Here is a 72089-nt window from a genome sequence, read left to right as displayed (position 1 = left end):
TGAACTCGATGGACGTATGTCTTTTTTCAACCATAATAACTATGTAACTATGTAAAAAACAGATGCAACAAAATGGAGGATGTTAGCTTCCAAAAACAGTTTGCATGCACTAGACTCCGCAGTGAGGTTGGCTAGCAGCATGCATGTGCTATTTCACTTTGCATTCCGTTTTTAATCTGAGTTTAGGGTTTAGTGCGTAGTTTGCATCTGTTTTGAATACAAGGTGTGTACTTAGCCTCTAGCAGGGCTCTGCACGCCTCTATTGGTAGTCATTTCAGGTGCAGCCTGATTAGGAGCATTGCCAATTTCTCTCTGTTCCCCCCAAAATGTGTAAACCATTTTATGGCCAGCTGCCCCAAGGTTCACACTATGTTTTTCTGTTAATTAGTGGTTAGGGTCTCTTCCATGAGGATACCACACCGCGGGAGGAAGAGTCACAGAATACTCTGCACGCAAACTGTGTGTAATGATCGCTGCTGCAGCAGGTGTTGCTGGAAATAGTAGTGCTGCAGCTCAGGCAGTTCTGATATCTTTCCATGCAAGCTGCATAGCTTTGTCTGTCTTTCCCTGCTGTCAGCTTGTGACTGATTATCATTCACCTGTGTGGGAATCTGCATGTCTGCTCCCATTGGATGACCTCAGTATAAAGATCTGCTTCCTGCAGGACTCCTTGGGTTTTCATAGCTTCAGTTTAAGCCTGTCTTGCTGTCGCTTCAGCCCCCGATCGTGTTTCTTGTTCTAAAAGATACTTTGCTGGTTTTGCATCATATATTGGTCCATTGCCCATATATATGCATACCAGCACGTTTATTATTTTCCTTGTATTCGTGTTACGTTGATACATCAGTGTCACTGATGTATACGTACACGAACTGTTTATATCCTGTGTGCAGTTAGTCAGCTTTCCAGCACGTTTTGGTAGTTTGCGCGTATCGTGAGCACCCGTGCTGAGCCAGTATCCTGCTCCTGGTCCTGTTCGTGGATTGCGTTCATCTCTGCGAGGAGATAACGAATCCTTCTGAATCCTGTCCTGTTACCGTTTGTGGATTGCGTTCATCTCTGCGAAGAGATAACGAATCCTTCTGAATCCTGTTCTGTTACCGTTTGTGGATTGCGTTCATCTCTGCGAAGAGATAACGAATCCTTCTGTAATGATCGCTGCTGCAGCAGGTGTTGCTGGAAGTAGTAGTGCTGCAGCTCAGGCAGTTCTGATGTCTTTCCATGCAAGCTGCATAGCTTTGTCTGTCTTTCCCTGCTGTCAGCTTGTGACTGATTATCATTCACCTGTGTGGGAATCTGCATGTCTGCTCCCATTGGATGACCTCAGTATAAAGATCTGCTTCCTGCAGGGTTTCCTTGGGTTTTCATAGCTTCAGTTTAAGCCTGTCTTGCTGTCGCTTCAGCCCCCGATCGTGTTTCTTGTTCTAAAGATACTTTGCTGGTTTTGCATCATATATTGGTTCATTGCCAATATATATGCATACCAGCACGTTTATTATTTTCCTTGTATTCGTGTTACGTTGATACATCAGTGTCGCTGATATATACGTACACGAACTGTTTATTTCCTGTGTTCAGTTAGTCAGTTTTCCAGCACGTTTTGGTAGTTTGCGCGTACCGTGAGCACCCGTGCTGAGCTAGTTATCCTGTTCCTGGTCCTGTTTGTGGATTGCGTTCATCTCTGCGAAGAGATAACGAATCCTTCTGAATCCTGTTCTGTTACTGTTTGTGGATTGCGTTCATCTCTGCGAAGAGATAGCGAATCCTTCTGAGTCCTGTTCCCTGTATTACTCCAGTCCTAGTCAGCGTTCCTGCTTATGTCATATATCGGTTCATTGCCGATATATACATATGTTAGTCAGACGTTACAAATAGTTTCATTGATAGCTGTAATTGTAATACGCTAGGAAAACATACTTATTGTATATTTATCTGTGTTACGTTCATCTATCTCGATCCTGCTATTTCCTGACTATCCTGTCCTGTCTTTGTGAGGCACGCCATCGCCGCAACGCATTGGCTGCCTCATTCCAGTCTGTCTGGTTTTGGACGCTTGCTGTCGCTAAGTAGCCGCTAGCTAGCAAGCGTTCATTCTGTCTACCTGTCCTGATCTCCTCAGTTCTGGTTTATGCGCTCAGCGCTACTTTGCGCTGAGACGTTATAACGAAAGCATTGTTTGTGGCTGTCAGATCTGCACCGGCTCTGTGCGCCACAATCTCCTATTGGAGTCAGTCCTCCCCTCCACTATACTAGGGATAGCCTGTTTCTTTGTGCTAGTGTGTGTACCTCCTCCACGTCAGCTCATGCGTTGCATGCTGACTGTGGAGAATACACCACCAAGCCTTACACCTTCTGAATCCTGTTCTGTTACCGTTTGTGGATTGCGTTCATCTCTGCGAAGGGATAGCGAATCCTTCTGAGTCCTGTTCCCTGTATTACTCCAGTCCTAGTCAGCGTTCCTGCTTATGTCATATATCGGTTCATTGCCGATATATACATATGTTAGTCAGACGTTACAAATAGTTTCATTGATAGCTGTAATTGTAATCCGCTAGGAAAACATACTTATTGTATATTTGTCTGTGTTACGTTCATCTATCTTGATCCTGCTATTTCCTGACTATCCTGTCCTGTCTTTGTGAGGCACGCCATCGCTGCAATCGCATTGGCTGCCTCATTCCAGTCTGTCTTGTTTTGGACGCTTGCTGTCGCTAAGTAGCCGCTAGCTAGCAAGCGTTCATTCTGTCTACCTGTCCTGATCTCCTCAGTTCTGGTTTATGCGCTCAGCGCTACTTTGCGCTGAGACGTTATAACGAAAGCATTGTTTGTGGCTGTCGGATCTGCACCGGCTCTGTGCGCCACAATCTCCTTTTGGAGTCAGTCCTCCCCTCCACTATACTAGGGATAGCCTGTTTCCTTGTGCTAGTGTGTGTACCTCCTCCACGTCAGCTCATGCGTTGCATGCTGACTGTGGAGAATACACCACCAAGCCTTACATTGTGAAAACCCCATTACCAATCCCCATTGTGGGGGGGATTCCCAGAAAGTATGAAACTGTTAATTATGGTTCCTGTTCCTTTAAGAAATTTGAAGAACTTAACTCTGAAACAGAAAATGAGTTTTTCTCTGAATGTGCCAGGTTCCTGGCCAATCCCGATCTCCAAGCAACTCCTGTTTCAACCTGGGCACTCCAACTAAGTTATATTTTGTTTAAAGGGGAATTATTCCAGTGGGCATTTGATGTTCTCAATCATTCCGATTTGAAAGAGAGACCGCTGGAATTTCTAGCGTTTGTGATCCATAACTGGTTGCGCATAGATCCATTGCCTTTTCCTTTTAATGAACTCCTGGCAGCAGGCCAATCAGCTTCTCCTTCAATTGCTTGCAAAAATGTTCAGCAAGCAGAAAGTGTTACTGATAATTTTCCTGCAGCCTTGAATAAATCACCAAAAACAGCAGGGTCTAAGGCAAAACGCAAACGTTCTAAGAAACGTGTCCGTTCTGCAGAGTCGTTATCCTTAGCGACTGAGACCTATAATGAGATTCTGCCATTAACAGATAATGAAATGCAATTGTCTTTCAGGGGAGTTAAATGGACTTATGAAACTACTAATGAACTTTCCTCCCTGGCTAGGGAAAATAAAGATTTTTGTTTAAAAAAATTATCTGAGTATGATTATGAGGAGATATTACAGAGTATTGAACAAATCAACTTATTTGTGAAGCAAGGAAAGTTTGCATACACTACAGTTCAGCACTTGCTACAGGTATTGGAGATTCTTAGGAATAAGGAATCTGCCAATCACCTGCTAATTAACCCAATATATGTCCCTGCTACAATCATATCTGCAAACCATGATCTGCCTGTTAAGTATGCTTGGAATCCTCCATTTGAGAAAGGAGAGATGGAAGCTCTGGTCAATGAATGGAAGAATGATTCAAGTTCATTTTGTCAATTTTACAGTGCAAAAAGTGAATTAGTATTGAATGCATGCATTAAGTCTGCCTATAACCTAATAAAAACTGGTGTGTGTGGGTATGACTTTGTGGCTCCATTGATTGATGTGTGGGAACTGATTTTGGATGATTTTTATGTGACTACGAATTCGCAAATTTGGCGTTCTGACCCGCCTGCTTCAGTACCTTTGGCTGATTCAGCAGGTGATTCGGAGCTCTTTTTGTGTGAAATTGAAGTTCCTGCAATTCCACCCTGTACCATGGATAACTCAGTGTTACTTACCAGTAAAACAGAAGCCACTGATACATTCTTAACCTTGCCCTGCGCAAATTTCTCAGCAGAGAATCCAGAGGTCCTGCTGACTTCCGAGTCCAGCCTAGCCAGTACTCATGACTCTTTGTTCAGTGAAACAGACACCAGAAAAATCTTGCCTGCCTCTGCAAACACTTCTGCAGAAATTACCTGTGTTAATAAAGTTCAACTCCTGTCTGATCCAGCAGATGCCAATAGATGCACTACATCAGTTTCCGAGTCCCAGCAATCCTGTCTAGAAACCTCAGAACCCCAGCATCTGAATTTTCCAATTTTACAAATGAATGGTGATTCAGATGCGCAAACATTGTGTCTTGATCTTCCTGTTTCTACACCTCGCTCTAGTTTCGTGAATAGCTCAGAGCATCTGCTATGTGAACCTGAAATCGCAGAATTATTACCTTGTTCAGAAAATATTCCAGTAAATTTGCCCTGTATCGTGAATAGCTCAGAGCATCTGCTATGTGAACCTGAAATCGCAGAATTATTACCTTGTTCAGAAAATCTTCCAGTAAATTTGCCCTGTACCATGAATTGTGCAGTAGATCTCTCCAATGAAACTCAGGTCACAGAATCATTATGCTGTCCAGCAGGTGCTTCCATGGTTTTGCCCTGCAATATGGACTGTTCAGTGATCCTGTCCAGTGAAGCTGTGGTCGCAGAGTCTTATGCTTCACCCAGTAGTTTGGATACTTCAAACCCTCTAGCAGAGGAGTCTGAGGCACTGCTTACCTCAGTTGGTGTTGCAGTAATATTCACTTGTCTAGCAGCTGTTTTGGAATTACAGTCTGCTCTAATAAAACTTGATGAATTTCTGCCCAGCAAAGCAGAAGCCATTGAAATATTGTCCTCGTCAGCAAGTGTGTTAGATACCTTGCCCTGTACACAGTCTGATTTAACCAATGTTGTTGAGTCCCTCTCCAGTGTTGTAACAGCCGAGGAACTCCAGCCCTGTCCTCTGAATGTTTCAGAAGTCTTGCCCTGTAACATGGATAATTCTGATTCTCTGGTCAAAATAATAGAAATCTCAGAATTTCAGTCCGGTCTGATGAGTGTTCCTGAAACCCAGCCCTGTATCCTGAAAGATTCTGGTTCTCTGGCCGCTGTGGCAGAGGTTCCAGAGTCCCCTTCCTGTCCAGGGAATTCCTCAGTTTTGCCTAGTCCAGTGGGGGCTGCTGCAATACTGACTTGTTCTGCAGCGCCTCATGAGCTCCAATCCAGTGTATTAGATGAGTCTCTGTCCAGTCCAGAGGTAGTTGTGGAGTCCCTATCTGGTTCAGTGCATACATCAGAAGATTTGTCCTGTCTTGTTAGTGCCCCTGAATCTGATTTGTTACTGACTTTGCTGGAATCAGCGACATCTAAGTCTGATCCTGCATTCTCGTGTAAAAGTCCAGTAGTTGCGAAGTCTAGTCATGATGATTTTTTTTTTGCCAGTCCTGGTTTTGGTCCTGTCTTGGCTGACCCTGAGGCTCACAGTTCCTTGACATGCCCAGAGGTTTCTCTTGTGCCAGTGTGCCCAGATGTTCTTTGTGTGCCAGAATGCCCAAGTGTGTCTAAGGTGTTAGCGTGCTCTGATGCTTCCTTAGTGGGAACATGTTCTGATGTTGCCAGTCTGCCTGCATGCCCAGAGATGGTTCTGGTCCCTGAAAGCCCTGATCTTGATGTTTGTCCTTGTGGCCCTGACTCGGGAATTGCCCTAGGTTCCATAGGGGTTCTTGATAGTTCTCCATGTGAGCCTAAGGGGCGTTCTGACCTATGGGGATCTCTTTGGAGCTTCAAGGTGTTCTGGGAGGTCTCTGAGAAAACTTGTCCTGGTGCCTTGGACTGGTTCAACAGTGGGTTTTGTGTTGGTAAAGACAGTCCCGGTGGGCATTGCAAAGGCTTTGGCATTTTTGAACGGTTCCTGGAAGGCGGTGGGTATCGCTCAGGGAGTTTCGGAGGGCTTTCTTCTGGAAATCATGGTTCTGATGGGTGTCACACTGGGGCTTGTAGTACTGATGGGCATGGTTCTGTAGGTTCTGGTTCTGATGGGTCCAGTCTTGTGGGGACTGATTCTGGAATTCGATCTTGCCGGGCTGTCCCGTTCATCATGAATTATCAGTCAGACTGTTTTGTTGGGAATTTCAGTTTTGAAAAGCGTCTGGAATCCGCTTTTAAGGGCGGGGGTACTGTAATGATCGCTGCTGCAGCAGGTGTTGCTGGAAATAGTAGTGCTGCAGCTCAGGCAGTTCTGATATCTTTCCATGCAAGCTGCATAGCTTTGTCTGTCTTTCCCTGCTGTCAGCTTGTGACTGATTATCATTCACCTGTGTGGGAATCTGCATGTCTGCTCCCCAGGGGCGTCTCTAGCCATTTTGTCACTCCAGGCGAGAAATCCTGTGGCACCCCCCCCCCCCCGTGATTGCCCCCAGTCCCATACCCCGCACCCCTCATGGTGAACACCACTCCTGTGGTGAACCCCACCCCCAAGACCCCCGAAAATCATAATGCAGCAGCGTTTCACCAGAAAATGTACTTATTGCGGCATGGGTTCACCAGAAAATAGTTGTTATGCAGCAGAGCGTTTCACCATAAAATATACTTATTGCGGCATGCACTCACACACACCACACACAGTACACACACACACACTATACACACACACACACAGTGTACACACACACAGTACACACACTGCACACAACATACACACTATACACAATACACACACACACACACACACACACACACACACACACTAGACATGCACAGCACAGTACACACACTATACACACACACACAAACACACACACAGTACACACACTGCACACAACATACACACACACACACAGTACACACACTGCACACAGCATACACACTATACACAGTACACACACACACACACACACACACTAGACATGCACAGCACAGTACACACACTATACACACACACACAGTACACACACTGCACACAACATACACACACACACACAGTACACACACTGCACACAACATACACACTATACACAGTACACACACACACACACACACACTTTAGACACGCACAGCACAGTACACACACACACACACACACACACACACACACACACACACACACAGTACACACACTGCACACAACATACACACACAGTACACACACTGCACACAACACACACACACACACACACACACACACACACACACACACACACACACACACACACACACACACACACACAGAGCACACTGTACACAGCACACAGTAGACATACACTATACACATACAGAGATAGGAGGAGTGGAGTGAGACTGAGAATAGCCTGAGATGGAGCAGTTTATCTGTATTGCAGTCCCACATTACACAGAGACTAGTTGCTGGTAATAGGACTGCTGTCCCTGCCAATCTCTTACACAAGTCAGCAAGCAGCCCTCCTGGAGTCTAGGGACTGTCAAAACTTTTCAACCTGTTTAAGACCTTATCTGCACATGCAGTCATTATAACAATGGAGAGAGACCAGACAGATTTTTTCCCACTGACCCTCCAGACGAGTTCTACATCATGCTGTGTATATTTACCAGCTAGCCTGCCCTCTAATTGCACTTTTATCAGCTAGCCTAGTATTTTACATTGCCTTACATCAACAAACCTGAATACAGCAGACACAGGAGTCAGGACCAACCCTAAATCATTGAATGAAAGGCGGCCTGGGGGGAAGTCAATGCCTGGCTGCTACACAGTCTCTACATCCACGCAGTTAGCAGTAGCAGAGAGAGAGGGACTGAATTCTCAGGAGTTGGACTCAGGAGCTGATGATGCTGTACTCCTCGGATCCCTGACTAGGATGAGTGCCTTCTCTCACTGACTCATTCATTACTGTGGTTCTTTGAATCATTGAGCTGAAGTCCAGTCAGCCCCGCTGCTGCTGTGTAAACTGACACCTGAGTCAGCTGAGAGGCATTTCTTCTCTCACTACTCAGTGCAGAAGCGCCCTTGCCTCTTCCTGTCGCCTTAGGCGAAAATTTATAGCTGCCTAATGGTTTGGACGCCTGTGCTGCTCCCATTGGATGACCTCAGTATAAAGATCTGCTTCCTGCAGGACTCCTTGGGTTTTCATAGCTTCAGTTTAAGCCTGTCTTGCTGTCGCTTCAGCCCCCGATCGTGTTTCTTGTTCTAAAAGATACTTTGCTGGTTTTGCATCATATATTGGTTCATTGCCCATATATATGTGTCACCACTGTCACAGGAGCCCTAGTGGCTGACCGCACTTAGCCTTCTAAACGGTGCCAGCGCACAGATCGTGCGAACTCTGGTCGCAGTCAATGCGCAGGAACCGTTAAGAATTAGCCGCAGACAACTCAGAAGGGAGCCTGTGAGACACGGGTAATTACAACGTCACCTACTGGTTCAGAGTAAACTGCCACCACCGCGGTTACCATGGGACCGTGGAGCCCACTAACTGACTGACTAGTCCTGCGAATAAAACGGTTAAACACACGGTATTCTGTCTAGCCAACAACAAACAAACAGTAGCGTATCTTCAGAGACCCGGGATCAGTTCTGTGTGTGTGCTGATAAGCAGGGTAGCGGACAGTGAATGACTTGGAGAAAGTCGTTTATTCACGCAATATAAATAATTAATATATACAGACAATTATTAAAATCACAATTATTAAGACAGTAATAGCCAGTATAAAAAATAAAAGAAGGGAGAAAAATACTTAGTTCCTGGAAAGATGTCCTTTTTGTGGGAAAACAGAGTTCTGGGTTTCAATTTGAGTTCAGAGTTCAGACCAGGTGGATGCCAGCATATCCTCAAGCTGGCATCTGATGAGTTCAAGATGTTTCAGTGTGGAGGACACTGAGTTTGGGTCCTCTGCCATTCTTATGCCCCTGCTTCAGTAGGAGGGAGTGAGGGCGGGGAGCCATACACCCCCTTAGAAGATGAGATGAGCCCTCCCCTTGTCCTGGGGGCTAGAAATCATATCTACCCATATATGGGCTCTATCTCACAGAACCGTACAGGTCAGGGCAGATTTATTAACATTTTCAGGTCTGTCTCGATTTACCCAGCGCCCTGATACCAGACATGAGGGGTGGGACCCCTGTGGTATCATCAGGGCATTTTCAAACTGCCTAACTGGCAGTCCTTACCTCAGAATGTTCTGAAACTTCCTCAGAACCAGCACCGGGGCTCATGCTACACTTCCCCCACATTTGGCGAAGCTGCCATCTCAGGAACCCCAGAAATATGACAGATCTGGGAAGTTATGGATTATGCTATGAGACTCAGGTTTATTCAGGATGTGTTCTAGCTGCTAACAGCTGACTTCCCTTTGATCTTTACCAGTGAGCAAGGTGTCAAGACCTCCCAGAGATTTGTAGCCTGCCTGGCTGCACCTAGGCATCCTGATCACCCCTTGGTTAATTAACATCTACATGAGATCAGCTAGGTGTCACCTTATACCTGATGGATGGGCCATCCGCACAGCTTGAAGCCAGGGGCTCTCTGGGCCCAGGCTCATTAGCATATCAAAAGAGCCATCCAGCCTTTAGGATGGTGCTCTCTCTGCTAAGAAAAGGACTTCAGCTCCCTGTACACACTCAACACAGATTGTATCGATTTGAAGCGCAATCGATGCAGGGAATCGAGTGCGATCGCTTTTTCTTCACGGGCGGTTACAGGACGCGCCTGCGGCCCCGCAACCGTCCGTGACAATATGCATACCAGCATGTTTATTATTTTCCTTGTATTCGTGTTACGTTGATACATCAGTGTCACTGATGTATACGTACACGAACTGTTTATATCCTGTGTGCAGTTAGTCAGCTTTCCAGCACGTTTTGGTAGTTTGCGCGTATCGTGAGCACCCGTGCTGAGCCAGTATCCTGCTCCTGGTCCTGTTCGTGGATTGCGTTCATCTCTGCGAGGAGATAACGAATCCTTCTGAATCCTGTCCTGTTACCGTTTGTGGATTGCGTTCATCTCTGCGAAGAGATAACGAATCCTTCTGAATCCTGTTCTGTTACCGTTTGTGGATTGCGTTCATCTCTGCGAAGAGATAACGAATCCTTCTGAATCCTGTTCTGTTACCGTTTGTGGATTGCGTTCATCTCTGCGAAGGGATAGCGAATCCTTCTGAGTCCTGTTCCCTGTATTACTCCAGTCCTAGTCAGCGTTCCTGCTTATGTCATATATCGGTTCATTGCCGATATATACATATGTTAGTCAGACGTTACAAATAGTTTCATTGATAGCTGTAATTGTAATCCGCTAGGAAAACATACTTATTGTATATTTGTCTGTGTTACGTTCATCTATCTTGATCCTGCTATTTCCTGACTATCCTGTCCTGTCTTTGTGAGGCACGCCATCGCTGCAATCGCATTGGCTGCCTCATTCCAGTCTGTCTTGTTTTGGACGCTTGCTGTCGCTAAGTAGCCGCTAGCTAGCAAGCGTTCATTCTGTTTACCTGTCCTGATCTCCTCAGTTCTGGTTTATGCGCTCAGCGCTACTTTGCGCTGAGACGTTATAACGAAAGCATTGTTTGTGGCTGTCGGATCTGCACCGGCTCTGTGCGCCACAATCTCCTTTTGGAGTCAGTCCTCCCCTCCACTATACTAGGGATAGCCTGTTTCCTTGTGCTAGTGTGTGTACCTCCTCCACGCCAGCTCATGCGTTGCATGCTGACTGTGGAGAATACACCACCAAGCCTTACACTGTGTTTGGAAGACAACATCCTCCATGTTGTTGCATCTGTTTTGAATTCAAGTTGTGTAACCTTCCTACATTTAGGCTCTGCACATCCATGCAGTTGATCAGTCAGATGCAGCCTGCCTTGTGAAGGGCTGCCACCTCCTCCTGCCAGAGTAGGGACAAGGTCCTCCACCAGCACCCAAGGCTGAGACACTAAAGTGTGCCCATCCATCCCTCCTACCCCAGCCATCACACACTGATTGCTATTAGACTAAGAGGCGCCCCAGGGTTCCCAACCCCCCCCCCCCCCCCCCCAAAAAAAAATAATAATTTAAGTTTACATATGGCTAGCTGCATCCATGTGCTATTTCATTTTGCATTCCATTGTATTCTGGGTTTAGGGTTTAGTGCATAGTTTGCATCTGTTTTGAATACAAGGTGTGTATTTAGCTTCTAGGGGGTTCTGCACACCTTTGTTGGTAATTATTTCAGGTGCAGTCTGATTAGGAGCATTTCCAATTTCTCTCAATATTTGTACAGCACCAACATCTTCTGCACCATAAATGTAAAAACTTTGTACACCATCTAAGTCTGGAACCTAAGTTGGGAGGGGGAGGAGAGAATTTCCCATTACAGTACAGGTCATGCTGGAAGATGATAAAGAGGGGCCCTCCTCCAGTCCTTCTTATCCTGACCCGAATGTGTCCAAAGGAACATTTATTACAGCACAAATGCGGGATCCCACTTTAATTAAAGAGACTCTGTAACAACAAAAACCTCCCCTGGGGGGTACTCACCTCGGGTGGGGGAAGCCTCCGGATCCTAATGAGGCTTCCCACGCCGTCCTCTGTCCCACGGGGGTCTCGCTGCAGCCCTCCGAACAGCCGGCGACAGAGCCGACTGTAGCTTCAATATTTACCTTTGCTGGCTCCAGCGGGGGCACTGTGGCGACTTTCGGCACGGAAATAGACGGAAATACCCGATCTCCGTCGGGTCCGCTCTACTGCGCAGGCGCCGGAAACTTGCGCCTGCGCACTAGAGCAGACCCGACGGCGATCGGGTATTTCCGCCTACTTCGGCGCCGACAGCCATCAGAGCGCCTGCGCAGGAGCCAGGAAGGTAAATATTGCGTCACGGCTGTACGGAGCGCTGTAGCGAGGCCCCCCGAGGGATGCAGGATGGCGTGGGAAGCCTCATTAGGATCCTGAGGCTTCCCCCACCCGAGGTGAGTACCCCCCAGGGGCCGTTTTGTCGTTACAGTTCCTCTTTAATGTTAGAGAACAGGTATCTGTAAGTAAAGGATTATACGCAGAGGTAAAAATATACAGTGGGATGTGAAAGTTTGAGCAACCCTTTTAATCGTCATGATTTTCCTATATAAATCTTTGGTTGTTACAATAACAGTTTAATATATCATGTATGAGGCACACACAGTGATATTTGAGAAGTGAAATGAAGTTTATTGGATTTACAGAAAGTGCACAATAATTGTTTAAATAAAATTAGGCAGGTGCATACATTTGGGCACTGTTGTCATTTTATTGATTCCAAAACCTTTAGAACTAATTATTGGAACTCAAATTGGCTTGGTAAGCTCAGTGACACCTGACCTAATAAACAGGTGAATCCAATTATTTGAAAGATTATTTAAGGGGGTCAATTGTAAGTTTCCCTCCTCTTTTAATGTTCTCTGAAGAGTAGCAACATGGGGGTCTTAAAACAACTCTCAAATGACCTGAAGACAAAGATTGTTCACCATCATCACGTTTAGGGGAAGGAACAGACAGCTGTCTCAGAGATTTCAGCTGTCTGTTTCCACAGTTAGGAAGATATTGAGAAAATGGAAGACCACTAGGGATGGTTGCTGGATTCCGCGGAATTAAGAATACCGTGATTCCGACAGGAATTTGGTGATTCCGTTCTGTTGTAACGGAACGGAATTGCTATATCGCTATGGCTATATCACTATGGCGGAATTTCCGCAGAAAAATATGAGATTCCGCGGAATTTTACGGAATGCAATTATTTTCCCAACCGAACTGATTTCTGCCTAAGCAGAATTTCTGCTCAACAGACTTCCTCCCTTCCTCTCTCCTCCCTTCCTCCCAGAGGGAGGAGGAGGGTCTTGCATTCCAGGGAATTTTAGGATTTCAAAAGCCAGCTTACATACATTGGCCGGGAATCCAACCCAGGTCTAGTGCTTGGTAGGCAGCTCTCCTCACCACTATACCACCACCAACACTACATGCTGAAGCCAGCCTAGCATGTACCATTATGATATATCCAAGAGAAAAATGAGCTTGCTTAGGGATTTGTACGATTTTAAATGCCAACTCACATACATTGGCCAGGAATCAAACCCAGGCCTACCGCTTGGTAGGCTGCTATCCTAACCATTATACCACCAACACAACACACTACAATGCTACATGCTGAAGCTAGCCTAGCATGTACCATTGTGATATATCCAAGAGAAAAATGAGCTTGCTTAGGGATTTTTAGGATTGTAAAAGCCAACTCACATACTTAGGCCAGGAATCAAACCCAGGCCTACCACTTGGTAGGCTGCTATCCTAACCATTATACCACCAACACAACACACTACAATGCTACATGCTGAAGCCAGCCTAGCATGTACCATTATGATATATCCAAGAGAAAAATGAACTTGCTTAGGGATTTGTAGGATTTTAAAAGCCAACTCACATACATTGGCCAGGAATCGAACCCAGGCCTACCGCTCTGTAGGCTGCTATCCTAAGCATTATACCACCAACACAACACACTACAATGCTACATGCTGAAGCCAGCCTAGCATGTACCATTGTGATATATCCAAAAGAAAAATGAGCTTGCTTAAAGTGAATGTTTACCAGTAAAAAAAAGAAAAATTCAGATACTCACCTAAGGAGAGGGAAGGCTCGGTCCTAATGAGCCTTCCCTCTCCTCTCCCGGTGCCCGGTCCCGCGCAGGATCCCCCATGGCAGTATTCGACCAGTTCGGTCAAATACTGCCACTTCCGCATGCCTTCGGGAGCTTTCGGAGGTCTTCGGGAGCACTCGGGCTCCGGATGACGCGGCCGCTCCATACTACGCATGCGCGAGCGCCCTCTATGACGCACTCGCGCGTACGTAGTATGGAGCGGCCCGTCTTCGGAAGCCCGAGTGCTCCCGAAGACCTCCGAAGTCCCTGCGGCGGTGGACGCGAACGGGGGAGCCAGCGCAGCACCGAGGGCACCGGGAGAGGAGAGGGAAGGCTCATTAGGACCGAGCCTTCCCTCTCCTTAGGTGAGTATCTGACTTATTCTTTTTTTTACCGGTACCCATTGGCTTTAAGGATTTGTAGGATGTCAAAAGCCAACTCACATATATTGGCCAGGAATCGAACGCAGGCCTACCGCTCTGTAGCCTGCTATCCTATCCAATATACCATCAACACTACATGCTGAAACTTCTTGGAGCAGACTTACGTCCTCCCTCCAAAAGACACACATACATCCCCATAAAATCATTCAACAGCAACTGCGTGCACAGTCTTTGTGGTACACAGTCCCTGTGGCACAATTGGTTAGCGCGTTTGGCTGTTAACTGAAAGGTTGGTGGTTCAAGCCCACCCAGGCATGGCCTTGCCTTTTGTGTTCAACAGTTGTCCGAAGAGAACTCTTGATAGCCACGTAGATTCATATCTCTCTCTCTCTCTCTCTCTCTCTCTCTCTCTCTCTCCTCTCTCTCTCTCTCTCTCTTTCTCCTTTCCGCGGAATTGTATTTTCCACAATTTTGGGCAGAAATTGGTCATTCCGTTCCATTTGGTCGGAACGGAATTGCTTTTTCGATCCGGTGGAATTCCGAATTTGCCTGTGAAATTCTGCCGGTATCCGTTGATGGTTTTAGGCTAAAAATTCAGTTCAATGGCATAAAGTCCTAGAGAGAGAGAGAGAGCTCATTTTTCTCTTGGGTATATCACAATGGTACATGCTAGGCTGCCTTCAGCATGAAACATTGTAGTGTGCTGTGTTGGTGGTATAACGGTTAGGATAGCAGCCTACAGAGCGGTAGGCCTGGGTTCGATTCCTGGCCAATGTATGTGAGTTGGCTTTTAAAATCCTACAAATCCCTAAGCAAGGTCACTTTTCTCTTGGATATATCATAATGGTACATGCTAGGCTGGCTTCAGCATGTAGTGTTGGTGGTGGTATACTGCCTACCAAGCACTAGACCTGGGTTGGATTCCCGGCCAATGTATGTAAGCTGGCTTTTGAAATCCTACAATTCCCTGGAAGACAAGACCCTCCTCCTCTCTCCGGGAGGAGGGAGGAGAAAAAGGACTAAGAGAACAGTCAATAGGTTCTATGGGCTACCATATAGCATAAAGAAGGTTCCATTTGCGATTATTTTAATTTTTCCGCTGAAATCCGGAATTCTGTGGAATTTTGCTAAAATCCGGCGGAATTTTCATAGCGACAGAATTAAGCGCTAGTAGAATCCGCGAATTTCGGCGGAACGGAATTTGCTCTTTCTGATCATCCCTAAAGACCACAGGCTCAGTTCAAGCTAAGGCTTGAAGTGGTAGACCAAGAAAAATCTTGGATAAACAGAAGCGACGAATGGTGAGAACAGTCAGATTTAACCCACAGACCAGCACCAAAGACCTACAACATCATCTTGCTGCAGTTGGAGTCACTGTGCATCGTTCAACCATTTGGCGCACTTTACACAAGGAGATGCTGTATGCGAGAGTGATGCAGAGGAAGCCTTTTCTCCGCCCACAGCACAAACTGAGCCGCTTGAGGTATGCTAATGCACATTTGGACAAGTCAGCTTCATATTGGAATAAGGGGCTGTGGACTGATGAAAATAACATTGAGTTACTTGGGCATACCAAGGGGTGTTATGCATGGAGGAAAAACAACACACCATTCCAAGAAAAACACCTGCTATTTACAGTAAAATATGGTGGTGCTTCCATCATGCTGTGGGGCTTTGTGGCCAGTGCAGGGACTGGGAATCCTGTCAAAGTTGAGGGACACATGGATTCCGACATGGATTCCGCTCAGTATCAATATATGTAACAATATATGACATCTGCTACACAAAAACGGTCCAAAAAAACGCTAGGCATGTTTAGAAAACCTCTCTAAACATGCCTAGGAATCGCTCTGAAAATCAGCTTTAAAAACCTCTAGCATTAGCAGATCTGCTAGAGGTTTTTGGTGTGCACTGGCCCTGAATGTTGATTTCATTTCTTACACTGTAGGCACCTGCCTAATTTTGTTTAAACAATTATTGTACACTTTCTGTAAATCCAATAAACTTCATTACACTTCTCAAATATCACTGTGTGTGTCTCCTATATGATATATTTAACTGACATTTTTTATCATAACAACCAACAATTTATGCAGGAAAATCATGACGATTAACAAGGTTGCTGTAATGGATTGCGGAGATGCCGCCGCGCGGTCTGGCAGCGGGGCGGCTGTCTCCGCGTTCAGACTGGCGGTTTCCGCACAGCAGCGTGCGTCTGGTTTGTCTGAGCCTTCTAGTGCACACAGATGGAGAGCTATGCGTGCGCGCGCTGGGAGGCAGGACCTTTATGCCAGGAAAAGAGGGATCAGCTGATCAGGACGATCAGCTGATCCCAGCGCAGTGGGTGATTGGCTGAGTGGCGCTGGGCGGCTCTGAGGAGCGCTGCACTATATATAGATCTTGCTAGTCAGTCTCAGGTTGTCTGCCGTTGCGAATACTTACGTGTGAGCACTCAGACCAGTCAGATCCCACAGTGTGTTAGAACCAGGAGGACCTGGGAATTCACACTTAGCCAGATTACGCTTGTGTTATACTTTAGACCAGTTCCGGGGTGTTGTGACCAAGGACCTCACACCCAAGCTTAAGATTACTGTGTCATTGCTGTGTTATCCTCTAGACTAGTTCCTAGGTGTCGAGACCAAGGACCTCACACCTCAGGCTATGACTCTGTTGTATATCTGTTATAACTATTTGCTCTGTCGACCTCCCTCTTGCTTACTGATTCGGTACCTCTGCATATCTGTCTACCTGTTGCCAAACCCTGCCTGTACCGGTTACCGAATCAGCCTTCTGTCTCTGTACTTTATCTGCTCGTGTGTTGCCGACCTGGCCTGCCCGACCCTTCAGGCTGTCACTCATCCCTTGAGTGCTCAGTCTAGCTGTACTAGCTGTGACACTATTCCATCAAGTGTCAGTTAGCTGTTAGGACTCCTGCTCCTCAAAGAGTCCGGCCTGCTAGCAGCCAGTGGCCTCTACTCCTTTGGAGCCCCCTGGCTGCAGTACAGTCTATATCTGATCACCTAGTATCACTGGTTGCCAGGTTCTCTCTACTCCCTCTCTCAAGGGGATAGTTCCTGCACAGCCGAGGGCCACCTGCTCCTCAGGTGGTTCCTGGCCGAGCTGCCTGTGTCTCCCACCTCACGGGAGATAGCCTACAGTTACACCCAAACACTTATACTTATTAGTTGTCCAGAGGTTAGTCATACTTGTATTATTGGTGATTCTGCAGATCATCCATAATCAAGTATACATCTGTATTATTGATGATTCTGCAGATCATCAATAATCAGATTCTCTCTGTGTGCAGACACCAATCGTTACAGTTGCCCAAACTTTCACATCCCACTGTATTATGCTTCCTGTCCCGACTGCCAGCTAACCACATCAGTGTTACACAGTGCAGTTTCTAGGCTAAAATGCACCCAGGGCGAGGGTGTAAAAATTGCGCCCCCCCCCCCCCCCCCGAAGCAAGGTATGGGTGCCCACAGTGTAGGTTAGCCAGGTCTAGTTGCACTCAGTATAGATTCCCCCAGAATAGGTACCTCAGTATAGGTAGCCAGCTATAGGTCCCCCCAGTATAAGTAGCCAGGCATAGGTGAGTCAGTATAGTTGCCTCCGGTATAGGTTAGCCAGGTAGGTGCCTCCAGTATAGGTAGCCAGTATAGTTGCCCACAGTATAGCTTAGATAGGCAGGCGTCCCCGGTATAAGTTAGATAGTTAGGTGCCCCCACTACAGGTTAGCTAGGTGGGTGCCTCTAATATAGGTAGCCAGAATAGTTGCCCCCCGCATAGGTTAGATAGGTAGATGCCCCCAGTATAGGTTAGTTAGGTAGGTGCCTCCAATATAGGTAGCCAGTATAGTTGTCACCTGTATAGACTAGCTAGGTAGGTAGGTGCCCCCAATACAGGTTAGATAAGTTAATGCTCCCACTATAGGTTAGATAGGAAGGTGCCCCCCAGTATAGGTTAGGAAGGTGCCCCCCAGTATAGGTTAGATAGGTAGCTGCCCCCCAGTATAGGTTAGATAGGTAGCTGCCCCCCAGTATAGGTTAGATAGGTAGGTGCCCCCCAGTATAGGTTAGATAGGTAGCTGCCCCCCAGTATAGGTTAGATTAGGTAGCTGCCCCCTCAGTATAGGTTAGATTAGGTAGCTGCCCCCCAGGTTAGATAGGTAGCTGCCCCCCAGTATAGGTTAGGTAGGTGCCCCAGTATAGGTTAGATAGGTAGCTGCCCCCAGTATAGGTTAGATAGGTAGCTGCCCCCCAGTATAGGTTAGATAGGTAGGTGCCCCCCAGTATAGGTTAGATTAGGTAGCTGCCCCCTCAGTATAGGTTAGATTAGGTAGCTGCCACCCAGTATAGGTTAGATTAGGTAGGTGCCCCCCAGGATAGGTTAGATAGGTAGCTTCCCCCAGTATAGGTTAGATAGGTAGCTGCTCCCCAGTATAGGTTAGATAGGTAGCTGCCCCCCAGTATAGGTTAGATAGGTAGGTGCCCCCCAGTATAGGTTAGATAGGTAGGTGCCCCCCAGTATAGGTTAGATAAGGTAGCTGCCCCCTCAGTATAGGTTAGATTAGGTAGCTGCCACCCAGTATAGGTTAGATTAGGTAGGTGCCCCCCAGTATAGGTTAGATTAGGTAGGTGCCCCCCAGTATAGGTTAGATTAGGTAGGTGCCCCCCAGTATAGGTTAGATTAGGTAGCTGCCCCCCAGTATAGGTTAGATAGGTAGGTGCCCCCCAGTATAGGTTAGATTAGGTAGGTGCCCCCCAGGATAGGTTAGATAGGTAGGTGCCCCCCAGGATATGTTAGATAGGTAGCTGCCCCAGTATAGGTTAGGTAGGTGCCCCCCATGATGGAGGGGGGAGCCGCAGCCGCGGGGAGGGCAGCCCGACCTCTCCCGGGCCGCCCTCCATGCGATCCCCCCTCAGACGGAGTGCAGAGTAATGCGCAGGGAAGCGCTATAGAAAACTACTCACCTCGCTGGCTCCAAGCGCTGCTCTCTCGCCGCCAGTCTCATCTCTGCTTACACGCTGATACACACACACACGCTGCTAAACAGGAAGCAGCGTGTGTGTGTATCAGCGTGTAGGCAGACAGAGGAGACTGGCGGCGAGAGAGCAGCGCTTGGAGCCAGCGAGGTGAGTAGTTTTCTATAGCGCTTCCCTGCGCATTACTCTGCACTCCGTCCGAGGGGGGATCGCATGGAGGGCGGCCCAGGGAGAGGGAGGGAGAGGTCGGGCTGCCCTCCCCGCGGCTGCGGTTCCCCCCTCCATCACAGCGCCCCCCTCCCAGCAGCGCCCCGGGCGGCGGCACGCCCCGCACGGGGGTAGAAACGGCCATGGTGTTACATTTTTGTAGCCTTTTGGTGCCCTTGTCCATAAAAGAGGTTCCTTTCATACGTTTTTCCAGGGATATAGCAGGGCCATTGGTAAAGCCTGCCAGGAAGCACTGGTATATTTTGGTAAAGCTTGATTATGCTAAACGTTACCTATAGGCAATCCCTTTAAGAAATCTCTCCTCCAAATAGATAGCATGCAAACTCTTCAACATGCTTACCTGGATGGTATTTTGAATTTTTTCCAAAGGAGATCCTCTTAGACCGGAGGACTCTGTTTATGTCTTAAAGCACAGGTCTGGAGCCAGATCCATGCCAGTGTTTAGGATGGACTGAGAAAGAGCGGAATGTGTTCTACCTGATGGACCACACCTTTCCTGATTTAGACCCATCAATGAATTTGAGCTGTGTAAAAAATGTGTGAGGACCTCGGCCCTTGAAGGACCGGATTGACATCCCTGTCTTAAAGGGATTCTCAGCTCTCCTTAAAATCACAATTTTCCCTTACCTGGGTCTTCCTTCAGTGCCCCGTAGCCCGCAAGTTCCTGGCTCCTCTCCTGGTCCAGTTGGCAGCTCCGTTAATTGCCAACTTTGGCCTGAAGTAGCCCATGCGCTTTTCCACTGCACACGCTACGTGTCATCATGCTGGCTGGCGTGAGAGTCGTGCGCATTTGCGGTTCAAGTCTTACAGAACCAGACATGTGCAGGCACAGTATGCGCCAGATGACGAGGACACGCAGGCAGGCGGAGCAGACCTATCCCTGCCGGTGGGTCGCCATCATTGCGAGCGGCCAGCAGGGACACAGAGGAGGATTGGGGCTGCAGTGGGGGACTGAGACGGCTGCGAGGGGCTGGAAGAAGCCCCAGGTGAGTAAAAAATAGATCCGTTATTTGGCCTTAGAAGTCCTTTAAGAGGCCCAGGAATAAACAGCATTTTTACTCTGAAAGAATGCCGTTTGGGTTACAAATGCAAACTGCCCCTGTCCCATTGCAGAGGGTCTTGGACTAGTTTTAAATGCTGGGTACACACAATGCGTTTTTTCGGTCGATTTTCCGTTCGATCGATTTCCGATTCGGTTCTGTTATCTTTTCTTATCTATTTCCATTTACTTCTGTGATAAATCAATCAGAAAAACGATCGAAAATAAGATCGGACATGTCGGAAATTATCTATCGAACCATCTATCTAACACAAAATTGTATGGTGTGTACCTAGCATTACACCTGTACCAATGATATGCTTCTGTCTATTTAGATGACATTGTGATCTTTAGTGTGGTCTAGGGCAGGGGTCCCCAACCACCGGGCTGCGGCCCACTGCCGGTCCGTTGGCAGTTTTCTACCTGGGCCTCGGCGTGTCTGGCGATGCTGTAATACCGGATGCTAATAAGAGGAGAGCGGCTGGGGGAATATAAGGAAGGAAGCGGCTGCCCGCTCATAAGGTAACAGGAGCGGCGGCCGCGGGGGGGAGGGGCACTACCTACCTACCTACCCACCCACCCACTCACCCACCCATACTAGGGCGCTATACTGGGCATTATACTAGCTATACTGGGGCACTATACTAGCTATACTGGGCACTATACTGGGGCACTACCTACCCATACTGGAACTATACTGGGCACTATACTAGCCATACTGGGGCACTATACTAGCCATACTGGGCACTATACTAGCTATACTGGGCACTATAATAGCTATATTGGGGCAACTAAACTCCCAGCCCCCCCCCCATAACTTGCGCTGCGCATGACACTGTCCACTAGGTCGCGCATCGTCCACCCTAACACCCCCCCCCCCCCCCCCCGTCTCCCCCGTCTCCCCCCCCCCCCGTCCCCAGAGAAAAATTTGGTCAGAAAGTGGTCCCCGGGCCAGAAAAGGTTGGGGACCCCTGGGCTAGGGGACTGACCATCTGAAGGTCCAGGCAGTGTTGGATGCATTGCAAAAAGAAAATGGAGTAGGTAAAGTACCTGGGGTACATTGTAGGTAGAGGGTTATCAAACACCCAAATTAACAAACTTGATCCAATGCAGAATTGGATCCGCTCTCTCACAAATAAACATGTTAGAGCAATTCCTGGGAATTGTTGGGTACTTCAGACGCTTTGGCCTATATTCATAAAGCATTCCTGCATGCGGTAATGCTCAAAACAGCTGACTTTCCAGACCATTTAGCAAAGTGTCCATTCATAAAAGCTGTTTCCGCATGATAAGCTGCTATTCCTGAGCAGTGTGGGAAATTACCGCCTTGTGCGGTGATTATCACAACACATGTCACTGAAGGTTAATTCATAAAGATTAGAGCAAGCGGAATCAGCATGGAGAACACGACTGTTTAGAAAAGGAGATAAGCCAACGATAACATACAAGATAACAGGCAAGCTAATGGAGACAGACCTCCCAGGCAGCTGCAGTGAGAGCAGAACAAAAACTGCATCCCAGAATACCAAAACTGTGTTTTTTAACCCCTTGGGTACCTGTTTTCAGATATATTTCACATCAGAAAGCCTGCATGTGTAACATTTCTTGACGTTCTTCTAAGCTGCAGCAATTAAATAGATTGTTAAGAAGGACTATTAGACAGATTCAGCGCAGATTCAGGGCAAGGAGAGGCAATTAAAAAAAAATGCACATGTAAAGGGATGCTAGGGCTGCCTCCTTTATACTAACTCTATCTCTGCACAGAGAAAATGTATCAACTCAGCAGCACCGCCAGTTTCGTGCGGGAATTCCCGACCTTTCATCGCAAGTGTAAACTGTTTTATGAATTAGCACACAGAAGTCTTAAATACCGATGCAGTATTTTCCCTCCAAGATTTTTTCCCCCGCAAATGTTTTATGAATAGAGCCCTTTGTACCCAATCACCTGAATTATTCCAAATATTTTCTGTTTTAAGAAAGCAAACTTTTGGTTTCCATAGCATTTTAGTAAGAGGGCTTTTTAGTCCATTGTATCCCCTTACACACTCCTAGGAGTTCTGGTTCACCATGAGCTTGCTAGGTACTCTGTAACTGGGTGTTTCAAGTCCTACCCAATAGAGCCCCATTAATCCATGCCATGCAGTCTGTATGCATATTGGATTATTGTGGCTCTATATATTTAACAAGCTGACACATCATTGTACTCCAGCGGATCTGGAGGTGTGTTTAGCTTACAGGGACAACAATGGGTGATTTGCATATTTTAGCAGTCATGCACTAGGAGACATCTCAGAGTTCACTCAAACCTGAATTATTGCAAATACTTTCTGTTTTAGGGCCGGTTCACACGGACGCTTGGCGGCATCTACCATCAAGCGTTCAGGACCCATCGGCTAAACTCTCCCATTCAAGTGAATAGGAGCGTTTAGCATTGCGCGGTTACCGTCGATTACCGTCGATTGCATAAACGCGGCGTTCTGATCCCGATTTAACGCATCGTTTCGGCCGTCCCTAGAAGCCGCATGCAACGTCCAGGGACGGCTAGCCGGCGCGGCTATATGTCCCCCTGCGGGGACGAGAAACGCCGATCGCGACGATCTCTGTACCGCCGCCACCGAACGGGACGTCGCAGGACGACGCGACTTCCTGGCCACCCCAACGCCGCCTGCCGTCCGTGTGAACCGGCCCTTAGAAAGCAAACTTTTGGTACCCAATTTTTCCGCCCGTCAGCCCCCTTGTCAGATTTAACAAAAGGGTGTAAATCAGTCATGATAGACTGGAAATAGATGCACAAAAAGCATTTGAAGAGCTTAAAGAGGAACTCCAGTGAAAATAATGTAATAAAAAAAGTGCTTCATTTTTACAATAATTATGTATAAATGATTTAGTCAGTGTTTGCCCATTGTAAAATCTTTTAAATCCCTGATTTACATTCTGACATTTATTAAATGGTGACATTTTTACTGTTGGCAGGTGATGTAGCTGCTGCATGCTTTTTTGGCAGTTGGAAATAGCTGTAAACAGCTACAGTATTTCCCACGATGCAACAAGGTTCACAGACAGAGGAAACTGCCAGGAGTACCACGGTCCTCAGAGTTTCTTGTGGGAGGGGTTTCACCACAATATCAGTCATACAGCGCCCCCTGATGGCCTGTTTGTGAAAAGGCATAGATTTCTCATGTAAAAGGGGGTATCAGCTACTGATTGGGATAAAGTTCAATTCTTGGTCGGAGTTTCTCATTAAAGGGAACCTTAACTGAGAGGGATATGGATGTTTCTTTTTAACAAATGTTGTACAAAGGTACCTATCTTAAGGTGGCCATACATCAGGCCACTTGGCGGCCAATCGACCATCCAATTTGATTATTATTAGAATTGAATGAAAATCGGTGCCGCCAAGTGCATGCCCGACCGACAATGCAACCAATTTCGGGAAGAAAATTTGTCGCATTCTCAATTGCACATGCTGCAAGATGTCGCTCGATCGGGTGCGCGGCGGTAGCGGCATGCAATTTCCCGACGATTGATGAACGCAACGAAACCCCCGACGGTGCCCCTCCTAATGTAAATGCCCCCCCCCCCCTCCCGTGCCTCGTGTAAAGTGTATACATTACCTGCCCCGTGTAAAGTGTATCCATTACCTGTCTGCGGCCTGCCCTTGTCCCTCCGCTGCTCCGGGTGTATTCCCCTTTCCATACACACACAACTCACTTGGGTTCCTAGTAAGGGATCGCGTGTGACGACACACACGCAGGCCCTTACTAGGAAACCACGTGGGGCACGCGTGTATGCTTGCAGTGGAGGAATCCCAGAAGCCAGCAGGGGAGAAGCGGAGGCCACGGAGAGGTAATGTATACACTTTACACGGGGCATGCAGGGACATTTACATTAGGGGACAGTGTAGGGTCGACGAGGCAGACGTATGCAGCGCAGAAGGACGGTTCCCGATAGAGATTACATGTTGAAATTGATTGGGAATTGGCCCGTGGTGTATGGGCAGCTGACAGATCTCTCTCCTATAAGATTCGATAAGAGAGAGATTTGTCTCTTGGTTGAATCTGCCCATACATCGCTAGATGTACAGTATGGCTACCTTTAGTATAACACGGGCTATCCGTATACCAGTTTATATGTAAAGCCAAATATAACTTGGGGAACTAAAAAAATAATAATAAATGATTGCTTGTGATACTTTTGGGTGACAGTTTAGGAATCATCTCTTCACCCATGGGCGTAGCAATCACCCCTGCGACCACTGCCATTGCAACGGGGCCCAGAGGATTTGGGGCCCTCCTCCACCCTCTCCCCAACCACAAGTGCAGCTATTTAGCAAAGAAAACCTCCCTGTTCGCTCACAAAAAGCGTCCCTGCCACCTCCTCCCACCATGCAGAGTAGGGAGTAGCAGGAGCATCTGTCATTTTTTCCTTCTCCTAGACACGGCTTTATAGCAGAAGGCTCCCAATCACATTACCCTCATGGGGTTCAGGGACCAAGGGGGCCACATGTTATCATTTTTGCAGTGGGTTCCTATTAAAGGGGTTCTGTAGAGTGTAACAAAAAAACAAAAAAAAACAGACACTTACCTTGGGCTTCCATTGCCCCCCTGTAGCTTTCATGCCCCGGGCCGTCCTCCTACAATCATCCATCCCTCGCCGCTAGTCCCCTTCTAATTATTTCTCTAGCGAGACTGCGGCTGCGCGGCCATGGCAGTGTGGGTTTACTCCGGGCACTCTGGTTTCCTCCCACATTTCACTGGCGAACTGAGGGGGCTATTCCGGCTGTCTGGAACCTCCCCCCTGCACTGAGCTGTGTATTCAGCCAGGGAAGCCTGCATAATATAAACAGCCTCATTCTCCCTCCCTTCTTACTTCTGGTGCTTCCCTCCAGCTAATAGAATGAGAGAGGCAGCCCAGCTTTCCTCACAAGAAGATGCAGCCTGCAGTGAGAGAATGTTGATTATGGAGTCCTGGACTCTCCACAGCACAGAAGTGTCCGACATGATGATATTAGAGTGCAGGCAAGCTGGTAAATATGCACAGCATGATGCAGAGCTTGCCTGGACTCAGGGTCCGTGGGCAAACATCTGTCTGGTCTCTCCCCATTGTTATAATGACTGCATGTGTGGGTAAGGTGTTTAACAAGCTGAAAAGTTTTTGACAGTCCCTAGACTCCAGGAGGGCTTCTTTCTGACTTGTGTGAGAGACTGACAGGGACAGGAGTCCGATTACAGGCAAGTAGCCTGTCTGATGTGGGACTGCAATACAGATAAGTTCTCTGCTCCATCTCAGGCTATTCTCAATTTCTCCACTCCTCTCTCTGGGCTAGTGCACACCAAAATGACAATAGCAATCGCTAGCAATTTGTGAGTGTGATTTTGTGAAGTGATTTTCAGAGCGATTTTTGAATGAATTGCTCAAAAACATGCTACATGCAGTATACCTGCGATTTTGAAAAAATCACAACGCTGCTGTGGGAACACCCACATAGGGTAACATTAGTCAAGCGCTTTTCAAATCACTGTTGATTTGAAAAACGCTCAGAAGCACTCTTGGTGTGCACCAGCCTCCTTCATTCACCTTTGTTTCCCTCTTCCCCTAGAGCTGGCTGTGTCTTCTTGTCATACAGGAAAGCTAAATAAAAGTGCAATCCTGGTGAGGCAAAATATTATTATTTAGTATTTATATAGCGCCGCCATCTTCCGCAGATGCATATATCCCTGCATCATATGAGTATCGCTTGCGCTATCTGACACTATGTAGCATATTCCACTGAATTGTCCAAACTAAGTCTATCTCCTGTTCCTCTCTTGGGGAGTTGTTCCAGCGCTGTACCCCGTTCACATTTGCTGCTACCAGAAGCCCTCAGAAACACTAGTGTCCTTGAGTACTTCCAAAGATAGGCAGCTCCGTAATACGCCAGCGCACTTTTGTGCATGGGCAGTATGGAGCCACCTGTATTCGGAAGCACTCGGGGACATACGTGCTTCTGGACCTTTCAGGAACCCCCCCCCCTTAAAAATCCTGCGTTTGCCCCTGCATTTCACAAACAAATACAGATGTTAATTGGCTTCCCCTAAATTGGCCCTAGACTACGAAACAGGTACATAGACATATGACTGTGGTAGGGACTAAATTGTGAGCCCATCTGAGGGACAGTTAGTGACAAGACAATATACTCTGTACAGCGCTGCGTAATATGTCAGTGCTATACAAATATTTAAAATAAATAAAATAAAATGAAGAAGAGAGGTGGGAAGAAAGACAGCATAGACTAGTAGGTAGCAGCGATTCAAGATTCCTGGTCTAATGTGTGTACATAGCTTAAGGAGCCCATACACTGGTCGATTTCAGCCATCAGCAAATCAATCTATTTGGATGGAAAATCTAGGTCGATCTGCTGCTGGCAGCAGATTGATGGCCCATAGAGTTGCATTGGATCTAATGGTGTAATAATGCATTCAGGCCCGGTGCACACCAAAACCCGCTAGCAGATCCGCAAAATGCTAGCAGATTTTTAAATGCTTTTTTTTTGTTCTGAGCCGTTTTCCTAGCGTTTTGCGGATTGCTGCTGCGGATTTCAGTGTAGTACATTTCATATATTGTTACAGTAAAGCTCTTACTGAACAGCTTCTGTAACAAAACCGCCTGGCAAACCGCTCTGATCTGCCCTTTTTCAGAGCGGTTTGCGTTTTTCCTATACTTAACATTGAGGCAGAAACGCCTCCGCAATCCAAAAAATGCTTCACCCCGGGAGGATTAGTTTCTGCAAAACTCCTCCTGCTCTAGTGTGCACACCCCCATTGAAATGCATTACCCTAGCATATCCACGCTCAAAAAGCCGCTCAGTGTGCCCCAGCCCTTGGATCGATTTTCAATAGATTTCCAATAGATTTAATTCTGAAATCTATTGGAAATCTGTTCCTAGTGTGTCGCACACATCAGATAGATTCCTGTCAGATTCAACTTGACAGGCATCTGACAGAAATCTATCTGATGGTTGAATCTGCTGCAAAACTATCTATAAGTGTATGGCCACCTTTAAGCTGGCCATACACTGGCCCGATTTGCCGCCGCTCGACAGCAGATTCGATCACTGGGATCGAATCTGCTGCCAATCGTTCGCGCTAAATGCTCCTGCCGATCCGATTATCTCCCGAAATCGGATCGGTCCGTCGATCGTGCCGTGCGGGAAATTACCGTCGATCGCCCGCGGGTAGGGAGCGCGTCGCTAGCGGCGGCCGATCCGATCAGGTATACATTACCTGACGCTGGCTCCCGGGCGTCTTCTCCGCATCTTCTCCGCGCTGCACCCGCTCTATTTGAACTTCCTGGTCACGGAGTGACACAGTGTACGCTGGGATGCGGTGCAGCGTGGAGAAGAGGACCCGGAGCCAGCTTCAGGTAATGTATAGGGGGGGGGGGGGGGGGGGGCGGACAACAGGCGGCGGGAGCAGCTCAACAGATTGTGATCGGTTTCAGGCTGAAATCGATTCACAACCTGTTTGCAGTAAAGGCAGCCATACGACCCCTCTCTGATCAGATTCGATAAGATAGGGATCTGTCAGTTGGTCGATCTAATGGCAAATCGACCAATGTATGGCTACCTTTAGTGTGCCACATAAAATGGCAAGTCTTACATCACATCACTTCCAGAGATCAAACACGCAGATGATAACAAATTGCTATCATTTCAAAAGATTTTCTGGAAGGTCAGGTCAATATTAAAATGTGATGAAAATCTCACTACTATAAAAACTGACGTTGCTTTTAGCAAGTCTCAGTATGCGCAAGTGATTAAATTTCGAATCCACTTTCATCACGGAACAGTGTATTGTGCCTCAGAAATGGACCAGGGGTCTTAGTAATCATCCACGAAAAGCAGTAGAGAAAATAATCCCTTGGGCTGTGCTTTATGTTTTCTGGTATGACGGGGGTGTAGACTGAGTGGAATGAATGCATGTTGTGTATTCACACGGAAAGCATGCGCGCGTGAGCCACAATTGTAATACTGTATCAATATGTTTTATGTTCGTGTCATATTTTATTACGTGGGTTAGTTGTGTCTTATTTAAAGTGGAAAATGGAACAGTAGGAGTCAGCAGGAGGCTCAGCCTGCTATCGAATGGTGCAGGAGGTATATACACACAGCATAGGTTGTCTCAGTAGTGCGTTTACAGCAGGCAGCCGACTGACTTGGAAATACAGAAAGTGTAATGTGGGGAGGGAGGTGGGGGAAGGGTACGCTTCAGAGATGGGGGAGGTGTGGATTTCTTCCTTTTCCCCTCCCTCCCCCTTTCTCACTCCCTCTCTCGTTACATTGTAGCACTGGAACTAGTTACTGTTGCTGTTTCTCAGACGAGAAGGCAGACATCTGCACCCTACGGGAAGAAACAAAAAGCCTGGAGGGGTGGCCCGGTAGGGACCCCGAAAACGGAATAGCTTCCACTGTGTACTATTGTGTGTGTGTGTGTGTGTTTGGATCCCCCCTCCCCCCTTGGAATACTCTCACTGCTTCTTCTGGGGATCTATATTTTTATGGCAAGCTCCATGAAAACCTTCTGGATGTTGACTTTGTAAACAGGTAAATAGATCTTCTTATGAGATTGCTTTGTGTAGAAAAGTATGGCAGCGTGCTTGCACCCGTGACGATAAGTCAGGCCGGTGCCTATTAGTCGTTCTCACTGGCAACATCGTTGGTGAATTGCAGAACACTTACCCGTTTTGTACGGTTTTCTCCCCCTGAGAGCCCAAGGCCGTCCTTACAGGGTGCTTTAGGAGACCTTGTTGTGTTTTTAATGTCTGTATTAATAATGACCAAGGCTAGGTTCACAGTGGGAACTGCTTGCATTCCCCATAAAAACAGGAAAGCAACACATTATGCAATCATTGCTTCGCATATAGTGAAGCATACAGCCAATGATAAGTATGCTTCACTGCCATTGTTAATGTATGCGTTATGTGGTACTGCACTGCATTGGGATTCTGTTAGATCACATCAAACTTGATGCACTCTGAATGTTGCGTAGACTTGGCCAAGTTTCCACTAGTGCCAGCATGTGCCTGCAATGATGCAATGCTGGCTCTTGCTAAGTGGCGTAGCTACAGACCTCAGGGCCCTGATGCGGAATTTGGATCCAGGCTCCCTCTCCATTTAATAATGTTCTCCCCCACCATGGTAGCCAGATGCACCCCCCCCCCCCCGTATGGTAGCCAGGAATAGGTGCCCCCAGTATAGGTAGCCAGGAATAGGTGCCCCCAGTATAGGTATCCAGGTATAAGTGGCCTCAGCATAGGTATCCAGGAATAGGTGCCCCCAGTACAGGTAGCCAGGAATAGGTGCTCAGTATAGGTAGCCAGGAATAGGTGCTCAGTATAGATAGCCAGGATTAGGTGCCAGGCGGAGAGGAGGACACAGCTGCGGGCGAACGAGCAGCGGCTAAGGAGCAGTTCATAAAATACTCCTCAGCCGCTGCATGTACATACTTGCATTCCATGGGCAGCACGGTGGCGTAGTGGTTAGCTCTCTCGCTTTGCAGCACTGGGTCCCCGGTTCGAATCCCAGCCAGGGCACTATCTGCAAAGAGTTTGTATGTTCTCTCCGTGTCTGCGTGGGTTTCCTCCGGGCACCCCGATTTCCTCCCACATTCCAAAAACATACGGATAAGTTAACTGACTCCCCCTAAAATTGGCCCTAGACTACAGTAATTACACTACATAATATAGACATATGGCAATGGTAGGGATTAGATTGTGAGCTCCTTTGAGGGACAGTGTTAGTGACAAGATATATATATATATATATATATATATATATATATATATATTGTACAGCGCTGCGTAATATGTCGGTGCTATATAAATACTAAATAATAATAATAATAATTCCATCTCACAGTAACAGTGCCCCCTAGTAAGTACATGCAGTGCGTGGATCCCGGCAAAGTGAGTATTTGATGCCCCCCCTCAGCTGCTGCTCGTTGGCCCACCGCTGTGCCTTCTCACGCAGCACATGTGGAGGAAGAGCGAGCCCCGGTTGCGCATGTGACCGATGTGGCCGCTACACACGTTCGCTTGCTGTGATTTTATTATTTAAAAGTGATGCCCGCACTATAAGGTTTCTTTATTGTGAACGTATACAAAAAATCACCACACATCACACAACTGACATGTTTAGGACCTGTTGCAGAATGACACATTCAATTTCTATACTCTCCTCCCATGGAGTGGGTGGTCCCTTCCTAAAATAAGACCACACCCCCAGCTCCACATACAGGAGGGGATATTCACATACAGATCCAAACATGTACAGTGTAAATACCCAAAAGTTATCACATATTCAAATATATGCATGTTAAATATGTAAATACATTGAAAAGACGTAATATAAAAGTCCGACCGACCAAGTTAGGTCGGAATTCAAAATAGAACATAAAACAGACCTTATAAAAATGAGAGCAGCATTCACTATAGTGACCAAGACATTAGGTGGCTAAAACCAGATCCCACCGAGAGTTTAAACCATGGGGAACTCTAGTGCCCATCCTAAAAATCCGAAGAGCCTCACGGCTCAAAAGCCGTTATATCCACACCCAGCAACTGGTCTGAGTGTATTAAATGATAAAGATGCTAATCCTGCATTCAAAACTTTCAAAACATTTTCTGCTGTGAGGGCCCTTTTCCACTAGCAATCGCAATCACAAACGCCAGCGATTGCGATTTTTCATTAATTCTGTTATGCGATTTGCGATTTTCATTTGCATTGCATTATCATTGTAAAAATCGCTCCAGAAAGCGATTGCGATTTCCAAATCGAATCACTGTAGTGGAAAATGCTTCCCGTGATTTCTATGATAAAGTAACAACCCTAGCGATTTAAAAATCACTAGCTACTAGTATTTAGCTACTTATATATGTGTTTTTTATCAGGGCTGTGGAGTCGGGGCAATTTTTAGGTACCTGGAGTCGGGAGAAAATGCACAGACTCTGACTCCTAATGAATTTAAACTGTAATTAAAATACAAAATATGATCAAATGTTCTATTTCTCAGATAATAGTCATCAAAAATCATTTATATATACAGTAATAGCTTTGCTTAGTCCACAAAAATGAAATAAACCAATCAAAAAATAGTTACTCGTGCTGCTTCAATAAAGCAGTCCCCGTATTTTTTAAGTCAGATATACATATCTGATTGTGACTGTATTGTATATATGATGTGTACACAGGAATCTCTTATATGTACTAAATAACATCTATGCTGTAAGAATAAAGTCTGTTGTGCAGCTGTGCCACTAATAGAGATGGTCAATGAGATGGAAATAATTCTGCGCTGATGCTGGTTTATGCAAATGTATGCACTCCCTTTCCTAATGAAATCAAATAATTTGATATTTTGTTAAAATTTGGTTTGGTGACTATGAATCAAAGGGTACCTGAGACGGATGAAAAGAAAAGTTTTATACATACTTGGGGATTCCTCCAGCCCCCTTCAGGCTAATCCAGTCGCTTTCCTCCTCCGCCACCTGGATCTTCTGCTATGAGTCCTGGTAATTCAGCCAGTCAGCGCAGTCCGGCTGCGTGCCGCTCCCACAGCCAGGAGCGTTCTGCACCTGCGCAATAGTGCTGTGCTGGTGTAGTACGCTCCCAGCGGCGAAGTGTGTGCATGCGCACTACGCCAAACTGGCTCAAGTACCTGGACCCATAGCAGAAGATCCAGGTGGCGGAGGAGGACAGCAAGGGACTGATTAGCCTGAAGGGGGCTGGAGGAAGCCCCATGTATGTATAAAACTTGGCCCTCCAGCTGTTAAGGAACTACAAATCCCACTGTGCGCACGTGGTCAGGCACCAAGTGGGAACACAGCCTAACTGGGAAAGGGGCAGGGTCTTAATATGGTGTTTGCATTTTGCAGTGCACACTATTCGAAAAATTGTGAAAACTTTGAAAGTGTCCCCAAGTGCAGTCTCAAAAACCATCAAACGCTCCAAAGAAACTGGCTCACATGCAGACTGCCCCAGGAAAGGATGACTAAGAGTCACCTCTGCTGCCGAGGATAAGTTCATCCGAGTCACCAGCCTCAGAAGTCGCAGGTTAACAGCAGCTCAGATTAGAGACCAGGTCAATGCCACACAGAGTTCTAGCAGCAGACACATCTCTAGAACAACTGTTAGGAGGAGACTGTGTGAATCAGGCCTTCATGGTAGAATATCTGCTAAGAAACCACTGCTAAGGACAGGCAACAAGCAGAAGAGATTTGTTTGAGCTAAAGAACACAAGGAATGGACATTAGACCAGTGGAAATCTGTGCTTTGGTCTGATGAGTCAAAATTTGAGATTTTTGGTTCCAACCACCGTGCCTTTGTGCAACGCAGAAAAGGTGAACAGATGGTCTCTACATGCCTGGTTCCCACCGTGAAGCATGGAGGAGGAGGTGTTATGGTGCTTTGCTGGTGACACTGTTGGGGATTTGTTCAAAATTGAAGGTATACTGGACCAGCATGGCTACCACAGCATCTTGCAGCGGCATGCTATTCCATCCAGTTTGCGTTTAGTTGGACCATCATTTATTTTTCAACATGACAATCCACACACTCACACACTCACACTCTCACACTCACTCACACACACAGTTACCTTAGAGACTGAACGGTCTTAATATGTATGTCAAAAAAGGTATATTACTGTTATTTTTATAGTGATGGGCTTGTAATAAGTGATGGATGAAAAACTGAAAAATTCACCTTTATTTCCATATAAAATATCGTCTCCATACATAATTTAAATGGTGTTATAACTGAGACAAATGGGCAAATAAAATACATGGGTTTTAATTATGGTAGCATGTATTATTTTAAAACTATAATGGTTGAAATAATGATTTTTTTCATTTTTTGTCTTAATATTGCTGTTACAATGGATTTATAATAAAATATTTAGCAAAATGTACCACCCAAAAAAAGCCTAAATGGTGGCAGAAAACAAGATATAGATCATTTAATTGTGATAAGTAGTGATAAAGTTATTGGCCAATGAATGGGAGGTGAGTTGCTAGGATGCATAAGGTGAAACAACACTGAAGGCTGAAGTGGTTAGCCGTATGCATTAACTAATATTTCCATGTTATGTGAAATAATAATAATACAAAAAGTTTAGAATCCAGTTTTTGATGTAAAATGTTCACAGTCCCATAACAGAAGAGAAGGGCTGTAAGTTTTCAGTAGGATTCTTCACAATCCGTAACTCCTGTTCATTCTGTGAAAGATTCCCACTTAATGTTTTACAGATCACCCAGCAAGCTCATGATGAACCAGAACTCCTAGGAGTGTGTAAGGGCCTGAACGGGTTCAGAAGGCTGCTTAACCAAAAATACTTAGGGCCTGTTTTTTACTACACAAGGATTCTGGATGCAGAAAAAAACTGATGCAGAAGTAGTGGAAATAGGCCATTCATGTTTGTAATGCAGGTTATAGGCAGACTTGCATGTTTTTTTCAACTGAGGTTTCTGTCTGCCTCCCTGGGGAAGCATGGCAGAGGTGTAATGGTGGATAAGAACCTTTTGTCCATAAGGAATTGGCTCTTCCTGAGTGAGTTTGGCAGGCTCAGTTTATTCATGAAGGGGAGGGATGAGAGGGAGGTGGTGGATGAGGAGTGGAGGGGGTTGTCTTTCTGTGAGCTACAGAAACATCTGCTATGCGTTAAATGGCTAGGAGTGGGATTTCAGAATTCATCAGAGGAAGAAAAGAGGAACTTCTGTGAATGATTTAAAAACCTGAACTTGAAAACAAACTTCAAAGGTTTTACAGTACTCTGGATTCCTCTTAGTTTAGGTGAGTTGAACTAATGTACTTACTGCCATTGAATACATTGATAAGAGAAAATGGTGGTAGTTTTACCTATTAATCTGGATTTACATTGTGCGCCTTGCATAACGCGCATGTTATAATGTGTGTGCACTGCAATGGACATATACCTATAGCCCGACCTGTAGCCAGAATACAGTGAATTAAAATAAGCGATGGTTCACACTACCATAGCATTATATTAGCTTTTCAAGTCATAAACGCTTAAAAGCCTTTGAAGTGTGAATCCTGAGAGCTGGTTCACACTGCAAGAGCTTTTTCTATGCTCTTGTCATTTGAAAAACGCTTGCTAATGTAATGCTATGTGTGTGTGTTCTCACATGAGCAAGGTGTTTTTCACCCATAGCATGGCATTAGCAAGAGCTTTTCAAATCGGTTGCGCTTAAAAAGCGCTGGTAGTGTGAACCAGCCTGGATTCACACTCTGCATGTTGGATATTATACGTTATAATGGTAAACTGGGTCATAGAATTGTTTGGGCAGAAAGTTGACTTAATTCATTATTCTGCAACTAGGAGTCCAGCCTAAGGGCTCTCCCACACTGTCTGTTGCCTTGCGATAAAATCACAGTGCAACATAGCTGAAAAGATGGACCACTTGTTACCTTGTTACCGCTGCAATGTGACCATACAGTGAAGCTTAGAGTACAATGAAAGTACGCGTTACTCAGTTAATGTGCAGCATCACTGCATCACAAACCGCCACATCACACTTGGTGTGGAATGCCCCATAAGAATATCCTTGCGTTGCGTTTCAGTGCAGTGATATTGTCTGTTGCGACACAATGGACTCAGTGTGGAAGAACCCTAAACGCTTCCATGTTTAAAGCTATCTGAGCAGGTTCTTGGAAAGTGCAAACATGTCTTCCTCATATCTAGGCCTTATGCTGCCCGACCCACAGACAGTGAGCTAGATATATGATAATCCACTGGCTAAATCACCCTTTGAAAGTGCTGCCCACCCTCAGACAGCTGTAATCGCTTCACAGTGTATATGGATATCCCAGCATCCAATTCTCCACATCAAGGCCTGTGATTATTCCCTCACAGCGAATAGCTGACCAAGAGGTGGTTACCATGCTGAATCTATGGACTAAGATTGCTAGTATAAAACCAAAACCATTTATTGAAATATATTTAGTTGATTTTTAAATTTCAATACATGGTTTTGGTTTTACTCTGTATGAGCAATCTTAGTCCATAGATTAAGGATTGTAACCCCCTCTTGGACAACTGTTTGCTGTGTGGTGATAGTGACTATCACCGTGCCCGTGACGGGCCTTGATGTGGAGAAATGGATGCTGGAATAGCCATATACACTGTGAAGCGATTACAGCTGTCTGTGAGTGTGGGCAGCACTTTCAAAGGGTACTCTCTGCAAATGGAGACTGGACCTGAATGGTGATTAAGCCATTATCCTATATCTAGCTCGGACTCTGTGGGTCGAGGCAGCATAGGGGCAAGGTGAGCGTACCATTCATAGGATCATACAGAGTGGTGAAGGCTGGTGATCCGCTAATTGGTCACGGGAGACATATGTGAGAGGTGGCGGACCCTGGATGTGCCTAATTTGTACAGACTATACATGTTGTCCGTTTTCTTTATCTCCTGAGGATATAATCCTAATATTGTGGTACAACTCAAGAGAAGAAGAGCCAGAGGACTGTGTATACTCACTCTGAGTGGACATTATATGTAGGAAGAGCCATCTCAAATAACTTATACATTGTATATGTGTTCATGTAGCGCTCTCGTGGAGGTGCAGCAGGCCTGCTATAAGGTGTCAGGGTAACTATAGATAGAAGTGAGGGGGGGACACATATGATCAATACATTGATAATGTCACCCGAACGATAGATTGTTAAAGAGGAGCTGTCAACCATACTATCTCAGGAAAAAAAAAACAAATATATAAGTAGATAAATACTTGCTCTACTTACATACAGTAACATATGTATTGCACTGTCCATAGTTACATAGTTATTTTGGTTGAAAAAAGACATACGTCCATCGAGTTCAACCAGTACAAAGTACAACACCAGCCTGCTCCCTCACATATACCTGTTGATCCAGAGGAAGGCGAAAAAACCATTACAAGGCATGGTCCAATTAGTCCCAAAAGGGAAAAATTCCTTCCTGACTCCAGATGGCAATCAGATAAAATCCCTGGATGAACATCATTAGGCATTACCTAGTAATTGTAGCCATGGATGTTTTTCAACGCAAGGAAAGCATCTAAGCCCCCTTTAAATGCAGGTAGAGAGTTTGCCATAACGACTTCCTGTGGCAATGCATTCCACATCTTAATCATGTTATGATTCCTGTAAATTTTATAAAGGAAAATAGAGAATCCGATTCTAGACAGTTTCCATATTTACTGTGGCTATTTTGAAGCCAGCCCTGATGTAATATCCGCCCTTAGCCTCCTCTGCTTGATTTGCCCGCCCTTCACTATAGAAAGTGTATTGTTTCAGCCTGAGAAAGTTTGGCCAATGAGAGAGGAACAGAGGTGTGGGAGGGGAAAACAGGAAGGAAAGGGGCTTCAGCCAATCAGGCTGCATTAGTTAAGTCTGAGGGGAAGTAGAGAAGCAAAAAAAGACAACCAAGCATGCCCTGCAACTTCTCTTTTGTGTACCAAATTTTCTGTGTACCAAATAAGTCATGTAAACTGGGGAATGATAATTAATCAACAAGAAAAGTAATAGTGATTTTAACTTTTGGATTGCCTGATTAGCATCCTTATTACTTGTTTACCAGATAAAAATAAAGTATTGATTTTTGATTTTATGCCCGACAGTTACTCTTAAGCATGTGTACCCATCTTTAGCTAGTTAACTACGAAGGGTTTTTCCCCTTAAAGGACTTCTGAGACGAGGGGGATTAAACAGATTTTACTCACCTGGGGCTTCTTCCAGCCACTAGCAGCCCTCTCTTGCCGCAGCCCTCCTCATTGTCCCGCTGTGTGCTCGTAATGTACGCGACCCCGCCGGTGGGTCAACTCTTCTGCGCCTGCGTGGGCACTCGTGCCAGCACGTCCACTTCATTTGGCGTGTACTGCGCAGAAGAGACGACCCACGGGTGGGGTCATGATCATTATTGCTGGCCAGCAGGACAATGAGGAGGACCAGGGCTGCGGTGAGGGACTAAGATGGCTGCTAAGGGCTGGTAAAAGCCCCCAGGTGAGTAAAATCTGTTTAATCCCCCTCGCCTCTGAAGTCTTTTTCGGACCAGTGCAATTTTCACCCTTCAGCCCTCCTCCCATTCATTTACCAATAACTTAATCACTACTTATCACAACAAACGGATCTGTATATATATTTATTTTTTTTGCCACCAATTAGGCTTTCTATGGGTTGTACATTTTGCCAAGAATTATTTTATTCTAAATGCCTATTAACGGGAATATGAAAAAATGGAAATCATTTTCTCAGGTTTTGGACATTAGTTTTAAAATAAAACGTTCTACTGTGGATAAAACTCACACATTGTATTTGCCCATTTGTCCTGGTTATTACAACATTTAAAATGTTTCTCTAGTACAATGTATGACGACAATATTTTATTTGGAATTAAAGGTGTATTTTTTACATCCATCACTTACACTAATTACAAGCCCGTATATGCACAAATAACAGTAATATACCCTCGTGACATACATATTACAAAAGTTCAGTCCCTAAGGTAACCAATTATGTTTTTTTTTTAAAATGGCATTTTTTATATATGCTAATTTTTTGTTTAACTATGGGAGAGTGGGGGAGGTAAGGGGTTAATTTGAATGGTATATGTACTGTGTATCTTTATTTAAAAAAAAATGTATGTAGGTGTAGTTATACTATTTGGCCATAAGATGTCCCCCTCTACTGTTAGTACACAATCAGAAACTAACGCATGTATGTGTTACGGTACTTTCGTTTTTAACAATGACCACGGCATCTCATTGATGCCGATGGTCATTGATCACAAGCACTTAGATCGGTGAATGAGAACTGCGTTCCCATTAACTGATCGGTGCAATTATGGGTGGCAAGCGGAGCGAGCGGGAGCACGCAACGGTGGTAGATGAATATCTACATCCCTGGGACTTCAGATAAAGTCTTGAAGGATGTAGATATACTGTACAAGATGCAGTAACTAATTGATTTGTAACTTTGAAACCTGGCTACCTGGCTTTTTTGATTTGTCCACTGATTTGTGACTTAAAAGGAATGCATATTTTATTTATTTGGGTTTAGAACTAAAAAGTACAGATGCATTTGTCTTTTCAAGGTTAGAAATGTGAAATATTAGAAACGTCAATCTTTTATTGCTTTGCCAGCACTTTCAGCTTAGTAGTATGTTGTGAGCAGAAGAGACTTGCAGTAAGGTGCAGTAAACCAGCATGCTGGATATCAGTTTCTGCCAAATTCTGACTGATCCATTCTTGCCTTGTTAAAGGGAACCTTAACTGAGAGTGATATGGATGTTTCCTGTAATCAATACCAGTTGCCTGCCAGTCCAGCTGATCTCTGTGACTGCAATAGTGGCTGAATCTCACACCTGAAACAAGCAGTTAGCTAATCCAGTCAGAGCACCTGATCTGCATGCTTGTTCAGGGGCTGTGGCTAAAAGTATTAGAGACACAGGATCAGCAGGCGATTCATGCAACTGGTATTATTTTAAAAGGAAAAATCCATTTCCTTCTCAGTTTAGGTTCCCTTTAATGCTTGGAGTTTATATTGTGGGCTCTTACTTGATTATCTGCATTTTGAGCATTGGCCACAAGTTCTCAGTGGGATTAAGATCTGGGGAGTTTCATGGCCTGGGGTTGAAAATGCAAATATTATGATCTCTGGGCCACTTTATTACTTATGATCCATGACGTGGTTCTCCATCTTGCTTATGAATATACAGATTACCAAACTACATCGGAATTGTTGACAGAATTTCCTCTTCCAGCGGTTTTATACCATTTGTTTATTTATGACCGTGTTCTTGGGCACAATTTTTAGTGAGCCCACTCCGTTTGGATGAAAAGCAGTCCCACTTGTGAATTGTTTCAGGGTGCTTAACTGTTAGCATGACACGGGACTCATGGTAGCGTTCACCTTTTCTTTTACATTTAGTATTCCAGATGACTGAATTAGTCGGAAGGAAAATTCATCAGAGAAAATAACTTTGCACCAGCCTTCTGCTGTCCAGGTCTTGTACTTACTACAGAATTGTGATAAATTTATTTTTTTTTCTTGCTGCTTTCTTGACAAAAGGGCCAAGGCCATTTTCTAAATGTCTTTGCCGCACATGCAAATGTCATATCCACCTGCTGCCAATACTGAGCAAGTTCTTCACTGGTGGCTATACGATTCGGTATCCGAGTTCTCAGCTCCCTTCAGTGCACATTGCACCTCTTGCCTTGAGCTTCTTGATGATCCAGTAAAGAGAGATTTTAGCCGTACTCGTTCGACCCCTACACGTGCTAGTGATATGACTACACTAAAGTGTAGTTAGTTAAAGGAATACTATTGATACCCAAGTGTTCTAAAATGACAGTGTGCAAATAATGTCTAAGTAGCAGTGTAAACCTTTTCCTACTTTTCATGTTAAATATCAGAGGCAAAAGCTGTAATTTATTGAGGGTAGGATTTAGCTATATTGGGACAAATCAATTGCAGAAGGGGTGTCTGCTTCAATGCACATCTAGAGTTGCATATCAGACTACAGAAAGCAAATATCAAAGTCTGAAAGCAAAAACAGTATAAAAAAGCTGTGACAATTAGTTACATTTCCTCTGCTCTCTTCAGACAGGTCAGTCAGAAACACAGAACACAGAAGCTGCAGCTGTTGGGAGCTCTCTTCTCTGTCACACACAGAGCTACACATAGAGTTCACTGATCAAGTGTGAGGGGAATTTTCCCTCTCCTCATGGCTCAGTCAGCCGTCAGTTTTGGCGTTAGTAAAGTTTGAAAGTATTTTGATAACAGTAAACAAAGAAGTTGCTACTAAAATGTATACACCAGTACTTAGCAGCACTTCCCAAACAATTCCTGTGTCAATTGAAAAAAATATGTGAATCGATAGTATTCCTTCATTTTGTATCAGGGCCAAAATACAGTAGTGAAAATGTTTTCAGGGATTTATGGTGATAGTTACCTGTTTTATGCTAATAAAGTTCTTTGTAATGCATTAGTATTCATGTGATCATTCGGCACAGAAAGGGCTTGATTCACTAAACCATGATAGCTCATATCGCGGCCGCGCTAGCGGTTTAACGAATTTGCGCCCGTGTTTGTGCACGAAAACACGTGCAAAACGTGAAATTGCGCATGCAAAACCCTGGCACACCGTGGTGTTAGTTTTCACGGTTTAGTGAATCAAGCCCAAAGAATCTAAGACTAGTGTGAACTGACGCAAAATCTGAAGCTGTAAAGTTTTGTAAAACACATTTGTTTAAAGTGGACCTGAACTCTTGCACAGGACAGAAGGGAAACAGAGAGAAATGTATGTTTTTAGAGAGTTTAGCCTATCCAGTTCCCCCTCATTTGTGTCTAGTCACAAGTTGTAGTTTGATCTTTCCCGTGTCACTGGATTGCCATGGCAGATAAGCTCATTTGAAAGCACAGCATGTTAACAATAAACAATATTTGCTACCATAAAAGCAGGAAGTAGAAACAGTGAAGATTCATTGCAGGATTTGTATCAGCTGTAACAAAGACATTTTTTTTCTTTAACCACTTGAGGACTGCAGGGTTAACCCCCCCCCCCCCTAAAGACCAGGCCATTTTTTGTTAAATTGGCCACTGCAGCTTTAAGGTCTTGGTGCAGGGCCGCACAACTCAGCCCACAAGTGTTCTCCCTCCTACCTTTTCTCCCCACCAACAGAGCTTTCTGTTGGTGGGGTCTGATCGCTTCCCCAGTGTTTTTTTTTTTTTTTTATTTATAAATATGTATGTGCTTTATTTTTTAATACATTTTAGTATTTATTTTTATTTTTTTAAATACCTCCCTCCCCCCAGCCAGTCAATCATGGCGATCGGCTGTCATAGGCTTCAGCCTATGAGAGCCAATCGCTCTCTTGTGTCCCAGGGGGACAGCTGTGTCACACAGTTGTCTCCAGTACAGGGCTACCTTAGATCGCAGCGCTGTACAGCAATTAGATGGCGGTTTCGGCGTCTAACAGTCTCCCAGCGGCTGTCGCCGCTGGGAGACTGAAGGCGGAGGAGAGCTCCGCCTTCTAAGTGGAGATGCATGCGCATTGGCGCGCGCAATCTTCTGCTAGCCCCATAGAAGGCCGTTCACGCCAGTCGGGGTAGAGCAGTCGCCGCGTTCACGTTATTGGCGTGGAGCGGTCGGCTAGTGGTTAAAGGATACCCGAGGTGACATGATGAGATAGACATGTGTATGTACAGTGCCAACCACATAAATAACTAGGCTATGTTCCTTTTTTTTTTTCTTTTTCTGCCTGAAAGAGGTAAATATCAGGTATGTAAGTGGCTGACTCAGTCCTGACCGAGACAGGAAGTAACTACAGTGTGACCCTCACTGATAAGAAATTCCAACTGTAAAAAACTTTCCTAGCAGAAAATGGCTTCTGAGAGCAGCAAAGGGATAAAAAAGGGTCAATAATTCATAGATTTTAGCTCTGGAATACTTCAATGAATGTGTCATTGAGCAAAAACAATAAAACATTTAAAACTTAAAAAGTAGATTTAATCAAAATAAAAGGGTGGAATATCTTAAAAAAATAATTTTTCGGAGAAGGAAGATAGATAGATACAATCATTTATTTCATTAGTTTATTTTCGCCTCGGGTATCCTTTAAAGGTTATACCGTATACACTCGCATATAAGCCGACCCGCATATAAGCCGACCCCCCAACTTTTCAATGAAAAACCAGGGAAAAATGATTGACCCCCATATAAGCCGGGGGTAGGAAATGCTGGCCGCGTGATCCCCCCAGTGTGTCCCAGTATAGCTAGTATAGTGCCCAGTAAGGGTAGGTAGTGCCCCAGTATAGCTAGTATAGTGCCCAGTTTAGCCAGTATAATGCCCAGTATAGGTAGGTAGTGCCCCAGTATAGCTAGTATAGTGCCCAGTATAGCTAGTATAGTGCCCAGTATAGCTAGTATAGTGCCCCAGTATAGCTAGTATAGTGCCCAGTTTAGCCAGTATAATGCCCAGTATAGGTAGGTAGTGCCCCAGTATAGCTAGTATAGTTCCCAGTATAGCTAGTATAGTGCCCCAGTATAGGTAGGTAGTGCCCCAGTATAGGTAGGTAGTGCCCCAGTATAGGTAGGTAGTGCCCAGTTTAGCCAGTATAGTGCCCAGTATAGGTAGGTAGTGCCCCAGTATAGCCAGTATAGTGCCCCAGTATAGCTAGTATAGTGCCCAGTTTAGCTAGTATAATTCCCAGTATAGCTAGTATAGTGCCCCAGTATAGGTAGGTAGTGCCCCAGTATAGGTAGGTAGTGCCCCAGTATAGGTAGGTAGTGCCCCAGTATAGCTAGTAAAGTGCCCAGTTCAGCTAGTAAAGTGCCCAGTTTAGCTAGTATAATTCCCAGTATAGCTAGTATAGTGCCCCAGTATAGGTAGGTAGTGCCCCAGTATAGCTAGTAAAGTGCCCAGTTTAGCTAGTATAGTGCCCAGTTTAGCTAGTATCATGGCGATCGGCTGTCATAGGCTTCAGCCTATGAGAGCCAATCGCTCTCTTGTGTCCCAGGGGGACAGCTGTGTCACACAGTTGTCTCCAGTACAGGGCTACCTTAGATCGCAGTGCTGTACAGCAATTAGATGGCGGTTTCGGCGTCTAACAGTCTCCCAGCGGCTGTCGCCGCTGGGAGACTGAAGGCGGAGGAGAGCTCCGCCTTCTAAGTGGAGATGCATGCGCATTGGCGCGCGCAATCTTCTGCTAGCCCCATAGAAGGCCGTTCACGCCAGTCGGGGTAGAGCAGTCGCCGCGTTCACGTTATTGGCGTGGAGCGGTCGGCTAGTGGTTAAAGGATACCCGAGGTGACATGATGAGATAGACATGTGTATGTACAGTGCCAACCACATAAATAACTAGGCTATGTTCCTTTTTTTTTTTCTTTTTCTGCCTGAAAGAGGTAAATATCAGGTATGTAAGTGGCTGACTCAGTCCTGACCGAGACAGGAAGTAACTACAGTGTGACCCTCACTGATAAGAAATTCCAACTGTAAAAAACTTTCCTAGCAGAAAATGGCTTCTGAGAGCAGCAAAGGGATAAAAAAGGGTCAATAATTCATAGATTTTAGCTCTGGAATACTTCAATGAATGTGTCATTGAGCAAAAACAATAAAACATTTAAAACTTAAAAAGTAGATTTAATCAAAATAAAAGGGTGGAATATCTTAAAAAAATAATTTTTCGGAGAAGGAAGATAGATAGATACAATCATTTATTTCATTAGTTTATTTTCGCCTCGGGTATCCTTTAAAGGTTATACCGTATACACTCGCATATAAGCCGACCCGCATATAAGCCGACCCCCCAACTTTTCAATGAAAAACCAGGGAAAAATGATTGACCCCCATATAAGCCGGGGGTAGGAAATGCTGGCCGCGTGATCCCCCCAGTGTGTCCCAGTATAGCTAGTATAGTGCCCAGTAAGGGTAGGTAGTGCCCCAGTATAGCTAGTATAGTGCCCAGTTTAGCCAGTATAATGCCCAGTATAGGTAGGTAGTGCCCCAGTATAGCTAGTATAGTGCCCAGTATAGCTAGTATAGTGCCCAGTATAGCTAGTATAGTGCCCCAGTATAGCTAGTATAGTGCCCAGTTTAGCCAGTATAATGCCCAGTATAGGTAGGTAGTGCCCCAGTATAGCTAGTATAGTTCCCAGTATAGCTAGTATAGTGCCCCAGTATAGGTAGGTAGTGCCCCAGTATAGGTAGGTAGTGCCCCAGTATAGGTAGGTAGTGCCCAGTTTAGCCAGTATAGTGCCCAGTATAGGTAGGTAGTGCCCCAGTATAGCCAGTATAGTGCCCCAGTATAGCTAGTATAGTGCCCAGTTTAGCTAGTATAATTCCCAGTATAGCTAGTATAGTGCCCCAGTATAGGTAGGTAGTGCCCCAGTATAGGTAGGTAGTGCCCCAGTATAGGTAGGTAGTGCCCCAGTATAGCTAGTAAAGTGCCCAGTTCAGCTAGTAAAGTGCCCAGTTTAGCTAGTATAATTCCCAGTATAGCTAGTATAGTGCCCCAGTATAGGTAGGTAGTGCCCCAGTATAGCTAGTAAAGTGCCCAGTTTAGCTAGTATAGTGCCCAGTTTAGGTAGGTAGTGCCCCGGTATAGCTAGTATAGTACCCAGTGTAGGTAGGTAGTGGCCAGTATAGTGCCCTGCACCCCTCCCGCCGCCGCCGCTGCTGCTGCTATTACCTGCAGCGGCTTCCTCTTCCCTGGCGCTTCCTCTTCCCCGCTCTGCGCTCTCATGCCCGTATGAAGAGATCACAGCAGCGCCGGGCGCGCTGCTGCTGTGACGATGCAGGGGGCAGGAAAGAGCGCGGCTCCCTGTAGCGGCGATCTGTATCGCCGTTACCAGGGGAACCGCTCTTTCCTGCCCCCTGCATCGTCACAGCAGCAGCGCCGGGCGCGCTGCTGTGATCTCTTCATACGGGCATGAGAGCGCAGAGCGGGGAAGAGGAAGCGCCGGGGAAGAGGAAGCCGCTGCAGGTAATAGCAGCGGCGGCGGGAGGGGGTAGCTGGGGCCGCGGACCACGGACCACCAGGGAAGACTCGCACATAAGCCGACCCCCCAACTTTTGACCCCCTTTTTGGGGGTCAAAAATTCGGCTTGTATGCGAGTATATACGGTAATGCTTTTGTGTGTTGAGAGGAAGTTCTGAGTTCAGGTCCGGCCAAAACTTTTGGCAATAACTGTATTTTTAAAGGCGCCCTGGCTACCTATCTTCTGGGTTGTATTCAGCTCTGCTTCTAGGGCTCTTTCACACTTGGACGTTTGATGCGACGTTAAGGTCGCATAATGTGCCCCTAACGCAACGCATGTTAGCTTTGTAGTTGGACGTTACATTGAACTGCGTTATGCGTCTCTTGATGCGTACTTTTTGATGCATACTGATCGAACGAAAACGGCGCATGCGGCACATTTAAAAAAAAATAAATATTACTGAGCATGTGCAAACAGTCTAACGCAGCTACATACAAGTATAACGCACAGCATGCTGCACTTTCATTTAACGTGCAGCGTTATACTCAAACACAACGTGGGCACCACTGTGAACAGCCCATTGATTTTTCATTGCTGTGAGTTGGGCTGCATTACAGGCTGCTGTAACGTGGGACTTTAACGTCCCACTGTGAAAGCAGCCTTAAAGTGGGCCAGAACTCTTGCTCGGGACAGAAGAAAAACATAGAGAAATGCACCCTGTATGTATTTAGAGTTTAGCCTGTTTAGAGTTTAGCTTGCTACGGCAGAGATGGCAGATAAGCTCATTTGAAAGCACAGGATGTTAACAATATGTCTGCATCCATGAATCAGAAAGTAGAAACTGTGCAGATTTATTTTAGGATTTGTATCCGCTGTAACAAAGAAATGTTTTTGTTTAAAGGTTATTATGCTGTGGTTTATCTTTTAGAGCAGAGAGGACGTTCTGAGTTCAGGCCCGCTTTAGAGATATTAGACTTTAAAGGAATACTGTAGGGGGGGGGTCGGGGGAAAATGAGTTGAACTTACCCGGGGCTTCTAATAGTCCCCTGCAGACATCCTGTGCCCGCGCAGCCACTCACCGATGCTCCGGCCCCGCCTCCGGTCCACTTCTGGAATTTCAGACTTTAAAGTCTGAAAACCACTGCGCCTGCATTGCCGTGCCCTCGCTCCCGGTAATGTCACCATGAACGTACTGCGCAGGCCCAGTATGGTCTGTGCCTGTGCAGTACTCTCCTGGCGACAACAGCGGGAGCGAGGACACGGACACGGCAACGCAGGCGCAATGGTGTTCAGACGTTAAAGTCTGAAATTCCAGAAGTGAACAGGAGGCGAGGCCGGAGCATCGGTGAGTGGCTGCGCGGGTACAGGATGTCTGCAGGGGACCATTAGAAGCCCCGGGTAAGTTCAACTCCTTTTCTCCTGACACCCCCCCTTACAGTATTCCTGTAAAGTATCACTCTCACTTTATAATTGTCATAAGTGAATTTGAAATGGTGAAAATGTAATAGTAAATACTAATCACACTTCACGTAATATTCCATACTTTACCACAATGATACAAAAATAAATAGCTGACATCCTGTGTTATTTAATAGGCATTATCACATATAGGGCCATATGCAATTCAAGGTGATCAGAAGCTCAGTTCGCAAGCTCCTTATCAACTGACATTGCTTAACCACCCTGGCGTTCTATTAAGATCGCCAGGGCAGCTGCATGAGGGTTTTTTTTAAATAAAAAAAAAAATATTTCATGCAGCCAACTGAAAGTTGGCTGCATGAAAGCCCACTAGATGGCGCTCCGGAGGCGTTCTTCTGATCGCCTCCGGCGCCCGGAATAAACAAGGAAGGCCGCAATGAGCGGCCTTCCTTGTTTTGCTTAGATCGTCGCCATAGCGACGAGCGGAGTGACGTCATGGACGTCAGCCGACGTCCTGACGTCTGCCGCCTCCGATCCAGCCCTTAGCGCTGGCCGGAACTATTTGTTCCGGCTGCGCAGGGCTCAGGCGGCTGGGGGGACCCTCTTTCGCCGCTGCTCGCGGCGGATCGCCGCAGAGCGGCGGCGATCGGGCAGCACACGCGGCTGGCAAAGTGCCGGCTGCGTGTGCTGCTCTTTATTTCATGTAAATCGGCCCAGCAGGGCCTGAGCGGCACCCTCTGGCGGTAATGGACGAGCTGAGCTCGTCCATACCGCTAAGGTGGTTAAGGTAGCCATACATCAGGCAACTTGGGGGCCGATCCACCATCTGATTAGATTATTATAATCGAATTGGATGAAAATCGGTGCCACCAAATGCATGCCTGACCAACAATGCGACCAGTTTCGGTCTCGAAATTGGTCCCATAATTGATCGCACATTCTGCAAGATGTTGAGCCGACTTGCTTGATCGGGTGCACAACGGTAACAGCGTGCAATTTCAGGGTGATCTATGAACATGACAAAACTCCAAACGCTATTCCCACCCCCCCCACCCACCCACCCACCCACCCTAATGTTAAAGGACACCCGAGGTGAAAAAAAGCTGATGAGATAAACTATTGCATCTATCCTCCTTCTTCTAGAAATGACTTTTGTAGATATCCTACAGTTTTATTTTATATTTAAATCTACTTTTTTTTAAGTTTTTACAGTTTTATTTCTGCTCAGGCGCATTCATTGAAGTATCCCAAAACTAAAATCTATGAACTATTGACCTTTTTTATCTCTTTCCTGCTCTCCGAAGCCATTTTCTGGCAAGAAAATGTTTCAAGGTGAGGGTTACACTGTAGTCTGACCCAATCCAGACAGAAATTGTCACTTACCTACCTGATGTTTAACCTTTTCAGGCAGAGAAAGAAAAAAAGCAACACAGCATCGATCTTAGTGTGCTTGGCACTGTACAGACACATGTCTATCTCATCATGTCACATGTCACCTCGGGTATCCTACAAAGAGTTGTGGTCAATGGATCATACTCAAAATGGGAGACTGTTAGCAGTGGGGTCCCACAGGGGTCTGTACTGGGTCCATTGCTCTTCAATTTATTTATCAATGACCTAGTAGATTCAATAGCGAGCAATGTTGCTATTTTTGCTGATGATACAAAATTGTGCAGAATCATCAACTCTCAGGAAGATAGGTACATATTGCAACAGGATCTGGATAGGATGGCTATATGGGCACATAAATGGCAGATGAAATTCAATGTTGAAAAATGTCAAGTCATGCATTTTGGTCATATCAATGGTCTAGCACCATACAAAATAAATGGGATACAGTTGGGGACATCAAACTGGAGAAGGACTTAGGAGTACTCATTGACAACAAGTTAAATAATCGTACTCAATGCCAAGCTGCTGCAGCTGCAGCTAACAAAATTTTGGGATGCATTAAAAGGGAAATAAAAACTCGAGATGCTAGCATAATATTGCCCATGTTTAACTCTCTGGTAAGGCCACATCTGGAATATGGAATTCAGTTCTGGGCACCACATTACAGGAAAGATATTGCAGTTTTAGAGCAGGTGCAGAGACAAGCAACAAAATTGATATGTGGGATGGAAGATCTCACTTACCAAGAAAGGTTAGATAAACTGGGTTTATTTAGTCTAGAGAAAAGACGCCTTAGATGGGATCTAATTAACATGTATAAATACATCGGAGGGCAATATAAAAGCTTGGCGGATGAGCTTTTTGTCCCTAGGCCTTCTCAAAGAACTAGAGGACATGATCTGCGCATGGAGGAAAAACGTTTTAGCCATTTATTTAGGAAAGGGTTCTTTACAGTAAGAGTGATTAAGATGTGGAATGCATTGCCACAGGAAGTAGTTATGGCAAATTCTATACCGGCATTTAAAGGGGGCTTAGATGCTTTCCTTATGTTGAAAGACATCCATGGCTACAATTACTAGGTAATGCCTAATTATGTTGATCCAGGGATTTTATCTGACTGCCATCTGGAGTCGGGAAGGAATTTTTTTCCCTTTTGGGGCTAATTGGACCATGCCTTGTAAGGGTTTTTTGCCTTCCTCTGGATCAACCGGGATATGTGAGGGAGCAGGCTGGTGTTGTACTTTGTTCTCCGGTTGAACTCGATGGACGTATATCTTTTTTCAACCAAAATAACTATGTAACTATGTATAACATGCACTATTTAACATTAGGAGGAAAGCAAGGTGGTGGATGCGGCGTCTCTAGGCCAATTCCAGATTGGTTTCAGCATGAAATCAATTGGGAATCGGCCTGCGGTGTATGGGCAGGTGACAGATCTCTCTCTGAGATTCAATTAAGAGGGTGAATTCTCTTATTCGAATCTACCCATCATCGCTAGCTGTATGGCTACCTTTCGGGTTTACCAAGATGGCTGAGTCAACCCCCGAGGGGCTCCTCCATACTAAAGGTTCATACACATGTCCAACTTAATGCACAACAAGCTGTTTACACAAGTATGTACACATGCTAACCGACTAAACCACCAACTCACTTAAATATTATGCATGCAAACTAAACGACAAACTGCACAACATGTCTGCATTCAAAAACAGAGTTGTTCAAAAGATTTGTACACACGTTCCAACCTGCATGATAGTTGGGCAGATTGAGCCACCGGTTGGATCTGGCAAACAACGTGTTATCAGTTGGTCGTCTGTCTGTTAACCAGCCGTACACACACCTAACTATCTTCCAACAGACCAAGATTAAAAGGTAGCTGGACAGATTGGTGAGACGTGTGTATGAGCACTAAGCTTTTCAAGCCTGCATGGTACATGATATGAGGAGTTCTATAGAAAGGGGCTGCAAAAAAACCCCACGGAAAGGGCATTCACATGCTTTTCCTCTGCCCACCGATCCATGTCTAGAATAGACATTGCTTTTGTCACATCTCCTGTGTTATCTCAAATACAATCTATAGACATACTGCCATCAGGTATATCAGATCATGCCCCCATCTCACTTACATTGGTAATAGCTGCCAAACCTAAAGACAGATTATGGAGAATATCTCGCTTTTACATCAATGAACCACATATCCAACCCTTAATCGCACATGCCCTTAGCAATTATTGGAAAGACAATACGGGCTCTACATCAGAAGCTATTGTCTGGGATGCAAGTAAAGCAGTCATTAGGGGTCAATACATGACTGAACTCAAAGCTTTCAAAACAAACGCTAGATCACACATATCAAACCTTGAAAACCAGGCTAGAGATGCAGAGCAGATCTTTATACAGACTAATACTTCTGACAGTTGGAGAAACTGGCAACAGTTAATTAGGCAATGGAGATTGGCTCAAGTGTCACTAACTAAGAACGTGATTGTACACCAAACACAACGTATATTCGAAGTTGGCGACAAAAACAGCAAATTATTAGCCTGGCTGTCCAGAGACTTCACTACCCCTATGACTATCCCGACTATCTTAGATTGTAACAATCTCCCACTGGTTGATCCTGAACACATCAATGCTGCTTTTAGAGTCTTCTATAAATCTCTATATTCCTCCAAAGCCTGTTATACCCCCAGGGATTTGGATACATATCTTGCGGACATAGACATGCCAGCCCTTTCTGACCTAGACAAAACTACACTAGATAAGCTAATATCTATTGAGGAGGTTCAGGACGCCATAGGTGACCTTAAATCCAATAAAACTCCAGGCTCAGATGGCCTTCCCTCTGAATTCTACCAATGCTACTCTGATATTTTGGCCCCTAAACTATGTTCACTATTTAACGAAGTAATAGAAGGTCATTCTCTGCCGGAATCATTTTCGGAAGCGATAATTATTCTTATCCTCAAACCTGGGAAGGACCCTACATTGTGTGGGTCATATAGACCCATCTTGTTATTAAATACAGATGCTAAAATCCTGGCCAAAATACTAGCAAACAGAATCAAGCCAATTATTACTAAGTTAATACACGGGGACCAGTCAGGATTCATGCCCAACAAAGGGACAGATATTAACTTACACAGATTATTCACAAACATTTCTTTGGCCTCCTCGGTGTCCGGCCGCGGGGTGGTTGCCTCGCTGGACACCGAGAAGGCATTTGACTCGGTAGAGTGGCCGTATCTGTGGGAAATTCTGAAACGATATGGCTTTGGCCCTATGTTTATAAAATGGATACAAGCACTGTATAAAACTCCTAAGGCTAGAATTCGTACGGGCAATACTATCTCGGATCCCTTCCAGCTGTATAGAGGAACACGGCAAGGCTGCCCGCTCTCCCCATATATTTTCGCCCTCGCAATTGAACCCATGGCTATACTAATACGCGACTCCCCTCAAGTTCAGGGTATCCCGGTGGGGAGTATCGAGGAGAGAATATCGCTCTATGCGGATGACACACTCCTTTACTTAAATGACTCAGAAGACTCCTTAAATTCTGCTCTTGACATTATTACAACATTTGGCTCATTTTCCGGGCTAAAAATTAACCGGGATAAGTCTGTCATCATGCCACTGGACAACTCCCGGCCCAATATATCCTCCCACTCGTTACAATGGGTATCCCAATTCAAATACCTGGGTATTCAAGTTACCAACTGTGTGCAGGATTACTTTGCTCTGAATGTTAAACCGGTGGTGGAGGCCTTTCGTAATAGATCCCAGACGTGGAAACAATTACCCCTTTCCCTTATTGGGAAAATTAACATCTTTAAAATGATCTTTTTACCTAAATTTCTTTATGTACTCCGCAACTCTCCTATTGTAATCCCAAAAAAATTCTTTAAAAATCTCCATTCCTTAATATCTACATTTATCTGGTCGGGCCAGGTCGCCAAAATTGCCCTGAGTACCCTGCAACTCTCAATAGATCAAGGGGGCCTGGCTCTTCCAAATATGCAATTATACTACTATGCTGCAATCCTAGTTACTGCTAGATGGTGGTTTGCTCAAGACAGATATAACCCTGCAGTTGTAACAGAGGTGGCCCGACTGGGATCCTATGAGAGGCTTACACTACTACCATACAGGGGAACGACTAATGATGAAAGATGTACTGCTCCGATGCAAACAGTGTGTAAGGTGTGGGTGGAGGCAATGAAATTTCTGGGTGTGAATGAAAAGCTCTCCCCATATGCCCCTCTATGGGAGAATCCTAACCTATCTCACTTCACCCAGATCCCTGATCCTAGAGTGTGGGCTACTGCAGGTATCAAAAACTTACAGCACATTGTTCGCGATGGATCGCTGTTAACATTTAATGAACTTAAACAAACCTTTTCCATCACGAACAAGATGTTCTTTCGATATTTACAACTCCGTCACGCCTTTTCAGCGCAGTTCCCCTCTGGTGCACCAGAGCTGGTAGTCAATACCTTAGAGAATACACTTCTGACACAACAATTAGATAAACCTCTCTCAGTTATTTATTCAGTATTACTCGCCAAAAATAACCAAAAACTTCTTAGATCCCAAGAAAAGTGGAACCTAGATGTTCAGGGCATAGATGATACAGACTGGGAGGATATACTTGAAGACTTTGTTAGAACTCCTATTTCAGCCAGAGATAGACTGATCCAGGTGAAATTCTTGCATAGAACATATCTCACTCCAGTGCGAATGCATAACATATGTATATCCAACAGTGTGTTATGCCAAAAATGCACAGCTGAAGATGGCACATTCCTACACATGTTTTGGAGCTGCGCTAGAATCCAAACTTTTTGGACGGCCATTTTTGATACTATTAATGAAATCTTGGAATCACACTTTGACTGTACACCAAAACTAGCCCTTCTGGGTCTATTTGAAGAACAAACGTGTAGCAAGTATGTACAATTTTTAATTCGCATATTATGTTTCTATGCAAGAAAAGAAATTCTAAGAGTCTGGAAAGGTAATAACATTCCATCTATTAATCACTGGAAACGTACGATCAATATCGCTCTTCCTCTATACCAAATGACATACAAGAATCGTAACTGTATACAACGGTTCCATAAAATATGGGCACCATGGTATAACAACGCTATGACGGCTGGATCCAATCTCACACTTTAATCTTCATGTATCCTAATACCAGTACTTAGCTGGTTGCTGGCGCGGTGGGGGTGAGGGGTGAGCCCGGAGTCTTCCTTTTTCTTTTTCCCTTCTCCCTCCTCTACCTACCTCTTCTCCTGTTCGTTATCCCTTCCTCTCCTTCCCCTCTCTATCTAATTCTCTTTACTACCTCCTTCTTGCTCTCTTGGCACGGTACTCCAATTATAAATGAATCCACTCATAGATGCCAGAGGCTCCTGTAAGCATTGGCAATATGGGATGTATCTGATGCATGAGAAGTTTATTAAGGCAATTATATTACTGTTCACCCATACTTCATACTATATACTGCTGCCTTGCCGCTTCCTTTGTGCACCTTTATATCTCCTGTTGTGGGAGCACTGTGCCTTCACCTGTAATGTCTTTTATTGTTCAAAATAAAAATTGATTTGTGAAAAAAAAAAGAAAGGGGCTGCAAAGCTACCCCTCTCCTACAAAGCCCTGTCCATCATGACAAGGGCCACAGCCCTATATCATTATTAATAGTAGTAGGAATAATAATTATTAAGTTATTATTATTACTATAATATACTAATATAAGACCCTCTCCTTAGGTAAGTATCTTTTTATTATTTTTTTTTACTGACACTTCAGACTCCCTTTAACCACTTCCGGACCAGCATGGTTGAAATCTATGTCCTGCTTGTGGCTGCGCGGCTTGGACAGGACGTAGATTTCAAACCTTGCATCACTCTCCCATTGCCACAACTCACTCACACTGCTGTCTATATGACGGCAGAGCTCTGTAAGCCCTTTCAGGAGCCAATTTCATTGGCTCCTGACCCTGTCATCACTGTAAGCCAATCCCATTGGCTTACATTGATGGACAGCATCAGGAGCCAATGAAAGCGGCTCCTGACCTGCTTGCACAGCTCTGCTGTCATAGGGATAGCAGAGAGAGGAACCTGTGGTGATGGAAGATCAGCTTGACCGGTGGGAGTGATGGGTCGGTGCAGCGAATCGTCGGTAAGCGCCATTTTGAGGTACCAACAGTCTGTGGTCCTTAACCACTTAAGGACTGCAGTCATAAAACCCCTTAAGGACCAGAGCCTTTTTTTCCATTCAGACCACTGCAGCTTTAACGGTTTATTGCTTGGTCATACAACCTACCACCTAAATGAATTTTACCTCCTTTTCTTGTCACTAATACAGCTTTCTTTTGGTGCTATTTGATTGCTGCTGCGAGTTTTACTTTTTATTGTATTCATCAAAAAAGACATGAATTTTGTCAAAAAAATGACTTTTTTTAACTTTCTGTGCTGACATTTTTCAAATAAAGTAAAATTTCCTATACATTTGTGCGCGAAAGTTATTCTGCTACATTTCTTTAATTAAAAAAAAAAAAACATTCAGTGTATATTTATTGGATTGGGTAAAAGTTATAGCGTTTACAAACTATGGTGCCAAAAGTGAATTTTCCCATTTTCAAGCATCTCTGACTTTTCTGCGCACCTGTCATGTTTCATGAGGTGCTAAAATTCCAGGATAGTATAAATACCCCCCAAATGACCCCATTTTGGAAAGAAGACATCCCAAAGTATTCACTGAGAGGCATGGTGAGTTCATAGAAGATTTTATTTTTTGTCACAAGTTAGCGCAAAATGACACTTTGTGACAAAAAAAAAAAAAGTTTCCATTTCTTCTAACTTGCGACAAAATTTTTTTTAAATCTGCCACGGACTCACTATGCTCCTCTCTGAATACCTTGAAGGGTCTACTTTCCAAAATGGGGTCATTTGTGGGGTGTGTTCACTGTCCTGGCATTTTGGGGGGTGCTAAATTGTAAGCACCCCTGTAAAGCCTAAAGGTGCTCATTGGACTTTGGGCCCCTTAGCGCAGTTAGGCTGCAAAAAAGTGCCACACATGTGCTATTGCCGTACTCAGGAGAAGTAGTGTAATGTGTTTTGGGGTGTATTTTTACACATACCCATGCTGGGTGGGAGAAATATCTCTGTAAATGACAATTGTTTGATTTTTTTTACACACAATTGTCCATTTACAGAGAGATTTCTCCCACCCAGCATGGGTATGTGTAAAAATACACCCCAAAACACATTATACTACTTCTCCTGAGTACGGCGATACCACATGTGTGACACTTTTTTTGCAGCCTAGGTGCGCTAAGGGGCCCAACGTCCTATTCACAGGTCATTTTGAGGCATTTGTTTTCTAGACTACTCCTCACGGTTTAGGGCCCCTAAAATGCCAGGGCAGTATAGGAACCCCACAAGTGACCCCATTTTAGAAAGAAGACACCCCAAGGTATTCCGTTAGGTGTATGGCGAGTTCATAGAAAATTTTATTTTTTGTCACAAGTTAGTGAAAAATGACACTTTGTGAAAAAAAAAACAATAAAAATCAATTTCCGCTAACTTTTGACAAAAAATAAAATCTTCTATGAACTCGTCATACACCTAACAGAATACCTTGGGGTGTCTTTTTTCTAAAATGGGGTCACTTGTGGGGTTCCTATACAGCCTTGGCATTTTACAGGCCCAAAACCGTGAGTAGTCTGGAAACCAAATGTCTCAAAATGACTGTTCAGGGGTATAAGCATCTGCAAATTTTGATGACAGGTGGTCTATGAGGGGCCGAATTTTGTGGAACCGGTCATAAGCAGGGTTGCCTTTTAGATGACAGGTTGTATTGGGCCTGATCTGATGGATAGGAGTGCTAGGGGGGTGACAGGAGGTGATTGATGGGTGTCTCAGGGGGTGGTTAGAGGGGAAAATAGATGCACTCAATGCACTGGGAAGGTGATCGGAAGGGGGTCTGAGGGGGATCTGAGGGTTTGGCCGAGTGATCAGGAGCCCACACGGGGCAAATTAGGGCCTGATCTGATGGGTAGGTGTGCTAGGGGGTGACAGGTGGTGACAGGAGATGATTGATGGGTGTCTCAAGGTGTGATTAGTGGGGGGAATAGATGCAAGTAATGCACTGGCGAGGTGATCAGGGCTGGGGTCTGAGGGTGTGGGCGGGTGATTGGGTGCCCTAGGGGCAGATAGGGGTCTAATCTGATGGGTAGCAGTGACAGGGGGTGATTGATGGGTAATTAGTGGGTGTTTAGAGGAGAGAACAGATGCAATGCACTTGGGAGGTGATCTGACTGCGGGTCTGCAGGCGATCGGATGGTGTGGGTGGGTGATCAGATTGCCCGCAAGGGGCAGGTTAGGGACTGATTGATGGGTGGCAGTGACAGGGGGTGATTGATGGGTGGCAGTGACAGGGGCTGATTGATGGGTGGCAGTGACAGGGGGTGATTGATAGGTGATTGGCAGGTGATCAGTGGGTTATTACAGGGAAGAACAGATGTAATTAATGCACTGGCGAATTGATAAGGGGGGGTCAGAGGGCAATCTGAGCATGTGGGCGGGTGATTGGGTGCCCGCAAGGGGCAGATTAGGGTCTGATCTGATAGGTAACAGTGGCAGGTGGTGATAGGGGGTGATTGATGGGTAATTAGTGGGTGTTTAGAGGAGAGAATAGATGTAAACACTGCACTTGGGAGGTGATCTGATGTCGGATCTGCGGGCGATCTATTGGTGTGGGTGGGTGATCAGATTGCCCGCAAGGGGCAGGTTAGGGGCCGATTGTTGGGTGGCAGTGACAGGGGGTGACAGGGGGTGATTGATAGGTGATAGGTGATTGGCAGGTGATTGACAGGTGATCAGTGGGTTACTACAGAGAAGAACAGATGCAATTAATGCACTGGTGAAATGATAAGAGGGGGGGGGTCAGAGGGCAATCTGAGCGTGTGGGCGGGTGATTGGGTGCCCGCAAGGGGCAGATTAGGGTCTGATGTGATAGGTAAAAGTGACAGGTGGTGATAGGGGGTGATTGATGGGTAATTAGTGGGTGTTTAGAGGAGAGAATAGATGTAAACACTGCACTTGGGAGGTGATCTGATGTCGGATCTGCGGGCGATCTATTGGTGTGGGTGGGTGATCAGATTGCCCGCAAGGGGCAGGTTAGGGGCTGATTGTTGGGTGGCAGTGACAGGGGGTGATTGATGGGTGATTGACAGGTGATCAGGGGGGATGGATGCATACAGTACACGGGGGGGGGGTCTGGGGAGAATCTGAGGGGTGGGGGGGTGCTCAGGAGGGGGCAGGGGGGGGGATAAAAAAAATAGCGTTGACAGATAGTGACAGGGAGTGATTGATGGGTTATTAGGGGGGTGATTGGGTGCAAACAGTGATCTGGGACCTGGGCAGGGGGGGGTCTGAGGGGTGCTGTGGGCGATCAGGGGGCGGGGGGGGGGGGTGCAGATCAGTGTGTTTGGGTGCAGACTAGGGTGGCTGCAGCCTGCCCTGGTGGTCCCTCGGACACTGGGACCACCAGGGCAGGAGGCAGCCTGTATAATACACTTTGTAAACATTACAAAGCGTATTATACGCTTCCTATCCGGCGATCGTCGGGTTAACAACCCGCCGGCGCTTCCGATTGGCCGGCGGGTTGACGTCGCGGGTGGGCGGAGCCTATTGCCGGCGGATGCGCGCGCATCCCAGCGCGCGATCTCCGGCAAAACAGTGCCCCAGGACCTGACGCCATTCTGCGTTACGTGGTCCTGGGGCTGCCACTTTGCCGCCGCCAATATGAAGTAGGCGGTCGGCAAGTGGTTAAAGGAAACCAGAGATGAAGCACCCTCATGTATTTTACCATATATATCAGTGGGAACATTAGAGAAAACACCTACCTTGCTTTCTGTTTCATTCTGCACTGCTCAGCTTACTTCTAATCAGCCCTGATAAAATCCCCAACTGAGCATTCAGTCTGGCTTTGTTCAGGAATATTTATAGCTCAGTCTGTGTTCTCTCATGTCTTTTTTCAAGTCCAAGCCTGCCCCCTGCTGGCTCTGCTCAGGAATCATAGCTGAGTCATTGTTGCAAAGCCAGACTGAATGCTCTGTCAGGGATTTTATCAGGTCTGCTAAGAAACAAGCTGTGCAGTGCAGAATGAAACAGAAAGCATGGTAGGTGTTTTCTCTAATGTTCCCACTGATCTATATGGTAAAATACATGAGCGTGCTTCGTCTCTGGTTCACTTTAAGGGGCCAGAGACTGCAGGTACGGAAGTGGTTAAGGGAAGCCAATTAACTTACCGTATTTTTCGCCGTATAAGACGCACTTTTTCTTCCCCAAAATGTTGGAGGAAAAGTGGGTGCGTCTTATGCGGCGAAGGTACGGATTTCGGGATGCAGAGGTGCGCAGGGAAGCACTATAATTTTAAGTGTGGAGTCGCACTTGCTTGGCTTCCATCAATTTCAGATGGTCAGGTGTGCAGATCCAGTAGTCCCGGACACCATGGGACTCAAACTGTAGCAAATGAAGAGAAAGATCCGCACTACCTTCAGAAAAGCTTAGTCTGTTTTATTGGAAAAAAACATACAAATTTAAAAAGAACTTTGCGGCAGGACAGTCCACTGTTTCGGGCTCCTGCCCATCTTCATGCTGCCTAGTTCTGAAGTAACATACAAAAACACCAACATATATACAGAGAAACAACCAATCACTGAGTATATACTAATTAGAGGACCTGATGGGAAACAGCCTATTTACATATCTAGTCACACCTCCAACTCCCCCATTGGTGGATCTGAACAAGATCCAAACATTCAAAAAATAACAGTCAATAATGGCTGAATAAAAAAATCAGGCATACCTCTAAGATGTATTGGCAAAATATCAGCCAAAAAACTATGGTGGAATATGCTGAATAGCAAAAAAAGAAAAAAAGAAAGAAAAAAAAGAAAAAAACCAAAAAGTAACATTTTATTACAGAAAACAGAACAGAACAGAACAGAACAGAAAGAACTAGGCAGCATGAAGATGGGCAGGAGCCCGAAACAGTGGACTGTCCTGCCGCAAAGTTCTTTTTAAATTTGTATGTTTTTTTCCAATAAAACAGACTAAGCTTTTCTGAAGGTAGTGCGGATCTTTCTCTTAATTTGCTACAGGGAAGCACTATATACATCACCTGCTCCTGCTGCCGCGCTCCTGGCTCCAATCCTGGCTCCCCGATCCTCTTCCTCCATCTACCGCTGCCCGCTGCTGCCCCCGCCGAACATCGATGGGCGCTTAATTAGCCGCATGGATACGCTATCAGCACACCACGTGCCGGGGTCACGCATGCCGCCGAACGCTGGCCGGTCCTAATTAGCAGAGCAGGGATACACTATCAGCCCACCACGTGCGCCGGGGTCACGCATACGCATGTGTGACCCGGCTCTCGCTGATAGCGTATCCCTGCGCAGCTAATTAGGACCGGCCAGCGTTGTTCGCGGCATGCGTGACCCCGGCACGTGGTGTGCTGATAGCGTATCCATGCGGCTAAGACCGGCCAGCGATGTTCGGCGGGGGCAGCAGCGGGCAGCGGTAGATGGAAGAAGAGGATCGGGGAGCCAGAAGCGCGGCGGCAGGAGCAGGTAATGTATGTGTACTCAGGCTGCCTGCACAGGGGGACACCGGCACTGGAGGACACACGGACAACAGGGGGACACTGGCACAACAGGGGGACACTGGCACAACAGGGGGACACTGGCACAACAGGGGGACACTGGCACAACAGGGGGACACTGGCACAACAGGGGGACACTGGCACAATAGGGGGGACACTGGCACAATAGGGGGGACACTGGCACAATAGGGGGGACACTGGCACAACAGGGGACACTGCCACAACAGGGGGACATGGCAGGCAGAACAGGGGGACATGGCAGGCAGAACAGGGGGACACGGCAGGCAGAACAGGGGGACACGGCAGGCAGAACAGGGGGACACGGCAGGCAGAACAGGGGGACACAGCAGGCACAGGGGGACACAGCACAGGGGGACACAGCAGGCACAGGGGGACACAGCACAGGGGGACACAGGAACAGCCAATTACTACACTGACCACATAGAGGAACATAGGCAGGCAACATGGGAACAACCAATCATAACACTGTCCCCTTATGTGGTGTAATAGTATGTAATGTAACTGGAAAGGGGGGGGGGAGGTAAAAAGTCCTTAAGACACCCCTGCATCATAGACACACCTAGGTTTAGTTTTTTTCTTTTTTTTCCTGATTTTTGCCCTCTAAATCTGGGTGCGTCTTAAATGCCGGAGCATCTTATACGGCGAAAAATACGGTATGTGTTTGTTTTTTTGGGATGCAGGAGTGCCCGGAGGATACCCACACAGAAACGGGAAGTACATACAAACTCCATGAAGATTGTGCCCTGGCTGAGATTTAAATTGAGTACCCAGTACTGCAAGGCGAGAGTCCTATCCTCTATGCCACTGTGCAGTTTTAGTAGTACATACAACTAAGTAATTACTCGGGTTTTACAGTTGTGCTCATAAGTTTACATACCCTGGCAGAATTTATGATTTCCAAACCATTTTTCATAGAACATGAATACCACAAAAATATTTTTTGACTCGTTAGTGATTGGCTGAAGCCATTTATTGTCAAACTGCTTTTTACTCTTTTTAAATTATAACCACTACACAAATTACCCAAATTACCATGTTAAAAAGTTTATATACACCAGTTCTTAATACTGTGTATTGCCCCCTTTAGGCTAATTTCACACCAGGACGTTGCGTTAGAGGGGGCGTTAAGGTCGCATAACGTCCCCCTAACTCAACGCCTGGTGGTGCTGGATCTGGACGTCAGAGTGAGCCGTGTTGTGCAGCTCACTCTGGCATCAGTGATGCCGTGATGCGCACTCTTGTGCGCATGCGGCATCACGTGGTCCCGCCGGCCAATCGCCGCACAGAGCGGCTGCTCCAGGAAGTAAACACTGCACGTCATAACGTGCAGTGCATATTAATTAGCCATGTGCCTGGCCGCTCTCCGCTCCTCCCCAACATTACTGAGCATGTGCAAGCAGTCTAACGTCCAAAGTACTGCATGCAGTACGTTGCCTTGTGACGCAGCGTTACAATGTAACGCAACGTCCGCACTGTGAACAGCCCCATTGATTTTTCATTACTGTGCGGTGGGCTGCGTTACAGGCTGCTCTAACGTGCGCCTGTAACGTCCCACTGTGAAACCAGCCTTAACATTAATGACAGCTTGAAGTCTTTTGTTTTAGTTATGGATGAGGCTCTATCTTCTTAGATGGTAAAGCTGCCCATTCTTCCTGGCAAAATGCTTCCAATTCATGTAAATTCTTAAGCTGGCTTGCACAGTAGAGATCTCCCCAGAGTGGCTCAATGATATTGAGGTCAGGAGACTTAAGATGGCCACTACAGAACCTTCACTTTATGTTGCTATAGCCAATGACGGGTCAACTTGGCCTTGTGTTTTGGATCATTATTATGCTGGAATGTCCAAGTACATCCCATGCTCAGCTTCCTGGCTGATGAGTGCAAATTTTCCTTCAGAATTGTTTTTTTTTTTTTTTTTTGATAACTGACTGCATTCATAGTGCCATCAATTCTGAACAAATTTCCTTTTCCTTTGTAGCTTACACATCCCCCAAAACATCAGTGATCCACCACCATGTTTAGGTAGGAAAGGTGTACTTTTCATCAAAGGACTTACTGACTCCTCTCCAAATGTAGCGTTTATGGTTGTGGCCAAAAAGTTCAATTTTAGTTTCATCACCCCAAATGACTTTGTGCCAGAAGGTTTGAGGCTTGTCTGTGAGCTGTTTGGCATATTGTAAGCAGGATACTATGTGTCATTTGCGTAGTAATGGCTTTCTTCTTGCACCTTGACCATGCAGCCCTCTTTCTTCAAGTGCCTCCTTGTTGTGCATCTTGAAACTGCTACTCCACATTTTTTTCAAAGAGTCATGTATTTCACCTGAAGTTATTTGTTTTCCTTGCATCCCAAACCATCTTTTTGGCAGTTGCAGCTGAAATTCTAGTTGGTCTACCTAACTGTGGTTTGGTTTCAGCAGAACCCATAATTTTACACTTCATAATTAGAGTTTGAACAATGCTGATTAGCATTCTCAATTCCTTGGATATTTTCTCATACCACTTTCCTGTTTTATAGAGTTCAAATAATGCTAGGACTGATCAGTGGCAAAAGGCGAAAAGGCCGCCAGAGAAAGCATTGGCTTGACACCATCAAAGCTGACACAGGATTGAGCTTAAGGCAACTGGCAGAAATGGTACAAGATTGGACAGCATGGAGAGAGCTAACCCATAGAATAACCAAGAGTCGGATACGACTGAATGGATAACATCTTCCTCATATTTTCCCGCAGATCTGTTGACATTTCTTTTGCTTTCCTCAGGACATAGAAAGCACAAAAATTCAATGATCTTTTATACATACCCACATACCCACTTATTACAAGCACACAAATCACAGGTGAAGATGGTTACCTTTAATAGCTATTAAAACCCATTGTGTCAAGTTGTGTGCATATTATTAGGCCAAATCACCAGGGTATGTAAACTTTTGATCAGGGTCATTTGGGTAGTTTATGTAGTGATTATGATTTAAAAAGAGTAAACACCGTTGTTTGGCAATAAATGGCTTCAGCCAAGCACCAACCATGAGTGAAATAATTTTTTGTGTTATCATTCATATTGTATGAAAAATGGTTAAGAAATCATACAGTCTGTCAGGGTTTGTACACGTATGAGCACAATTGTATATGCATTAGGGATAGGGGTAGCTATCTTCACACATGTGAGGCTAGGTTTTGGGAGGATGTACGGTGGTATCTGGGAGCCTCTTTTAATAAGGAGACCCCCCACGTGCCTGTCCTTTACCCTCTAAATAGGTAAAGGGGTTCATATTGATCCCCTACCTGCAGTACACCTTAGATTCTTTCCCAAGGTGCTCTTTATCAGCTGCCTTGGCAGAGTTTGATCTGTTATATGTACCAAGCTGAACAGGGAGGTGTGCAGGTGCATTTAAATGAATTTGGGATAAATTGACAAATGTCATCCACCCCCAGGTATGAAAGATGTTGAGTTCCATTATTGAAAGGCCACTTGTTCTCTTTCAAGCTGATCAGTTCCCTTTGACTAGCATGTGCCTGGTTCTTTTTTCCTTTTACAAGAAAGAAAAAACATTGAAACCAGGAAACTTTAAAGACCTGCATTTTAACATTAGTAATGTGTGAAAATGGCAACCTAAGGAAAGCTATACAAAATTATACAGACAGTCCCCTACTTACAAAGGACTCGAGTTAAATTTTATAGATTCAAACAAAGTTTATCTTCTTGCATAAAATATACAATACTGTTTTTTATGACACATTTTATTTGTTAAAGTGAACATCCAGACTAAAAATTGACTCAGCAGCACTGAAAAGGCCTGGTGTTTCTTTAACAGTTTCACAGCATCAGAACTTTGTTTCTCTTATACAAGCCTCATTTTTAGCTGCACAGAAGAAAACTGCCCGGGCATTTTTCCCCTGATGCTGTGCAAAGCATGATGGGATTTCTGATGTTGTTGTTCTCGTTCTGTTGTTTTGATGCAATTTTTTTTTTTTTTAACATTTTTAATTTGACGTTTGAAGCCTATTGCGTGCAGCTGGGAGGGGTGATCAGGACACAGGATAGTTGGAACTGTCTCATGCTCCCTGTCACCTACTTTCAACCAAAAAGATGGCTGCCCCAATGACAAAGATGGCAGCCCCCATGAATCACAAACCTTTGCCTGTTCTTTTCAAACAGGATGGGTAAAAACTAATACCTATCTATTCTAATTAACATAACTAATGTAACTTAATGACAGTATGTTTGTTTAGGCTGAAGTTCCCCTTTAAATGTAACAGTATAGTGTGCATTGATATAAGTAGTTTAAAACCTAGGTTCTCAACGTGTTGTACGTGTACTCCGAGTACCCCCTGGAACTTCTGATAGTTCCAGGGGGTGCTCGGGCTTGATATATAAGATTAACACATTTAGAGTTTTAGAAAATGATAAATCTTATTTAAACACCAAATTTGTATTTTAGCTAATCAAAAGCAAAATTGATTGCTTGGAAATTGTTTAGAACCAATTATCATGTACTATAATTAAGTATATACTTGTCAAGGGGTACTTATGATAATATTTACTATGCTAGGGGGTACTTGGTAAATACAGGGTTTTAAAAGGGGTACATACCAATAAAATGTTGAGAAACACTGGTTTAAAACACTTAGAGGGCTTGTTCACACTACAAGAGTATTTCTAAGCGCTTTGTGATTTTTAAAGCTCTTGCTAATGTTAGCCTATGTGTGTTTTCACACTGGAGCAATGTGATTTTGTAAAAAAAAACCACAGCATTGCACTCAAAAAAGCTTTTAAAATCTCTAGCGTTTAAAAAGCTTTTGTAGTGTGAATCAGCCCTAAAAGCACATTGAAAATAAACCAAACACATAGGTAGGAATGGTGTAGGAATGGCAAGACCCCAAAGAAGATAGGGTTGCGTTATGCTTCAGATCCTCTTTGAACATAAGGTCCCTGGGCATAGGCCCAACCAATTTCTTTGAATGTCTGGCAGCCCATCGAGCCGTGAAAAACATCAACATATTGCTCATATACCGCCCCCAGGTGATGTCTCAGCCCTCAGGGAAATCTCTGAACTCATATCCTGCCTAAGGGCTTGTCTACACTATGAGCGTTTGCAGATTTTATTTTTTTTAGCACTGGAGATTTTAGAAATTATCCTAAAAGCGCTTGTGCAATGTTTTTCTATGAGATTGCTTACATGTGAGTGTTTTGATTTATCACAAATCGCAAACACTCTACATTTACCATTTTCTGAGCCCTTTGGCTCAATGGAAGGTATAGGGAAATCGCAAAGCACTTGATAAAGCGCTTTGTATAGTGATTTCCTGAGCGATTTTATGAATAAATACATTGTATTTATTCATTTCTGGCTAAAAAATGTATCTTCCGTACTGACATCAGGAAGTGAAAAAAAACATCGCTGAGCAAACACGCTTAGAAAAGCACTTTTCTAAGTGCAGATCGCAGGGTAAAACTCTTAAAAAATCACAGTATAAATCGCTCAACGCTTGTGATAGTGCTGGCGATTTATAATGTGAACAAGGCCTAACAGTGGAACACCCTATGGACCATTTTGGGAGACTGCAATGTATGGATAGATGACCACACTTCAAACCTAGGAAGAAAACTACTCACCATAAATGAACTGGGTTTCTCTCAGGCTATCAACCTTTCCACTCACAAGAAAGGACACATTCTAGATCTTATATTCTATTAAGTACTTTTAATATCATATATGGAAATTAACTCAGTGGTGTGGTCAGACCACCACACCATCCACTTCTCTCTGACAGCACCAGCGATAAAACACAGAGGGAAAGTATTCATAAAATATCGTTCTTTGCAAGATGTTTCACCTCAGCACATTTGGAATACCCTCAACTTCGACGGACTGACAAATCATTGCTCAGACCTTGATTCCATGCCCACGCTGTGTCATCTGCTTTTGACATCATTGCTCCAGTATGCATCAAATGGTCTACACCACTTTGATACCTCATTAAAGTGGACCTGAACTCTTGCACTGGACAGAAGGAAAACATAGAGAAATGTACCCTGTATGTATTTAGAGAGTAGCCTGTCTAATTCCCCTTAATCTGTGATGAAGCACAATTTGTAATTTGATCCTTTTAGCGGTGTCAGCTGACTGCCATGGCAGAGAACTCATTTGTAAATACATCATGTTAAAGGGAATCTGAAGTGAAAATAAGCTTAAGATATAATGAACTGTATGTGTAATACAGATAAGAAATAAAACATTTGTAGCACAGATATGAGTCTTAAATTGTTTCCAGTACAAGAGGAGTTAAAGGATTACTGTAAACTATATAAAAACAAGAGTGTAACATACCTAGGGCCTCTACCAGTAGATATGGCTCGAACCACTGATTTTGGGTCCGCGAACCTCAGACGCCCGCAATAGACTTCAATGGGAAGGCGAACTTTAAAAACTACAAACACTGTTTCTGCCCACAAAAGTGATGGAAAAGATGTTTCAAAGGGTCTAACACCTGGAGGGGGGCATGGCGGAGTGGGATACATGCCAAAAGTGCCGGGGAAAATTACAGATTTGACGCACAGCAGGGTTATAAACCCTAAAGGACAGAAATCACATTGCATTCCTAAATTGGAGGCCTAAAGTGCTTTAAAACATCTTCCGTGTGTAGACATGGATCAGCAGGTAGTGTAAGTAGTGTACTGCTTCACACTGACAGACCAAACTCACTGTGTAACGCACCGCAAACAGCTGTTTGTGTAGTGATGGTGCGATGGCGAGAGTGCAGGCTGTGTAGGTTTTCAAGCCTGTATGGTCAGGCTCTGGTAGCTCAATGGCAGAACAGTAGTGACTGTCCAGCTGATTGAATTTGGTCGTCCACAATGAAGCAACGACCTCATTATCTTGGGTCAGGTGTGCCCCCAATACACTCATATAGGTCATTGCTTCATTGTGATACGCAAGCCCCTTCACCGCGGCAAGGTAACGATCACAAAGGGGAATTGACACATATACATGCCTTTTGTTTTGTTGTTGAAGCCACAGTGCAGCCAGAAAAATTACGCAGGCATGTACACGCACCAGAAAAATTATTATTGACTTTGTTAGCGGCCGCTGCTAGCAGCTGCCTTAAAGATTCAGGAATCCACCTGGAATCCTGGACGCTGTTGGTGGCAGGGAAGGTAGTCAAGCGGCCTTCAGGCAGAGATGCTGTGTGGGGACTGACTTAGTCTTTGGGGAGGCAGGACACTTGAGGCAGGGCAAGCCAGAAGTTGCATGGCAAATTGTGACAGCTCTGGCCACAGGTCAAGCCTGCGCACCCAGTAGTCCAGGGGTTCATCGCTGCTCAGAGTGTTTATATCCGCACTTAAAGCGGACCCAAACCAAACATTTTTTTAATTACAAATATTTAGTTGCACCACTCTGACACATACAAAGAGAAATAAATACTCCTTCAAACCTGTGAGCATTTCAGTGCATGCTTTTTACCCTTCTCTTTTCATAGCTAGGATTATACTGGGGGCAGCCATTAGCAATTCCTCCATTGCCGGACACCATCTACTCCACCAGTTTGCCGGAAAAATGCCGGCAATTTGAAAGGAAGGGAGGGGTTCCTCCAATAAATGTAAAATATTTTATATTTGTCATCATGCAGATGAAAAAAGGCTGCTATTTATTATTATAATTTAGAAAATAGCTTTTATTTCTGAAATTTTGTATTTTTAATTTGGGTCCACTTTAAGGCCAGGTAATCGGCGTTGGTGGAGGGAAGATGAGGTGTTCTGTGTTAAATTGTCAACTACGTCCTGACAATCTTTGGAATTGATGGCACGTGCCTTCTGAACACTGTACTTTGGTCCAGGGCCGCACGAAATCACGTCAGCATGACCTTGAACAGACCTGCCGGGTGGCCTGCCTCTAGCTCTGCCTCTGCCTGTTGTTTTGTCCATATTGGGGGGGGGGGGGGATGAAGTGAAAGGTATGCACTGATTTGACTAATACAATGTGCAGTCACACAGATGCAGTGAAAGGTATACACTGACTGCTGGTATAATACAATGTGCAGTCACACAAATTCAGTGAAAGGTATGCAGTGACTGGTGGTATAATGCAATGTACAGTCTCACAGGTGCAGTGAAAAGGTATGCACTGACTGGTATATAAAATGGTGTGCTGTTAGTCAGATGCAGTGAAAGGTATGCAGTGACTACTGGTGGTATAATGCAATGTGCAGTCACACAGATGCAGTGAAAAGGTATGCACTGACTGGTATATAAAATGGTGTGCTGTTAGTCAGATGCAGTGAAAGGTATGCAGTGACTACTGGTGGTATAATGCAATGTGCAGTCACACAGATGCAGTGAAAAGGTATGCACTGAATGTGCTGGGCCTGGCACAGTATAGCAATTAGCAAGGGCCAGCTGCGACAGACAGGGCTGTATATGCAGTGTCAGTGGACCTAACACAAAAAAAAACACATCACAAGAACATTAGCTCTCAAAAGAGCTTTTTTTGTGGTGCTTTTCAACAACCAATATCAGCAAGGAGCAAGCTAACAGGCCTCCTAACTAACGCTTTCCCTATCTCAATGTCTCCACCTTCTCTCACTAATTGCAGCAGCAGACAGAGTGAGAAAATGGCCGACGCTGCTGCCTTTTATGTTGGGAGGGGGGGGGGGGGGGGGGTCCAGGAGGGAGTGCAGCCTGATTGGCTGCCATGTGTCTGCTGACTGTGATATGGAGGGTCAAAGTTTAGCCCAATGATGTAGTATAGGGGGCAGGTCGAACTCGCTAAAGATTCGCGTTTCAACGCGAATCGCATTGTTCATGCAAACAAGTTCGCGTTCAGGCCATCTCTATCTACCAGCCCCCCGCAGTTGTCCTGTGCCCGCGCCGGGACAAAATTATCCTCTGGGCCCCTGCCGCGGCTTACTTCCGTTTTTTGCAACTTAAAAGGACAACTGTAGTGAGACGAATATGGAGGCTGCCATATTTATTTCCTTTTAAACAATACCAGTTGCCTGGCAGCCCTGCTGATCTATTTGGTGTCTGAATCCCACCAGAAACAAGCATGCAGGTAATCTTGTCAGATCTGACAATAATGTCAAACACCTGATTTGCTGCATGCTTGTTCAGGGTTTATAGATAAAAGTAATAGAGGCAGAGGATCAGCAAGGTATCCAGGCAACTGGTATTGCTTAAAAGGAAATAAATATGGCAGCCTCCATACCTTCGCTCCCACTCCCGTCGCCAGGAGAGTCCTGCGCAAATTTGCGTGACCCTTCACAGCAGCTCCTGTCACCTTACAACACAGATCTGATGTAACACAGAACTGCTGTGAAAGAGGCACAGTTGAGCAGAGGCCACACTGGATGCATGTTATATCGGCGCCGTTCAGTTTGGCGCGGGGAGAGAGATGAATGGCGGCTCTCCCTGCTGCCGCTAAACTCTGAGGCAGCGTTAAATACTATTCCTCCTCCGATTTGTCGCAACTCAGAGGGAGATGTAATTCGGGGTCTGGCAGCCGCCAGGGCCTCGAATTACCGCTACACGGGGTGCGCATCATAGCATTGCTGCTATGACGACGCCCAGTTTCGCCACTCGGCTCTCAGAGCCGCGCGCCAAAATCAGCTGATTCGGCCACACTTGTATCCTCTGAAAATACAGGCATGTTGCTGTGGACAATTTTTGCATCCTTTGCACATTTTCGTGCATGCGCTGTCCACCATAGACTCTCAGCACCTGCTACCAGCCTATGGGAATTATACGTGCATTGCGATTTCACATGGCAGGGAATACCTATTTTTTGGACTATAAGATGCTCTGAACTATAAGAAGCACCTAGGTTTAGATGGCAAAAACCAGGGAAAAATATGGTAACTGTGAGAAAACACGGAAAAGCCGCCGCGTGTGCTCAGAACAAGGCGGCTGATTCCGCATCCAACGCGGCGGTTTGCACGCGTAGGCCTACATCTGCCAGTATGGCTGAACGCGGAGAAACCGCCGCATGCCCTGATAGCGATGCGGCTGGTTCCGCGTCCAGCGCGGCGGGTGGTACGCAAGACATGTCTGGTGTGGCTGGCACACAGGTTCAGAAGGACGCGCGCGCGCGCTGAGAGGCAGAACTTTTATGACAGCCAGAAGGGAGTCAGCTGACCAAGCCGGTCAGCTGACGATTCAACCAGTTCCCATTGGTCCAGCACTTAGGGGAGGTGCTGGAGAGCGCTGGGCTATATATACCGGGTACTGGTCATTCGCTGGTTGTCTGCCGTTGCGATCACTACGTGGAAGCACTCAGACCTTATTGTCAGAATCTGTGTTATCATTCTGTTATACTTCAGACTAGTTCCAGGGTGTTGATGATCAAGGACCTCACACCCAAGATTAGGGACTTGTGTTACCATTCTGTTATACTTCAGACTAGTTCCAGGGTGTTGATGATCAAGGACCTCACACCCAAGATTAGGGACTTGTGTTATCATTCTGTTATATGTCAGACTAGTGCCAGGGTGTTGATGATCACGGAGCTCACACCCAAGACTAGGCATTGTTTATTATCTGTTATGACTAACTGCTTTCCTGACCACTCTTCTGTTCACTGATTCGGTACTTCGCTATATCTGATACTCTGTTGCCAAACCCTGCTTGCCTTAGGATTACCGACTCAGCCTCCTGTCTTTGTACTTTGTATGTCCGTGTGTTGCCGACCTGGCTTGTCCGACCTTGAGAGCTATCTCCTCAGTTAAGAGAGAGTTCACAGATCAGTCAGTGACATCCTCCTTTTGGTGTCACTCACGCTCTGGTCCTTTCCTCTCCCAGTCTGACTCCTCCCTGCGGGAGATTCTCAGGCTGCTGAAACGTACTCATACTCTAGCAGTATTCCTTACTGCCTTTGTACCTGTCCTCCTGATATTGTTCTCAAAGTATTACTGTTGCACCAAACACTCATATCTCTCAGGTGTCCAGAGGTTAGTAATATATCTGATTATCGGTGATACTGTAGATCATCAATAATCAGGTATATATCTTTATTTTTAGTGATACTGCAGATCACCAATGATCAGATCCTCTCTGTGTTACACCGATCGTTACAGTAACTTAAATGTAGTGCACAAGGCAACTAATTATTTTAACTTAATATCCTGGTCGTAATTGATGGTCATAAATGCTAAAGCAATGTGCACACGTGCTTGATGCCATTTCTGACCAATTAAATTCCTAGACTTTGGTTCTTAACACATGGCACAATATGTACATGACCAATTAGTATATACGAATAAGGCTGTTCAAGTTGATGCAATATTATACAAATAAGCAAATTATAATTTCTTAAAAAAACACAAATCAAATCATACTCATAATTTGATGGGTCTATTTTCAAGCTACATGCATTTGCATATTCCTGCATAAACTCAAAATTATTTGCATCTCATTCACCATGCCTATATAACAATGTGCCCACTTGCTAAACAGGAAGAGGTGAGATGCTCTACCTCAAATACCAGCACTGCACCGCTTTTTTTCCTGTACTGGGGGAACACAGGAGGGGGACACGAGAGGGAGGGAGGAAAGAAGATAGAGCCCCCCCCCCCCCCCCCCCGGCTACATTCGATATAGTTTGCATCCACCCTGAGATGCCACTGTAGAACAGTTTTAGTGATATTATTAGACAAGTGGCCTTTCCCTACTTTTTGGCTAAAGCAAATTAAACGGATCTAAGCAGCACAAAGAAATAAGAAATGGTTTGTAAATGGTGTGGGCTACTGTGAGGGAGGCAGGCATATGAAGGGGAACTTTATCCCAGGACTGAACTTCATCCCATCAGTAGCCAATACCCCCTTTACCACAAGAGATTTTTACCTTTTCTTGAATAGATCATCAGGGGCATCTGTCTGGCTAATATTATGGTGTAACCACTCCTACAGTGTGATGTCATGGCTATGGCCCTGACAGGTTGCTGTCCGTGAACCTCTTTGCATTGTGGGAAATAACAGTTGTTTCCAACTGCCAAGCAATCGGTATCTCCCTCTGTGCATAGAACTCTCATTAAAAAAAACAATCCGCAGGGAATTAGAACTGTGATATGCAAATAAGAAATTAATATTTCTGCTCGTCTCCGTCTTTACTCTTTCACTATGATGCCAAAAGTAACCACTTTTGCCTCTTTTTTTTTTTTTTTTCCCCAACCCAGCTCAGTGAAAATGTTCCCTCCACATTGCCACCGCTTACTGGCCTTCTTACAGCAATCATCACCTAGTTAACTGGCTTACATCACTGTGTAAACTTTTCAAAGGGTTGGGGTTTTCAACTACCTTCTTCTGGTCATAGTGTTCTTATGTTAGCCATAGGAAGCTTTCTGTTATTTGCATGCTTAGATAAGCTTGATACTATAGCGCTGGAAAAAAAAAATCCCACAATTGCATTGGCACTGCACAGTTCCTAAAAGATAGGCAAAGGCACCAAGACCAAGTAAAAAGAAAAAAAAATGGGGGACATACAGGGACCTATTTTAGGAATAAAAAAGGGTTTACATGTATATATGGGGATTGATATTCAGTAGAGGTGCATTGTGGGTAACCCACAAATGTTC

General features: G+C 45.3%; 1 long non-coding RNA gene across 1 annotated transcript; it reads left to right on the top strand.

Moving 5' to 3' along the window:
• The first annotated feature begins 28770 nt into the window (after positions 1-28770).
• LOC137549128 (uncharacterized) lies at positions 28771-62548 on the top strand. Its single transcript, XR_011026783.1, has 2 exons — positions 28771-29088; positions 62043-62548. It is a non-coding gene; the product is annotated as an uncharacterized lncRNA (long non-coding RNA).
• The last annotated feature ends 9541 nt before the right edge of the window (positions 62549-72089 follow it).

Source organism: Hyperolius riggenbachi, chromosome 1 (assembly GCF_040937935.1).
Source record: "Hyperolius riggenbachi isolate aHypRig1 chromosome 1, aHypRig1.pri, whole genome shotgun sequence".
Classification (NCBI taxonomy): domain Eukaryota; kingdom Metazoa; phylum Chordata; class Amphibia; order Anura; family Hyperoliidae; genus Hyperolius; species Hyperolius riggenbachi.
The sequence above is the reverse complement of the archived record's forward strand: the minus strand, read 5'-3'. Positions and strand labels throughout refer to the sequence as shown.